Source organism: Oryza glaberrima, chromosome 5 (genome assembly GCF_000147395.1).
Source record: "Oryza glaberrima chromosome 5, OglaRS2, whole genome shotgun sequence".
Taxonomy (NCBI): domain Eukaryota; kingdom Viridiplantae; phylum Streptophyta; class Magnoliopsida; order Poales; family Poaceae; genus Oryza; species Oryza glaberrima.
The window spans coordinates 4,550,281-4,618,996 of NC_068330.1; the positions used below are offsets into that span (position 1 = coordinate 4,550,281).

The 68,716-nt window shown below is 43.0% G+C and overlaps 9 protein-coding genes and 1 pseudogene across 14 annotated transcripts; 8 read left to right on the plus strand and 2 right to left on the minus strand.

Annotated features, from left to right (window-relative positions):
• Nucleotides 1-1,849: 1,849 nt before the first annotated feature.
• On the plus strand, nt 1,850-3,481 carry LOC127773413 (uncharacterized; annotated as a pseudogene).
• A 6,638-nt stretch (nt 3,482-10,119) lies between these two features.
• LOC127772771 (uncharacterized) lies at nt 10,120-10,774 on the plus strand. Its single transcript, XM_052298738.1, has one exon. It carries the CDS (start codon nt 10,245-10,247, stop codon nt 10,512-10,514), a length of 270 nt encoding a protein of 89 aa, XP_052154698.1. The 5' UTR covers nt 10,120-10,244; the 3' UTR covers nt 10,515-10,774.
• A 1,676-nt stretch (nt 10,775-12,450) lies between these two features.
• Nucleotides 12,451-13,032, plus strand: LOC127772973 (uncharacterized). Its single transcript, XM_052298974.1, has one exon. The coding sequence runs from the start codon at nt 12,451-12,453 to the stop codon at nt 13,030-13,032; it is 582 nt and encodes a 193-aa protein (XP_052154934.1).
• A 1,560-nt stretch (nt 13,033-14,592) lies between these two features.
• LOC127772807 (uncharacterized) lies at nt 14,593-16,802 on the plus strand. Of its 3 annotated transcripts, none has more exons than XR_008017470.1 (2): nt 14,593-15,428; nt 16,172-16,802. XR_008017470.1 is itself a non-coding variant. In XM_052298784.1 (2 exons), exon 1 carries the CDS (start codon nt 14,750-14,752, stop codon nt 15,155-15,157), a length of 408 nt encoding a protein of 135 aa, XP_052154744.1. In that variant the 5' UTR covers nt 14,593-14,749; the 3' UTR covers nt 15,158-15,165; nt 15,272-16,122. The 3 variants fall into 3 exon arrangements, 1 of the variants encoding a protein (XP_052154744.1); XR_008017469.1 differs by having other exon boundaries at nt 14,593-15,926; nt 16,172-16,798; XM_052298784.1 differs by lacking the exon at nt 16,172-16,802 and having other exon boundaries at nt 14,593-15,165; nt 15,272-16,122.
• A 2,870-nt stretch (nt 16,803-19,672) lies between these two features.
• LOC127773745 (sister-chromatid cohesion protein 3) lies at nt 19,673-28,393 on the plus strand. Its single transcript, XM_052299912.1, has 22 exons — nt 19,673-19,832; nt 19,922-20,093; nt 21,349-21,461; nt 21,537-21,629; nt 21,794-21,957; nt 22,041-22,277; nt 22,452-22,596; nt 22,695-22,873; nt 23,710-23,855; nt 23,952-24,079; nt 24,154-24,327; nt 24,932-25,093; nt 25,173-25,373; nt 25,446-25,583; nt 25,687-25,887; nt 26,017-26,161; nt 26,288-26,394; nt 26,543-26,683; nt 26,987-27,252; nt 27,334-27,458; nt 27,556-27,822; nt 27,963-28,393. Exons 1-22 carry the CDS (start codon nt 19,800-19,802, stop codon nt 27,974-27,976), a joined length of 3,351 nt encoding a protein of 1,116 aa, XP_052155872.1. The 5' UTR covers nt 19,673-19,799; the 3' UTR covers nt 27,977-28,393.
• A 3,987-nt stretch (nt 28,394-32,380) lies between these two features.
• Nucleotides 32,381-40,523, plus strand: LOC127773718 (nodulin homeobox). Of its 3 annotated transcripts, none has more exons than XM_052299868.1 (17): nt 32,381-32,702; nt 33,634-33,765; nt 33,831-33,986; nt 34,290-34,373; nt 34,477-34,602; nt 35,598-35,813; nt 36,220-36,351; nt 36,479-36,574; nt 36,677-36,838; nt 36,953-37,244; nt 37,331-37,453; nt 37,550-37,622; nt 37,799-37,859; nt 38,216-38,326; nt 38,417-38,890; nt 38,970-39,004; nt 39,555-40,523. In XM_052299868.1, the coding sequence occupies exons 2-17, from the start codon at nt 33,640-33,642 to the stop codon at nt 40,111-40,113; spliced, it is 2,826 nt and encodes a 941-aa protein (XP_052155828.1). In that variant the 5' UTR covers nt 32,381-32,702; nt 33,634-33,639; the 3' UTR covers nt 40,114-40,523. The 3 variants fall into 3 exon arrangements, with proteins under 3 accessions (XP_052155828.1, XP_052155829.1, XP_052155830.1); XM_052299869.1 differs by having other exon boundaries at nt 33,640-33,765; XM_052299870.1 differs by lacking the exons at nt 32,381-32,702; nt 33,634-33,765 and having other exon boundaries at nt 33,968-33,986; nt 34,460-34,602.
• A 1,633-nt stretch (nt 40,524-42,156) lies between these two features.
• LOC127772482 (leucine-rich repeat extensin-like protein 6) lies at nt 42,157-45,271 on the plus strand. Its single transcript, XM_052298410.1, has one exon. It carries the CDS (start codon nt 42,225-42,227, stop codon nt 43,533-43,535), a length of 1,311 nt encoding a protein of 436 aa, XP_052154370.1. The 5' UTR covers nt 42,157-42,224; the 3' UTR covers nt 43,536-45,271.
• Nucleotides 45,272-45,451: 180 nt separating this feature from the next.
• Nucleotides 45,452-47,676, plus strand: LOC127772483 (ubiquinone biosynthesis protein COQ4 homolog, mitochondrial-like). 2 transcript variants are annotated; one of them, XM_052298413.1, is made up of 3 exons: nt 45,452-45,703; nt 46,142-46,325; nt 46,888-47,676. In XM_052298413.1, the coding sequence occupies exons 2-3, from the start codon at nt 46,146-46,148 to the stop codon at nt 47,389-47,391; spliced, it is 684 nt and encodes a 227-aa protein (XP_052154373.1). In that variant the 5' UTR covers nt 45,452-45,703; nt 46,142-46,145; the 3' UTR covers nt 47,392-47,676. The 2 variants fall into 2 exon arrangements, with proteins under 2 accessions (XP_052154373.1, XP_052154372.1); XM_052298412.1 differs by having other exon boundaries at nt 45,453-45,672.
• Nucleotides 47,677-50,637: 2,961 nt separating this feature from the next.
• On the minus strand, nt 50,638-58,093 carry LOC127773414 (acid phosphatase 1-like). The gene is made up of 2 exons (XM_052299476.1): nt 57,942-58,093; nt 50,638-51,484 (listed from the first exon to the last, which is right to left on the minus strand). The coding sequence occupies exons 1-2, from the start codon at nt 58,091-58,093 to the stop codon at nt 50,944-50,946; spliced, it is 693 nt and encodes a 230-aa protein (XP_052155436.1). The 3' UTR covers nt 50,638-50,943.
• An 8,377-nt stretch (nt 58,094-66,470) lies between these two features.
• LOC127772871 (acid phosphatase 1-like) lies at nt 66,471-68,441 on the minus strand. Its single transcript, XM_052298855.1, has 2 exons — nt 68,016-68,441; nt 66,471-67,106 (listed from the first exon to the last, which is right to left on the minus strand). Exons 1-2 carry the CDS (start codon nt 68,384-68,386, stop codon nt 66,722-66,724), a joined length of 756 nt encoding a protein of 251 aa, XP_052154815.1. The 5' UTR covers nt 68,387-68,441; the 3' UTR covers nt 66,471-66,721.
• Nucleotides 68,442-68,716: the final 275 nt, after the last annotated feature.

Here is a 68,716-nt window from a genome sequence, read left to right on the forward strand (position 1 = left end):
TATATTTTTATTAAAATATAACCATGTGAGATTTTGTTATAAATATTTAATTACGATGAATCTAATGGTATAATTGAAACTTAGATAAGATATATAATTTCAGAGAAAAAAAATTAGGCACGTGTAATACGAGGGAGAGAGAGTATGCAAGCAGCAGCAGCACAAGCAACATGTACAGGGCAGGCAAGCAACACGGCAAGCAGCAGCATATGCAGCCAAGCAACGCAGCAAGCAGACGTGCGGCAGTGCATGGTTGGGCGTCCGATATTTGCGAAATATCGAACGTCCGACGCGTAGCATCCTCCAAATTTATAGGATGCTTTGTTGTTTGGAACACAAGTTTTTTTTTAAAGAAAAACACATGGATGTTCTGCCTGAACACAAGATTTAAATTCTATCCTATGATAACGAGAGTGATTAAAAACAATAACGTTGGAGAGTATATGTTTTAGAATCCTTTAGAGATCCTATATTTTTATGGGAATGTCTAACATGTCATTAGTGGCAGATCTGAAAGATCATGGATCCTTTAAAAAATCTTGTGAAAACACGCTACTATGAGAAGGTTTTTTTTTGGGATAAAAATTTTTCGCTGGTGGCACAGTCTGCCGCCTGTGACAAATAACCAATGAAAATAGAGCCTTTTCACCGGCGGACGACTAGCCACCAATGAGATCCCCTCTTCACAGGTGGCCATGCTTAAGACGGTAACCTATGCTAAAAAAATCATCACAAGCGATGACATTACGCTGGCCGCCAAGGATGTCGTCGTCGTCGTCACTGAGCCGCAACCCTAGCCGTTGTCACCACCATGGGCTAACGTCACCGAGCCTGTGTGCAGAGTCATTGCCGAGGACCGTCGCTGCTAGATCTGATGGTCCCACACACTATCGTCAGTCGTCTTCTTGCTCCCCAACCAGATCGACCAACGGGGAGGCCGGGGTCACCAAATACCCAGATCCGGTGGCCTCGACCTCCTCATTGGTTGATGTGGTGGTGGTACTTGTTGACGGCGGTTTCCTCATGGCAACATGCCACGACAGTAGCGCGATTAGGCGTTGTGCCTTAACGGCGGGTGTAGGGAAGGCCAAAGATGGAGTGAGAGAGATGGTAGGTATGAGGGGCAAGGCAACCGAGGGATGGAGGGTGAGGCAGGACCTTTTAATATGGTGAAATTTTATCGCGAGCGATGCTCTTTACCTACCGCCAGCGAAAACCTATTTTTACTAGCGATGCTTAAGAGGTTCGCCTCAAAAAATAACATGTCCGCCAATGAAAATCGGCTTTTTCTCACGGCCCATGACCCATAATCCTCCAATACATTTTTATAAATGTTTGTTTCGCTTCTCCGCCATCAAAAATAAAAGAGGCGGCATCATAAAAAGTTTTTTATAGCGTAAATCACGTGACAAAGAGATAGAAACGTCGGCTATTTAATAGATAGATAAAATAACGGTTTGTCTAGTTAAATCATAAAAATAATTATTTAAAAAAGAAAAAAGTATGAATTACCCCCCTCGAAACTAGGATGACGGCATGAATTACCCCCCCCCTAAGCCACAAAATCAGTCATTTTATACGAACTATCTACACCGGACGAATAATCCCTTCGACCAAAAATCCAAAGCGGTATCGTCCTATGTGGCGTGCGCGTGTTAATCCAGTCAGCATTTTTTTTAAAAATGGTGGGGCCCACCTGTCATACTCTCCCATCTCTCTCTTCCCCTCTTCCTCTCAATCTCTCTGTCACCGTCTCAGATATCGTTGGGAGCGACGAGTTGGTGGCCGACGATGGGCGTGGCGGCGGCGGGGCGGGCGGCGAGCGCAGCGGCGGGGTGGTGGTGGAGGAGGAGGAGGAGGAGGGGTGGTGTTGTTGCCTCCGATGAACGCGATGGAGATCCTGCAGGAGATGGTGCGCGTGCTGCGGGCGGACCCGCACGCGTTCACGTCGGTGCTCTTCTTCCTGCTCTGCCCGGCGTCAGTCGGGGTGCCTCCTGCTGTCCACCGCCGCGCTGGAGGGTGCAGCCGTGCTCCCGTTCACGTGGAAGCTACTCCTCGCGGCGGCGGCGGCGGCGTCGGGGCTCCCGCTCACGCATTTCGTCAGGCAGCTGGCGCACCACCTTGCCGCCACCCTCATCGCGTCCGTCGTGTCATTCTCGGCGTCATTCACGCTCCTCCTCGCCGCCCGCGCCGCCGTCGCGTACGCGGTTGCGGCCGTCTACGCGGGCAAGCCGCTCCTCGCCGGCGCCGAGCCTGCCTCTCCTCCTTCCTCGCCCTCCTCGTCACCGCGTGTTCCACGCTCAAGTCGATGCTTTACCCGCCCGACATTGTCGTCTGTGCCGGCCTCCTCACCGTTCTCGCCTTCTTCGTGGTGGGGGCGGGGCAAGCGGCGGACGTGGCGGGGCGTGGAGGGCGTGGTGGAGAGGCGGGCGGTGGCCTGTGGCCAGCGGGCGTGACGGCGCCCGTGTCCCCCTGCTGTCGCGCCGCCCCGCTGCCCCCGTGTTGCCATGCCCCCCCTGTCGCGGCGGAGGGCGGCGAAGTGGCGAGGGTGGAGGCTGAGGTCGTTTTCGCCCTTCCGCTCCGAGCCCCCGGTGGCCACCGCCACCGCGCCCGAGCTCGTCGTCATCGTCTTCAACCTGGGTTCATCGGTCTCTCTGTCTCTCTCACCCTCTCTCTCGGGCTGTCGGGAGGTCGGCGCGCACGGCGGCGGGTCGACATGGCCGTGGCCGCCGCCCATTTCCGTGCTCTGCCGCAGCCCCCACACGCCGACCGCCTGTCTGCGCGCTACTGCCGCTGCCCACTGCCCGTCGACGCGCGCCTGAGAGAGAAAAGGGGGGAGGGGTTGAGAGGTAATGACATGTGGGCCCTATATTTTCTTTTATTTCTTTTTGTTGATTGGATTTTCACATCGACGCCACGTGTATGCCACGTAGGAGAAAAACAGCTCAGGATTGAGTCGGGGGAGTAATTCATCCGGTATCAATAGTTCGAGGTGTAATATGTCTGGTTTTGTGGTTCGGTGGGGGGAGGGGTAATTCGTACTTTTTCCTTTTAAATTAATAGGTGTGTACTCTTCACCGATTGCAGTAGCACCACTATGAAGAGTATGCTTTAAAGAGCTTAATTTACTTATAGATACCAACCTCATGCATTGCAGTGGGATTTTATGAGAAACATTAATCTAACAGCTGATGGCTCATAGACAATTTGATCCAATGATAGAAGCACCAGTTTGATGATGCATTAAGCTCCCTTATACTCCCTCTGTCCCTACATATATAAGGGATTTTAGGTGATATGACGATTCGTAGTCCTAGGATACGTCTCATTCATTCAAAATCTTTTATATTTTGGGACGAGGGAAGTACCAATTAATGCACCTAAGTGGTTACATAGAAATAGAGGATTAGTTTTCATGTACAATATTATATCTCTGACTACTTCTTCTCTATAATTCTTCATCATTTCAGACCCTGTTTAGATCAGGGGTGAAAAAATTTGGCGTGTCACATCGGATATACGGATACACATTTAAAGTATTAAACGTAGACTAATAACAAAACAAATTACAGATTTCCGTCTGTAAACTGCGAAACGAATTTATTAAGCCTAATTAATCCATCATTAGCAAATGTTTACTATAGCACCACATTATCAAATCATGTAACAATTAAGCTTGAAAGATTCGTCTCGCAATTTACACGCAATCTATATAATTAGTTTTTTTTAGGTTTAGGGTTAATACTGTATGCATGTGTCGAACAGGGTGAAAAGTTTTTGCATGGCAACTAAACAGGGCCTTAGTCAAGTGACAAGTTACTCTCATGGCACATCATTGTGTATAGGACTGAAGGAAACCCTGCTGTTGGCAAGTTGTTAATGTCTTTTTCTAAAATGGGCTGCATGTTATCAAGGTCTTTTGTCGCATTGTTGACAAACTTGTATATCGCTACCTACGACTCCACGGGTTTTCGATGTGACTTTGTTTGGCCTCCATTATTTACTTCTTCTTGTACCACCCTTGCCTCATAGTTCATTCCACATAGAATTTTTACACCTTTAGTGAACTTCCAAGTTCGAAGGCCTCCATCACTAATATCATTAACACAGATAGTGAAATTTAGAGAATTATGGGACCGAGATGCAAGGGAAAGGAGAAAGGGTATCATGAGAGCAGAAAGGCTCACAAGTGGGCCAACCTCATTGGCATGTAAAATACATGCATATATAAATGTATTTTCTCGAAAATGTTACATTGAATGACGATATTTTAAGGGCTTATTGGGCTAAAGGTTTACTCTCTCCGTCTCGAAATGAACAAACGGGATGTGAAACATCCTAATACTACGAATGTGGACAAGCCTACAAGAAATTTCATCTCTTACATTATATGAGTAATTCCATATATTTACACTATATATTGCAAATCCTACTAGGAAAGAACGATTGGTTGCCTATTTGATTTCTTAAAACTGTACTAGATAAATTAACACATAAATAAAATAAAAATGAAAAACATAAGTCACAGAGAAGAGATAGCATACAAAGGAGAGAGATAGCAATCAAATGTTGAAAAAAATGTTACGGCATTTCGTGAAAAAACTTTTAATTATATAAAGATTTTAAAAAAGTCAAATAAAACTCTTTTTCAAGTTATAATAACTAATAGTGTGCTACTCCCTCCGGACTGATAATACTTATCGTTTTAGACAATGATGAGGTTAAACTTTACAATCTTTGATTATAAATTATTTTTAAAATATTTGTCTTTCAAATATGGTAACTACATTTATAGAGTAGTTTTAAAAAGTCATATATTTCTTAACACTTTTATACATATTATAATGAAAAATAATAGTCAAAGTTGTTTTTTTAGACCGTGCCCTTGTCCAAAACGATAACTATTATCAACCCAGAGGGAGTAATAGCTTGCTCTGGTTTCCGTGCTCAGTTGTTCGATAGGAATGAGTGCAGCCTCAGGCTGTGTTCGGTGGTGGGTGTTGGAAACACATCACCCACGCACGGAAAACGGACCGCATTAGCACGTGATTAATTAAGTATTAGCTATTTTTTTCAAAAATAGATCAAAACGATTTTTTAAGCAACTTTCGTATATAAACTTTTTTTAAAAAAAACACCGTTTAGTAGTTTGAAAAACGTGCGCACGGAAAATGAGAGAGGAGAGTTGGGAACTCATGTACCGAACACAAGCCTCAGGCTAGATTCGATTGATAAGGGCATAACCAATGTATATTTACCAACTAGTAAATAAGGTGGGACCTAGTAAAAGTATGTATTTATTGTTAAAAGTTCCACAATGTATAACTAGTCATAAGGATCAATACATGAAGGGAGAGGGATGAGGATCAATACATGCCAAAAGAATCAATGTTTTTTTCTCCTTACTAGTCCCTTCTTCCCAAATTGATCATCATGTAATAGAATCCAAAATTTCTCAAATTGATCATCATATAACTGTATGGACACGGATTTCATCAGAGTACAATTAATGCAGTGTGGGAGAATGTGTACATGCTAGGGTGTAATTGGCATGGAGTTTTAATCGATGTATGCATTGTGGGAGAATGTGTGCATAGTGTCTTGATTGATGTGATTTAAATTATTCTTCGTCTTGGTGCCTAAACTTATATGATGATCAATTTGGGAAGGAGGGATTACTAGGTTGCAGTGCTCTTGCTTGGTAATAGCTATTTACTGGATCCACAATACTTAGGCTCCGTTCGTTACCAGGGTTCCCAACCTCACTCCCTCGTTTTTCGCACGCATGCTTTTCAAACTGCTAAACGGTACGTTTTTTGCAAAAAAAAAATTCTATATGAAAGTTGCTTAAAAAATCATATTAATCCATTTTTGAAAAAAAATAGTAAATCATATAATAATAGGTGCTTTGTTTTGTGTTCCGAGGAACCCCTCCTCCCGAACACAGCATTACTAGTACTTGGTATGAAGATTAAAATATTGCCTATTATCTGGTTTGGGAGCACATTGTAGATGCCCTAAACCACAAAGAAAGGTCCAACAAAAATATAATTCCAGTAGGATTTTTATATTTCTACTTTCAGTAGTTTAAAAACCAAGTAAACAAATAGGAAACAATAAAAAAGTTGGCATTAAATAAGTATGGAAATTTAAATTTCAGCTATGAGTTATAAGCCAGTAAGCAAATAATAGGGACGAAAGTTTGGAAGACTAATTAGAAGTGCCTTGTAACCCAGATTGAGTTTTTTTTTAGCAGCTCAACCGCTTGCAGGAAAACTCTACTACTTTCATGTACTCTCTGTGTAAAAAAATCAACTTCTATCTACAATTCTACTATGGTCCCTATCGTTTGGCATATTCATATGCTTATCAGCCAAAATTTGAATTTTCAACGTTAAATTTGGAGCTGATTTTGGGGTTTTTTCATCGAAGTTTATTTTTCAGCTTTGTTTTTAGATCGCTAAGAACACATATATAAAAATTTTATTCACAAATTACTTTCCGTTTGTAAATATGCCGTTTGGCTTATTCCACTAATATGCCAAACGATGGCTCCAGTCCAGATTTTTCTGGGGGGATTTTAATAAAGGAGGCTGTACGCTGTAAAAAAAAATATCTCCCGTACTCCGTCTGTCTACAAAATAATCTAATATAGAATGTGAACTATCTTTCTTTTTTTTTTTAGAAAAGAATGTGAACTATCTTAAAACAATGAAACAATGAATTTAGATAAGTGTTTGTCTAAATCCATGGTTCTATTTTGTGTTAATTTTTTTTGGAAAACGAGGCAGTACGTGGCAATCACATGATGGGAGTAGATGAGAATATTTTCAGTTTGGATCCGGGCGTCCGTCCACGGCGCGTTTGGCAGGTCAGGTGCATGTGCCGGACCAGCGGGCGTTCGTACAGGCAGTTGCGATCCGATTCTCTGCAACCCCCGATCTTATCCAGACGCCACGCCCCAACCAATCGACATCACACGGTACGAACCACGGCAGTCTCGTAGTACAGCGTACAGCCCCCGGTTTCCGCTTCTTTCTTTCCAGCCTCTTTCGTGGTTAGAGAGAGACAGTTCCTGTATTTTGGGTTTTGTTTATGCAGAGCATCACCGACGCATTGCCAAAACATTTTTAATCCCCTAAATCTTTTTTAAATCTTTAATAGTATGATTTAAGGGATAAAAATATCTTTTCCTTCAAGACAGCTTGATTTAACTTATTAAAAAAAACAGGCTATGTAACTACCAAACAAAACTGGTCTCTTTGAGAGACATTCCTGATACGTGGAAAGGTGGAAATCGAGATTTAAAGGGAAGGAATGTTTTCTTAGTTTAGGAATATTGTTGGTCGTTAATTTTTGTTTTAAAACACAACATTATATGGGATTGTGAGTGGTATATAGGACAATTGTTAGCCATGCTCTTATCACTAATTAAAGACATCGCTTTAGACCTAATTTAAGGGTAGATTACCGAGTACTTTCTTCGATCTCAAAATAATTTTATTTTTTACATCTTATTGTCCCAGATAACTTCATCTTTTAATAATCTAAAATCGTTGTACTAGAGTTTGTGAAAGTGGGAGGTTTATTAAAGTGAGAAATAACTATATTAAGATTTATTAAAGTGGAAGGTATTCTAAATTCTCTTACCTTTGTATTGGTGTGTATAGGATGTGTGGAAAATAAGTTATGTTAGACAAAGGGAGTGCATTATTACCGTGGATTAAATATTTTAATAAGCTAACTGCACCTGTTTTTTAAGTTAGAATATTGTGGCATGGATGTGATAAACACGTGACGCGTGCTAAAATAGGAGCATTGCAAAGTTTGTGAAAATGTATATGTACTATGTTCATGGTCAATTGCTCGTATTTTTGCATGTCCGCGTCATGAATTAGCCGACACAAAGCTTGTTCCTTGCTCGCTACTTAAATCTGCCTTGTTGACTCGTTTTCTTCTGTCCAGCATCCGTGGGCTCCAAGAAAGCCATCTAGTGGATCTTCATACGATCTGATCGCTGCTGGAGAAACAGACTTTAATCCCGGTTCGCAACCGTTTTAGTTCTGGTTGTGCAACAGGGACGCATAATCCGGCATATTTATTCTGGGACTAAAGATACATTAAAAAAATATGTGGTATGTAGGATTCAAACTTAAGATCTCTTATCTCAGCCCTTACGTGCGCTACCATCGCACCCACTACACACATTTGATTTGGATAGAGATGTTTTCTTTTTAAACTAACCATGGAATCATCTTTAGTCCGGGCTGGTAACACGATTCAAACTTAAGATCTCTCATCTCAGCCCTCACGCGCGCTACCATCCCACCCACGACACACATTTGACTTGGATAGAGATGTTTTCTTTTTAAGTTAGTCATGTAGACATCTTTAGTCCGGGTTGGTAATAGTAGGCGGGACTAAAGATGGATGATTTTAGTCCAACCGGGACTAAAGATCGTTGGGGGCCTGACATGGCCTGATAGTTATTGAACCGTTGCTAAAATAATCTTTAGTCCCGGTTCCTATTTGAACCAGGACAAATATGATTTTCGGCATCGGAATAAAGATCAGTTCTCCAGTAGTAGATAGATTTTTAGATGAAACCCGACGTTTTGGATATAGAGAAAGAAGATGGAGGAAGCATAAATACTGGTAATAAAGTGGAAATTAATCAGATGAATCACTAATATAGAAACAGACATAGGTGTCGGCTGGGAACCAGCTATAGGTGCCGGTTTTCTAACTGGCACCTATTGGTCGGCACCAATACAAACAGCCGACACCTATGTGGAAAATAGAACCGGCACCTTTAGCTTTGCTCGAGCCAAAAAAAATAGAGAGAGCTAGCTCGAATTGAGCCGAACTCACCATCCACACTCCATCGTCGTTCCTCCCCCGAGCCCATCCCTACTCCCCTTCATCACCGCCTCTTGGATCAAGATCAACTCCAACAACAAACTAGTCATCAAGAACTAGCGAGTAGTACAAAGCATTAAGAACTCAACAAGTTTGGGACTAGAACTCAACAAGAAATCAAAAGGAGAAACTCAAGAACACATGTCGCAGGGGTTTCAAAAAAGAACACTTGCCACCGGTAGCCACCTCACCCACGCCACCGCCGTCCTTCTACACACTCACCGTCGTCGTTGCATGGGGAGGGCGCGGCCGCTGCCGCTGCCGCCGTCGAGGTGCGCCACCGCTGCCTCCGCCAAGCGGGAGCCCGCCGCCTTCCCGCTGGCTCTCCTCCCGCTGGATCTAGAGGAGGGGAGGGTGCGGCCACCGCCACCACCTTTGCCAGGCAACCACTGGCCGTGGGAGCCCACTGCCTCTCCACCGGCTCCCCTGTCGCCGGATCTAGTGGAGGGGAGCTCGTGGTCTCCCCTCCCACCGGATCTAGCGGAGGAGAGGGTGCAGCCACCGCTGACACCTCTGCCAGGCAGCCACCGGCCGCGGGAGCCTGCCATCTCTCGCCTCCCCCCCCACTACCTCCCCTCCCGAGTGCTCGCCGCCTTCGCTAGGCAGCCATCAGCCGCAGGAGCCCGCCGCCTCGACCGGGCAGCCACCACAAGAGAGAGAGGGGAGGGAGAGCAACGCGAGAGAGATGGGAGGGGAGGGAGAGAGACACGAGAGAGATTGAGAAGGATAAGGCAAAGACGAGTAGATAAGGACGCGGTGGGTGTGGTGCGCTGATGGCTCGGCTTAAAGCTATAGGTGCCCGTTTTTTTTAAAAAAAAAGTACCTATAATATATTATAAGTACCGGATTTTGAATGATACATTTTAAGTTGATGTGTACGATATATACACGAGAAAACTCATTTATATAGGATTTGTTACCGATAAGTTAACCGCACATATTACATAACGCTATTTTTTTTGAGTCGGAAATAGTACCTACAACTCCTCCTTCAAGATCCTTAGGAATTACAAAGTCAGGTAAAGTTCATACCCATTATTACTACACAGTTACATAACCTTTACCCTTTTTAAGACATAAAACAGGAGATAAAAATGCTCAAACTATTTTTATCACCTGACAGTGACACGTGGCACGCTAGACCATCAAACCCAATCCATCTCCAATCTCCATATGATATCCCATCTATAAATTTCACCCAAAAACCTCTCCTCCTCCCCCCAAAACAAGCAGCGATCCCAAAAATCCAAGCAGTTTCCTCCTCTCCAAACCAGGCTCATCTCCATCTCCTTCCCCGCGCGAGAGAGAGACCCCTCACCTTCGCCATGGACGGCGGCGGCGGCGCGAAGAAGAGCCGGAACCCGCACAAGGCGCCGGCGGACTACCGCAGCGACCGCAAGTCGGCCTCCGGGATGAGCGGCGAGCCCAAGAAGGGCGGCCGCGGCGGCAAGTTCACCTGGGAGGGCGCCGACGGCTACGCCGACGAGGACCTCGACCTCATCTCCCCCAAGAACTCCACCTCCCACTCCAAGTCCGCCGCTTCCGCCGCCGCCGCCGACAGCAGCAGCAACAAGAAGTCCGGCGACGACGAGTAGTAGGCAGGCGGCCGCCGCCTCCCCCGGTGTCGATCGGTCGGTGTTCATCCCCTCGCAATCCTAGCTGTTCTTGGAATAAGTGTGTCGTGTTCATCGGTAGTGGTTGGATCGACGGGCCATGGGGATTTGTAGATATATCATCATTATCTATCTTTTAACTCTTGCTAATGTTGGAGTCTTCGGTTCGGTTCTTTGGCCTAAACCGATTTATCTTTTATCTCAGCCGTATTAGCAATTGAAAATCCTGCACTTTGGTTGAATTTGCTGCTCTTTGTTTTCCTGATGAATCTATCGTCTTCAGTACTCATCTGAAGATATTTGCAGCTCTAGTTGACGATATTTACTGAAGATTGCAGGTTATAAATTTACCAGATACTCTAGGATCAATTAATCCTAGTGCTACCAACTCTGAATTATCTGAACAGAAGATGGAAGTTTCATGAATCGGTGATCTGATCTAATCAGTATCTGCAGTGTGATACTGTGAATCTGTGATACACAAACTGACAGTAATGACAAGTCGCTCTCGTGATTGCGGCATCGCGGTCCATTCATTGTCCAAGGCCGATAATAAAAAGAATGATTATCCGTCATCATCCAGAACCGATAAATAAAGGGAAATGATTATCCAAAAAAAAAATCATCTATGGTCTATTGCGGTATTGCCTATTGGTCTCTCAAGTCAACTATTCTTAACCTTTTTTTTCTGGGCAGACTGATTGCACTGCACTATTGCACTACTGGTTTTGCGACTATCTTCAGTGGACAGTGGCCTGCAGCAATGAGCTGAGAGAGGTAGGATCTAACCAAAAAAAAAAAAAACACCATTGTGTTTCTGTGCCAGAATTTTGTTGGATTTTTTTAATAAAAAAGTTCAATTCTTGTATGAAGTGGAATTTTTTTTTGGACGTTTCAACTAATACAACATATTAACTACTACCCTTGAACCACACTTGACACTTCCCTTCCTTTTTCTTCTTTCCAGATTTATTTATTTATTTATTGATTCAATAGCAACATTGAAGCATGACTGCATGAGCAGTAGACACTAGACAGTGGTCGCCAATTTGTCGCCATTGACGGGTTAAAGCTGTGTATATGGCCGATTTTAACTTGAAAATATAGCAGAATTCAGTTCAATTCAGTTTTTGGTTGAGCTGATCGATCTCGATTTCTGGCATTCGCTGACATGCTGTTACCATTGCACATCTGTGAAGTTATCATTGAGATGTTCTAATGTATTGAAACAAAAGTGTGACCGCTTTGCACAAGTTTTAAACTTGTGTCAATACAAGAGTTTACAAAACCGCGCGGTTACTGCGGTTATCATACATGGTAACCTTTTCAGTTTTTGAAATCACGGTATGTCTCGCGGTTTTCACGGTAGCCACCTTATCGCGGGGGTGCGGTAACCGCGCCAAAAACGATAAGGGGAATCCTCGTTAATACTCAATAGTTGTGAGTTCTGATTAATCAATTCATGAATTTTCAGTTGAAGAGATGAAAACTTGTACTGTACCTTTTAGAACAGGGGCCAACTGAAGGATCCAAGATAAAAGAGAGTTCCAGCTAGCTTTGATTCTACCCCTTTTCAATGAGAAAATTCGACCTATAGGACAGGAAAAAAAGCGGTACCAAAAAATAGCATAAAAAGTTCCCACTTTCGATCTATAGCATAGGCCACCGTTTTTTTTTCGCCCGGTAGCACTTCCGTCGCATTTTGAAGTAACGGCGTTAGATCGGAGTGGAGAAAATTTTTGTCGGACTCATTTACCCTTTGTTCCCCACGTGTTTGGCCGCGTGTTCGGTGACGCCGGCGGCGGTGGAGGTCACGGAGGAGTAGAGGCCGCTGCTTAGGAGGCTGTTCCTCGAGGAGGGGCGGAACTCGTCCGTCGGGTCGTCGTCATCGTCGTCGGACATCGCCGAGCTGGACGGCATGTCGCTGGACAGCTACTGCATCTGGGTGTCCTCGCCGTCGCCAGCATCCTCGCCGTCGCGCCCCCCACAGAAGAGCGGGTCGACGGGGCCCATCACACGGTGGCGCCGCATCAGCGAGCTCGTCATCAGCCACAGCCATAGCGACAGCAAGGAGAAGTTCCGCTTCATCTCCGCGTTGTCGTCCCCGGCCAGGGAGCACCCCAAACCGAAGCCCACGACGAAGGGCGCCACCGCCACCAAACCGCGTTCTTCACTGACGGCGGCAAAGAGGCCGCTCGAGGACGAGGACGACGATGATGACGTGGGCGGCCCTAGCGTCAATGTGGATGGATGTGGGCCGTTGTACGCCCTCGGGCTCATCAGCTCCGTCATCGCCGACGGCGCTGGCAAACACCGCCGTGGTGGCCGTACTCGGCGTCGCAGCCCACACCTCCGTCGTCCTATCCCTGCTGCTGCTCGCCGTCGAGGTTGCCGCCTACCTCTAGGGGTGGAACCTCGAGGAGGTGGCGTCACTCCCCGCTGTCGACGGCCTCTTCGCCGCGCCTCCATTGCCCTCTTGCTCGGGAAGAAGGGCAAATGAGTCATTTTTCATGTCGACTCACATGTTTGGATGGCAAATGTGACGGGAGTGCTATAAATCGCAAGAAAATTGGTGTCCTGTGTTTCTGGTTGAAGTAGAAAATTTGTCGTGCTATATTTTGGTACCGGGTTTTTTCCTTTGCTATGGATCGAATTTACTCCTTTTCAATTGTAATTGGAAAATGTGTAGCTAGATCATGTCAAGGTGCTACACCCTTTTCCAATTGTGCTTTTAAAAAAAAGAAAAGGAAAATTGTGTAGATAGATCATGTGAAATTACGTTGAGATAATTTGAAATTATACCTTTTCGACGAAAACCGAAATATTTTGAGGTTTCGGCACGGGATGAAAGCAATTTCTGAGTAAAATTCTAAACTTGACCAAAACTTAAATTCACAATAGTAAATCTAAACGAAATTCATCAAAACTTAGGTGAACTCTAATACTAGGGTAAAAAAGAAAGTTCATCCCACGGTCTGCACAGTGCATCGCAGGCTCCCCATCAGGAAAAAGAAATAAAGGGGGGCCTCATTTCACGCTCGCAGAAGGCAGGAGAAACTCACCCTTGTCAAGATAGCATGGGGCAATTCTATTTCTTCATGTTGGACATCCACATTGCACACAAATCTAAGTAAACAACGATAAATTATTAAAAACTAGTGGTAGGTGAGAAACTGGAAGAGAAATTAAACTTCTAAGAAATCTTTTATATCAAAGTTAGTGATAGGGGAGCATAGAAAGACTAATGACTTATGTTGACTTTGGAGCCTAATGGTAGAGGCGTGTGTAACCATGAGTCCACCATCATAGTAGAAAATAATGATTTTGCAGGTATTTACTGTAGCAATGTTGTAAACACAGGAACTATGTTATACGGTAGTATATCGTATTATTATTTATTTGGTACTGTAGCATACTGTAACGATCAATCACGTTCGTTTGCTATTCACCTTCAACTTTAACAAGTCAGGGGATCACAATCCATTAACGGAAAGGCGGGGTTTACGATTCCGATGAAATCCGACCAGATTTCACGAAATTTCGACGTTTCAACGAGGCTTGGAAGTAGAAACCGTCTGAGATTTCGAGAAGTTTCATCCAATTCAAATTTGAATTAATAAAAAAAGAAAAAAAGAAAAAAAGAAAAAAAACTTATAAATACTATGATATTTATAAAACCTATTGGGATATAATTTTTTGAAAAAAATTATGTATTGTGTGTATTTACTGAAACTTACATCAGGAAAGAAAAGAATAAAAAATTAAGAAAATGAAAAACTTACATGGGCCAAAACCAACCGGAATTAAAAAAAAAAGGAAAACACTTACTAATTGAAATTTCGATCGGAATTTCGGCAAAACCGACCAGTTTTTGAGAACTTGTCGGCAAACTCGGGGAATTTGTATTCAAATTATAGTTTATGGAATTTGTTCGGAATTTACCGGTTTTCCACCAGGTTTTATGAAATTTCGAATTCCGTAAGTGTCTGAAACGGAAGGGCATATCAGAATTGTAAACCCTGTGTGGAGGGGTTTTTGGATTTCCGATTTAATTAAAGAAAAAGAAAAACAGAGAGAAAAAGAAAAGGAAAATCGTCGGCGATCCATCTCGCTTCTGCCATCCCATCCCCGCCCGAGATCCATGCCGGCAGTCCACTCGCGCGCGCCACCCCCCCCCCCCCCCCCCCCCCCCAAAGATCCACCCGCGCAAGTCACAGATGGCGCCGGCCATGGCCATCGGCGGCGACGCGGCGAGCATGGTGGCCGTCGGCCTCGTGTGGGGCACCACCAACGCCCTGATGCGCCGGGGCGCGCTTGTCTGGGACCACCGCCTGCGCTCCCTTCCCGCCACCTCCTCCTCCGTCACCGGCGTGCTGCGGCGGTGGGCGGAGCTCCTCCTGACGTGGCAGTACTCGGCGCCGTTCGCCGTCAACCTTGCGGCATCCGCCGCCTTCTTCAGCCTCCTTGGCGCCGCCCCGATCTCCGTTGCCGTGCCCGTCACGAACGCCACCACCTTCGCCGCCACCGCTGTCGCCGCCGCCCTCCTCGGCGAGGGCACGCGCGCAGCGCCCGCAGCGCTCGGCACGGCGCTCATCGTCCTCGGCGTCTGGGTCTGCATCTCCTAGCACTTCAGGTTGTGAAAAGGGACCCTTTCTTGGGAATTTCTGTACTTTCTTTTTGTTTCTCTTAAAATGATGGAATAGTATGTACTCATGTTTGATGAAATTTTCTGTGCAAAGCTTTTGGAAATGATGAATGAATTATGGTCGAATTTATTCAGCACAGTTGCTGTGCTTGGAATTCTGGAGATTGAGCAAACAAAATGTGAGCCTGTCTCAGCAAGCGATTCTTGGAATTCCATGATCAGTGTAGATGAATCCTCTGAAGAAGATCCGAGTAAGTGACAGGTTATTGACATTCTGCAGTTCACAACTCTGTTTGCCCCCCTGACTCGAGCTACCTAACATTGATGCCAACTTGCCAAGTGTGCATTCATGTATTTTCACAAACATTTGATGATCTTCTCAATGGCATTCATGTATTTTCAGAAGTTTTCAAACTACACAAAATGCAAAATCCAAAGAGAGTGTAGCTTAACTCAGGAGAGGCAAATTTCTACTCTATGATAGAATCTTATCAGCCATTTATGCTAGTCTAATCAATAGTTCATTACTGAGGCTAACTAGTTGTAAGTTGTAACTTGCAAACACTGGTTTTGTGCACACAATTAATTGTCATGATTAAACTCTAATGAGTGATCTTGTGACTTGTGAGCATGCCCATTCTACGGTCTGATGTGAATCCCTATCAAAGGAGCATGGCCCATCACCATGAGATTTTTTTCAGCACTTTGACAAGGATAGCCATAGACCAGTACAAGTGTACAACTGAAATGTAAGAACAAGTAGTACTTGTCTGTAAGAGATTTTTTTCACAATGATTGACAGCGATTCACTTGTAATATTTATCCTATCCTTTGTTGACTCATCCTCATTGTGTCCATGAATCTACACCAACTACCATGGATTACGCTGTCAAATTGATTCTAATTATGTGATCATGTGAACACAGATGCAGTATATAAATGCAATATGTATTGCAATCTTGAAAAGGCTAGCAATAATTTTGATATGCAACAGGTAATAAGCTGGAGGGCTCACATGCATCTCCTGCCTCCATCCTGGACACACCTTGCAGGATGGATGGCTAGGATTGATGATCAGCAAGCACCTCCTCCAATGGATTATGGATGTCTCATAATCAGAGTCAAAGCAGAGGAGAAATCACAAATTCACAATTCACAACTACCAGCAGGCATGGGGAGACAGCATGCATGGTTGATGGTCCTTGGCAGCTATCACCCAAAAATTCAGAGTGAGATGTTTGCTGCTGCATCTGCAAATTCAAGTACATGGGCTGATGGGCACATGGCTGCATGATCTGTATATCTGCAAGTACTTTGTGGAGTTTGTAGCACCACGGTTCATAGCTTTGACCACATCAAGGTGCTAGTTGCAGTGAAAGTTGTGAAGTGGATGTTGCAGTTGATTTGTGGATGTTTTGCTACCAGGGCAGAGGAAGAGTAGATACAGCAAATAAAATTACTCCCTCCAGATAAAAAATAATTACGTTTGACTTTCTTCTTTCATGTTCCTTATAGTGTGACTTTGCGCGCGGTTTAATAAAAAAATGTACAAAATCTTTTTTATACAGCATAGGCTTGTCACGGAGCTTGGTGTTACTGTATGGGCTTGTCGACAAGCAGCTGATATGATAATATACTTACCTACATGGCACTTGCCATGTCATTCGCGTTGGTCTTCAAAAGGTTTGGGTTTGAAAATAAAATTTTATAGCATCTATGAATAAAATATTATTTTCTAAATGTTTAAATAATAGAAACACTAGTAGAGGCCTGGTCACTCAATAAATTATATTTTATCTAGAATTAAGTAGCTAGTCGTGTAATAACATAAAGGACTAGAAATATTAACTTATTGCTTAAAATGAACTTTACATGTACAATGGAGATGCTCTTGGACCCCTCTAACTGTCGAATACAAACAAACCATTGATCCATCGAAGTTTTTGGGGCTTTCATATTACGCAAATGTATCGGGTTTGCTCTTTAGAGCGAGTACTGTATACATCCAAGTACTTACCCCTAAGTGTCATGAAGCTCACATAATGAGGTGGAGAAGAGAAGGAAGGAAAGAGGGGAGTCATCCCTTACATAAGGAGCAACCTCTATACAAACTCCAAGAGGGATGAAATGAAGGGATCAGTGAATTAAGACTAAATAAATAAAATAAAATTATCATGGTACATTGGGACAAGTTCGCCAAAGGCAATATATTGTATATATTACTTCTTAATTAAGATGACTATTACCTCTACTATAAAACTTGATATTAAGCATACATCCATGCTGCAACTCATTTGCAACATATGGGAGCCAACATTTTGGCTCCTTGGCTGCTCCGACTGATACAACAGATACTACTTTTGTGTAGTTGCTGTGTTTATTTTTTTCGAGCATTGTGTCTCCTCCTCTCCCCCCTCCTCTGCAGCTCTAGGCTATAACCCGAATTCCCTCCAAATTCACTGTATTAGTGCATCGCTTTCTTATTTTTGTATGTTGTATCCATTAAGCTTGAGACATTTGAAACATTAAACTGAATCTCTCATAACAACTCTCTTGTTAGTTTAAGATATGCCTAACCCTTCACTTCAATTGCAGAAAGTATCAGGGGCTATTCAAAAGGCTATTCTATGACTGCGGCTATTGCAACAAGGGTTTACCTTTTTATTTTCAAAGTAAAAATTGCTCCTTACCGGTTTACCGAATACCAATAAAAAACAATAAAATTTTGTCAATGTTGCATTAAAACTAGCTAATACTAGGCAATATTGGTTGAAAGCATTTGGGAATTTCCTAACTGTGCCGATACCGTTTTCATAAAACTAATATAATAGTAATATCTTTACCGATTTAACCATTTCTAAAATTTAGTCTCTCTAATTTCTATGAGCACCGCATTAAAATTGACACTAAATAATTAAATTTATACATATAAAAATTTCCTAACCGTTTCCTAAAAAATGATAAAAAAAATGTTTCAGATCATTTTCAACTTTTTTCATCACTACCGGGTGAAAACCGATCAGTTTTGTGAACCCTGATTGCAGCTTGCTATTGAATTCTTGGTTGCAACAATATTCCTGTTGGTTGCGACACAGTGATAACCCAAGCTACCCAAAAACCCCTAATACCTTGTGAAATTCCGATAATATAATTTAGTTGATAACTATAGTGCTACATTTAAAATACTCGATATGCCATGTGTTTTATTATGGACCAAAATATAGGCACACATTTTTTTGTCAAACCGCTAAAATGCAGTAGTACCTATATACCATGGAAAGCCATAAAATGTGTGCAAATCAATGCTTTTTTCATGTGATCATTGGTGAAAATACTTTGCTTAAGACATCCGATGCCAAAGAAAATATCGGATGCCCTTTGCATGAGGCCCCACCGCCCCTCCCCACATCTCTCTTGCCATTTGCATAGGACATGTTAGGCCGTCTCGTCTCTCCCCATCTCTCTCACCATTTTCATCAACCCGAAATACAACGCTCGGGCGTCAAGATGTCCACCACTGCGGCTACAATCTCCGGCGAGAGCTCCGTCCCCGTCCTTGTAGGACCTTGGCTCCCATCCACCTCCTCTTTTTCCTCCTTGTTGCCGGTCCCCTCCATGGATCTTCCTCCCTCCGTTCTCAATCCTCTCCATGGAGGAAAGTTTGACGGCTCGACACAGGCAGGCGGCGGTGACCATATATGAAGGAATTGGCAAGGTGGTGGCTGGGCTCCGATGACGGAGAATCAATAGATGTAAGCAAGAGAGACATATCTGGTGGTTGGACTAGATGAAGAAGGAAGGAGGTAAGCTTTTTTCCTTTTCGGGAGTTTTTATTAAGAATGTTGCAACATTATTTCGCTCTATTTTTATTGTATGTTGCATCTTGGTGTATATTTGAATGTTGCGTCTTGGTGTATATTTGAATATTTCACTCTATTTTTATTGTATGTTGCACACTTTGATTCTAGGGTGTTGCAACCAGATTCTTCGAGTGTTGTATCTCGTTGCAACATTTTCCTTTAAGCAGTGAAACATTTGTTTACCGAATGTTGAGACATCTGAAACATTTTTTATCGATTGGTGAAACATGTGAAACATTTTTTTACATAGGATGAAACATTGTCCGTGCTGTGGCCCTCTCCGATCATTGGCACAGATTAATTTGGCTTCACCATGACAAAATGAGTAGGTAGACCGTGAGAAGAATTAGGGTGCGATTGAGACATTTTTAATTATTACAAGAACATCTTTCGAATATAGAAATATACTAAGAAATCAGGAGAAAAAATATTTCGGTACCTATCTAATACGATCATCTACCATTCCTTCCCCCAAAAAATAGCCAGAAAAATACATTGCCTAATTCAAAAAAAAAAAAAATCGGTGCACACAGCACAGGCACCGCACAGCTATCTCGGCAAAATGGCCTTTCCTCTTTTCTCCTCTCTTCGGGCCTTCCCTTTCCCTTCCCTCCCGCGACTGACTTTTTTTCTTTTTTATTTTTCACCTCCCTCCCAAGTCCCAACTCCCCACTCCAGCAGCACACGCGCGTTCCCCCCCAAATTCCAAAATCTCGCTAGGGTTTCCCCCTCCTCCGCTCTCACACTGCCTCGCCTCCCCGGATGGACGAGACCCTAGCCTCCCTGCGCCGCCCGGTAACCCTAGCCCCTCCGCCGAGCTCTCACCCCCCTCGACCGCTGGATTCGCCATTTTTTTCTGATTTTTTTTTTTGGCTGAATTGCAGAAGCGCGGGCGGCCGCCGCGGCCGCGGGAGGACCACTTGGCCGCCGAGGACTTCGAGGAGGAGGGGGAGGATGAGGAGGCCGAGGCGGAGGCGCTCGCGCGGCCCCAGACGAAGCGCAAGCGCGCGGCCAGCGCCGCGGCCGCGGCCGCGCTGGAGGACCAAACCCTCATCGGTTCGCCTTCTACCCGTTCTTCCCATTCTCCTTTGCGCGTTGGTCGCCGTGGTCTCGCTGGAGTGTGGGGGTTGGTTGTGCTTGGGGATGCACTGCTTAGTGTGTAGCTTCTGAGTTGACGAGAGTGAGAGCTAGTTCGCAGTGACGCGGGATAAATTAGTCTATGTGGCTCTCTGGGTGCTGAATTGGTGATTCCTAAGGTTGAACTGAGGTTGGGCTAGTTTAGTTCATCAAGCAGTGTGATTTTCTGCTTTTGTAGTTGGTCTAGAGAATTTTGTTAGGATTGTTTCTTTTTTCAATCAGGAAATTCTAGGTTGTTAGCTGAACAAAAGACCATTGATTTCGATTGGACTGTTTGTTACCTTGGTACTCCCTCTGTCCCTGTGTAGAGGGCGGGCGTAAATCTTTTTGACGGTTTACCAGTTTAGAGGGCGTGGTTCGTTTTTCACTGCTTTTCTTCCTGGAGTACCCTCCGCATGCATGCACATGACGCTTGGATATGCCCGCTCAATAACTGATCAAGCGACACAACCGGCCGGCGCGTGGAGCTGCACATGTGTGGGACCACAAGATTACATGCATGCAGCTGTTACTAATCTGCATGTGTTTGGATCAAACCCGTTTTATTAGGGGCAGTTTAGGAAAAAATAACTCTGCATGTGAGCTGGTCTCGGTGAATTTATTTGTGCGCCCTCTAAATTGGGACGGAGGGAGTACTATCACCTGTTACTGGTTCAGTACCCTATCAATTCATTGGTAGTGCCAAAACCTAGCCAAATTTTGGCTCTACCAATTATTTGGTAGGGTAGAGTTCAGATTATATATGTTTGATTAGCTACCAATTTGTTTGATATAGTGAAGAAAGTTCTAGAGTGTTGCCAAATTAAATATGGGCATTACCGCTTTGGCTCTAATCCAAACAAATCACACTACTATTTAATCTGCCAAATATTTGGTATGGCACATTTTGGCATCAATCCAAAATGACCCATAGTATCACAAGCCGATCTTGAAACTGCATGGAGAGTCATGATTTATAAAGATATGTGCTGACCTCAGCTGGGGTTGCCCTAACCATAGTCCTGCCAGTACTGTAGTGCCTGCCCAGAATGATGCCAGAGGCTTGTAGATTATGCATCGAGATTTAAAAGATCCTATCATAACATGCTGCTCAAAATCTATGACTTAGACACTTACTCGGCAAGTTATTTTATCTTCAATTTGTGTCTTATTCCTAAAAACTTGGAACTTGCAGATATTATTAAACATAATGGCAGGCTTATCAGCCATGCTGTCAAAAAATTGGTCGAGGATTATGAATCAGATCCAAAATCTGTGATGTTTCAGATATTAGCGATGCTATTTGAGGTAATAGATGTTAACTTCTTAATGCAGTTTCTTTTGGTTGCTTATTTCATAAACCAGTGAATCTTATAATGACAGGCTTGTGGAGCTAGGCATAACTTTTATGCAGACTACCTGTATGAGGCAGATGTGGATGGTGTTGTGTTTTCCCTTGTTGAGCTAGCAAAAAAGGTATCCTGCTGCGATTTTCCCTAGAAGAGTGAATGGAGAATAATTTTTTGCAGCCTTGTGATTATCCAATGTGCATGCTATGTTTATCCTACATGTTACTAATCTTGAAATGATATGCAATGCTCTCTTTTGGATGATTTCTTTTAACCTTAACTTGAAAATAGGGAATGGTTGAAGATAATTACAACACCAAACAGAAGGATCTCAAGAACTTCAAAGAAAATCTTGTTTCCTTTTGGGATACCTTGGTCCATGAGTGTCAGAATGGCCCTTTATTTGATGGTAGCTTATTCCAAAAAATCAAAGACTATGTGGTTGCTTTGTCATGGTAATTTATCTAAGCTATACCTTTTATTTTCTTTGTGTTAGACACTTGGATGCATGTATCTAATGTGCTGTGGTGTATTTCAGTACTCCTCCAAGGGTTTATCGCCAAGTAGCTTCATTGGTTGGGCTCCAGCTTGTGACGTCCTTAATATCTGTTGCTAAGACTCTCAGTGGACAGCGTGAGACCACTCAAAGACAGTTGAATGCAGAGAAGAAGAAGCAGACTGATGGACTGATTGTTGAATCTCTAAACAAAAAGCTAGCTCATACTCACAAAAGCATTACTTACTTGGAGGAACTAATGCGGAAAATATTCAGTGGGTGAGGACCTGAACTTGCATTTTAATGTACACTGTTTACTTTCATATTTCTCAAATTTGCCATTCTGATGTGGTTCACTTACTGGTATCTGGACAAAAATATTTGCATGTGGCTGTTTTCTGTACATATCTCAGTCTACTATGTCCACTTAATATATTATTTTACCACTTGCAGGTTATTCATGCACCGCTATCGTGATGTTGACCCTGAGATCCGGATGTCGTGCATAAAGTCACTTGGTATTTGGGTTGTCTCGTACCCATCACTTTTCTTACAAGATATATACCTGAAGTATCTAGGATGGACACTTAATGACAAGGTACATATTTTAGTTCTATGATTTTTGGTTGAACCTTGTCTGACCAATGAGATGTGCAAGTTTTGTTATGTCATTTTGTGCAATCTTTGTTTTTGTAGAATGCTGGAGTTAGAAGAACTTCTATTCTTGCCTTGCAAAGTCTGTATGAAGTGGATGAAAACATACCTTCTCTTGGTCTCTTTACTGAGAGATTTTACAGCAGGATGATCCAGCTTGCAGATGATGTTGATATTTCAGTAGCTGTGTCAGCTATCGGACTCATCAAGCAGTTACTGAGGTGAGTTTTGGGCAAAATCTTTTGCCTGTGAAGAGATCATTTGGTCACCGCTGGGCAACCTTACTTTTTTTTACCAGAGCTTTCCTAAGATATGGTAGTGAGTTTGGGGTGTATAACTTTCGATGGTACAGTTTGCTATTAGGGTTTTTGTAGATTGGCCATGCCGCTATGTTTTGAGAACTAAATTTTCAAGCAATAAATTGTATTTTTTAGCATTTTCCAGCATAATGGAATCATGGATTTTAGCCAGGAACCGGTGAATTAGCTTCCTTTCATCAAATACCATAGAGAAATAGGGGATAGTTCATCACTAGTGTTATCATTAGCTTTAGGATGCAATAGCGCAGTTCAATAAATATTCTCAGTATTCACAATTCAAAAATATTTTTGACCTGCGCCGTTGTAGAAATACATTCAACATGCATTTACACAAGCTTTTGATTTGGAACCACCATAAATACTCGCTTGTTGAATGAAAATTGGTCCAAAGAAATTTGCAGAAACACAGGCTTAAATGTGCACTCTTAATTCACAATAAAATACATAAGAGTTGCATATTCAAAACAATGTGCTATGGACGAATGGATCAGTATGAGTGGTATATAGTATTTGACTTGGCATTAATCTACTCATGTGGTAATTGATTGACTTGTTGGGCACCATGTGTGCCTTGTCTATCCTGAACTTTACCTAGCAAGCACCCTTGTTATTATTTACTAATATCAGTATTTGTCTTACCAAAGTGTGCTAGGGGACCATGCATTTTTTTCAGCTTTAATTTTTTACATGCATTACTGCAGCAAAACAAATAACTTTTCTGTTTATTCCTTTTGCAGGCATCAACTTTTGAGCGATGATGATTTAGGTCCACTATATGATTTGCTTATTGATGAGCCTCCGCTGATCAGGCGTGCAATTGGGGAATTGGTTTATGATCATCTGATAGCACAAAACATCAAAACCTCCCAGTCTGGAGCAAGAGGTACTTGTCTCTGGAATGTTTCTGCTTTTATGCCACCTTATCTTGCTATCAAATAACTTTCTTAGTTCATCTACTGATTGTACTATCTAATTCCAGATGGAAACAATGATTCATCAGAGGTTCATATTGGTCGAATGCTGCAAATCCTGAGGGAATTTTCAGATGACCCAGTCCTGAGCTCTTATGTCATTGATGATATTTGGGATGACATGAAGGCTATGAAAGTATACTCAGTTTTGTTTCAACTTATATTATCAGTATGACTTAACCGCTATAACTGCAATGTCCTATTCTGTAGGATTGGAAGTGTATAATCTCCATGCTTCTGGATGAAAATCCATTAACCGAGCTTACTGACATGGATGGAACCAATCTAGTTCGGATGCTGCGAGCCTCTGCAAAGAAGGCTGTTGGGGAAAGGATAGTTCCTGCAACAGACAATAGAAAGATGTACTACAATAAAGGCCAGAAGGTGTCAATGTCATTTCTGTCGTATCATATGTTGCTGCTGCAAGTTGATTGTTTATTTCTTGATCGTATCATTTGTTGTATTGCTTGTTTAGTGTTGCTGCCTTAGTGGTTATTTAGGACTTGTAAGTACTATGCGTAGAATGTAGGTTTATTTTGTTGGATATTGGCAATGTCCTACACCTTTGAAAGTTAGTCTGACAAGTTAATCTCTTAAAAGACCTGTTTGCTAGATACATCCATTTTTAAATATTACACTGTTAGACTTTATTTGGTCAAACTTTTGAAACATTGACCATCAATATCTCTCAAAATATTTTGTTTGGGAACATAAAAATCATATTGGTAGTTTTTTTCTTTAATTGTACTTTTACAATATTAATTTTTTTAGATATTATTATTATATTCTAATAGAAAATAGTGGTCAAAGTTGCACACCCAAGACCAAAGAAAATCAACAGTGTCATCTATTTAAATACGGAGGTAGTAATTGCTAGTCATGTAGATTGTAGTTCTGAATCTGTTGCCTGCTTGTTGAATCTGGTTTGTTTGTCGTACCATTGTTCATGTATTTGTTGAATTGTTACTGAAGCATTATTATTCTGCAGGAAATATTGGAAAACAGCAAGCATGAAATAACTACTGCTTTGCTGAAGAAATATCCACAGCTTTTAAGAAAATACATATCTGACAAAGCTAAGATATCACCTCTAATTGATATGATGATGCTTATGAAACTTGAGCTGTACTCACTAAAAAGGCAAGATCAGGTCAGTTGAACAGTTATTTATTCTTCTGCACAAACTTTCTGCTTGACTTGTTGACAGTTTCGTGTACATTTTGGTTCAGCATTTCAAGGCTGCCATAGATCTCATTGCGGATGCCTTCTTTAAACATGGTGACAAGGAGACCTTGAGGTCTTGCATCAAGGCAATTACTTTCTGTTGCACTAACTGTCAGGCAGATCTTCAAAATTATGCTGAAAACAAACTGAAGGATCTTGAAGACGAGTTGGTTTTGAAAGTCAAAACTGCAATCAAGGAAGTAGAGGTATGCATGTCTTATTCACAGTCTCTTTGTTTTAAAGCCATGAAGGTAAATATGTTACAATCTACATTGCAGGCAGGTGATGATGAATACTCCCTCATGGTTAATTTGAAGCGATTTTATGAGCTTCAGTTGTCAAAACCTGTCAAAAATGATGGTTTATTTGAGGACATGTACAGAATCCTGAGTCATCTAAAAGATATGGATAATGAGGTATGAACTATTACCTTGATTAGCTATTACTACTCCAGTCTCCCTTTGCAGAGTTCACTGTCGGTACCGTATTAGCTAATATGTTCATGTTTTAAATAATTAGGTGAAGAGCTTTCTCCTCCTTAACATGTACCTTCAATTAGCATGGTGCCTGAATGCTATTGATGGTGAAAACCCATCTGAAGCTTCCATTGACGAACTTTTATCCAGGCAAAGCTCTCTTTTTGAAAAACTCTATTATTACTTGGTGGTTCTGCCTACTTATCAGAAAGAGGGAAGGAGCACCACTATACTTTCCTGCAGAGTAAGTCTTCTGAGTTAAACATTGAAGAAAAGAACACATTTTTTTGTATTATGTTGTATGCTGATCTGCAGGCTGTATGTCTTGGCTATGTTTAGCCCACTGACTTGATATTGCCTTGTTTTTTTGTAGGTCTGTGTCATTACTGCTGAGATGTGGTGCCTGTTTAAGAAGCCAAAATATTCTTCAACAAGGCTCGAGAGTTTGGGATATCTCCCGCAACTAGATGTTGTCCAGAATTTCTGGAAACTATGTGAACAACAGCTCAACATACCAGGTTTTGATGTTACACAGATTCTATACTTCATTCGTTGTATAGCTTATAAAAATAAATTTCTAAATAAAACCTCATCATCATGTTGGTGCTACTCTTTTAATTGAAGTTGATCATGTTCATCAACAGATGAAATAGAAGATGAAGATGCAAATGAAGAATATATTGAAGACACAAACAAGGATGTTGTCATGATTGCAGCTGCAAAGCTAGTGCTAGCTGATACAGTTTCAAAGGTCTCTGCTACGTTTTCTAACTGTAATGAACTGTTAGGTCCTCAAGCAATGTTTTCCTACTACATCTTCTGTTGTACCAAAATTTGGTCACCTTGGCAGCTTCCTATTGTCAGACAAACTAAGTTTTCAATTTTATTTCTGTGTGCAGGATTACCTGGGCCCAGAGCTTGTTTCTCACTATGCATCCCATGGAACAAGTACTACAGAGATAATCAAACATCTAATCACCTCGCTTCGGAAAAATGCTGACAACAACATGGGTGCCTTATTTTTCGAGGCACTGAAAAGGGTAGGTATTTTGTCCCACCTTCAAATGCACACAATTATTATTTATTATAGTAACTATTGAGTAATTATATTATGTTACTGATTGTCGATTAGGAATTTACTTGTTCCAGCTTTTACAATATTTAACAAACTTTAAAGGAACTTCTGACTTTGTCAACCATATCTTGTATTTTGGAAATATTTTGACTAAAGACACTTATACTAAACTCACTTTTGTATTAGAAACTTTTGCTTTATCTGCTTTTAACTGATTTTATGTGTGTGACTTTCTTTTGTACACTTTTCTTTATTTTCATCTAACTAGGCATATGAGCGGTATATGGCCCATGTAAGTGATGGGGAAAATCAAACCCTCATTGGCAAGTCTTATTCAGAATGCCAAGATCTTGCTGGTCGGCTCGTGGGGTCCTACGTTGGTGCCTCGCGCAATAAAAACAAGTCTGAGATCTTGAAGATAATCCAAGACGGTGTTTCTTTTGCATTTGTGGACCTTCCAAAGCAATTGTCTTTCCTCGAGGCTGCTCTACTGCCATTTGTTTCTAAACTTCCATCGTCAGATATACCAGACATGTATGGCATTTACTCTTGTCATTTATGATGCTTCCATTTATTTTATTTATGCACAATTTTCATTTATTTCATTGTATGTAGCCTGATAGATGTACAGAAGAGGACTCAAGATACTAATACTAATGAAGATCCAAGTGCTTGGCGCCCGTACTTTACGTTTGTAGAGCATCTACGTGATAAGCATGCAAAAAATGAGGTTTTGCAGGGTATGTTGAACTCTTCCTGAATTTTCCCTTTTTTATGTTACATAACCGCAAATCTTTCTTATTGAAAGTATGGCCGATTCTATTGTTTCCTATCCAGAGGAAAAGGAGGAAAAACCTGTAAAGCGCAGGGGTCGGCCAAGGAAGGTTAGAGATGTACCTGCAAGGAATCTTTTTGATGGACACAAGTCTAGCGATGAAGAGTCTGTTAGTGATTCTGACCAGCAAGGGCATGGTGAAGACAATGACGACGATGACGCAGATCAGCCTCTGATCAACACGTTTAGGTCTTCCGCATCCAAGCTAAGATCACTGAAGGTTTCTCAGCAAGGAACAAGCGGTCAGAAAGGACCTTCGAGGGCATCAGGTAAATGGTCAAGGATTTTGCTCTTTCCACATCAGTCGGATGCACTGACGAATCTACAGCAGCAACCATGGTTTCTTTCTCTGTTTCCATTCTATTTTTGTGTGGTGTTCCCATTTTCTAATTACAGTGTGTATTTTCAGGAAGCAATAGCTGAGGGCACGCACTGACGTCGTTACGCATGACTGAACTTGGCTCAAATGAATGCAGCAGATTTGTGGCGTTGTAGATGATTTGTACCTAGGTGCTCACCCTTTTGGTAAACAACGTGACATAGACATTTGTTAGGTTTTTACCCCTTCGCCATGTATATTATGTTCAGTAATAATATATGTAGAAAATCGCATGTTGCATTGTACTCCCTCCGTTCCAATTTGATCGATGTATTTCTCCTGGGTTCCGAGACTAAAGAACACTTGCATGCGAGAGATAGGGAGAGCAGCAACCTTTTTTTATTTATTCAATGGAGAATCCGAACCTTGGATTGGTTTGCATGGGAACCAATGAGCCCGGCAATCCTTGTATACCAAACCCTCCGTTCTAAATTGATCTACATATATTTTTTTTGAGGTTATTCCTAAATGATCTACATATTTGTGTTCATTCATTGAGTCTATTCGTTATTTGTGTATTGGAGTAAATGGACATTCATGCATGTATCACAGGTATTTATAACCCACATGCAATATCTTGATTTGCTATTGGCTAGGAAATAGTGAGGATGGTGCATGCATCGAGTTTGCTGCTAGAGTAAATATAGTATGAGAGAGTTATTAGCTTTTCTTGGTTTTGGTATACCTATGAAATATGTAGATCAATTTGGAATGGAGGTCCCTCGCTGTCGCTCCTCTTCGTCGAGCCGCTGCCATCCCTCCCATGCCACCGTTGCCGTTGCAGCCACTCCACCTCGTCGAGCCACCGCCGATCGTCCTTTTCATCTAGCCACCGCCGCGCGGCAGCCGTTGCACAAGGAGGGCGGCGGGAGGAAGTTCCTCTCAGGCCGCCGCCGTCGCTCCCTCCCTCCACAAGCCAGCGTGCCGCTCCCTCCCTCCGTGAGCCAGCGTCGAGCGAATCTTCTCCCTCTGTGCCTCGCGGCCGCTCCCTTCCTCCACGCACCGCCGTGAACACTCGGCGAGGGAGAGAGGGGATACGGGGGAGAGAAGGGAATAGATATGGATAGGGTTTGGTCGAGGGTATTTTAGTCATTAAAAAAGTAATTATATTGCTTTCTCTTTTTTTGAATGAAAAGTTAACGGTACTATAGAAACAGGGCCAAACGGAGCACTCGTTTTTAAAAAGTATGGTCAAATAAGCAAACTATAAAAGGTAGGGTCATATTGATAGGGTCATATTGATAGTTAGGCTTCAAAACAGGGTCAAATAAGTAATTGTTCCTATTGCGTTTTTGAATAGAAAGAAAATAACGCTAAGTCAAACATTTTTAACTTTATTACTAATAACAAAAAAAAGATAAAAAAGATAAATCATATGAGAATGGATATTACTGGATTTATCATTAAACAAACTACCGTAAGATGTAATTTTTTAAAACATTATAATTTTTTAAATATTATTGGTCATTATAGTATCTTGAAGATTCTATCAAAGTTTAAAAATGATTATATTTTGATACAGATGGAGTACTAGTTTTGGGTTATCGTCTCGTAATAATCACTTTAGTTAGTACCGGTTTGTTTAATAACATTCACAATTTGTTGTGAAAGCATTTGATTGAATTTAATTGAGTTGATGCTGATGTTGGATGCGGCATTGACAGAACAGAAACTGTCAAATGGATTAGCTGAAATTAGGTGCATAATTTCTTTCATAGTTATTATTATACCCTACCACGAAAAGGCGAGTGGGTTTGCTGAAAGAATATAGAACATGTTCTTTTGCGAATTCTAGGCAGGCAAAAACGGAAATTGCAAATGGATAAGCAAAATAAAAAAAGCCATTTAGGCTGCTTCCGTTTGGGAGTGTTGGGAATCCTTCTATTCTTGCAAGTAAAATGTAGCGATGGATTAGTCAATATTAGCTAAAAAATCTTAAAGAAATATATTAATATAATTTTAAAGTAAATTTTTTAACAATTCTTTTACAAAACACATATCGTTTTAACTGTTTGGAAAGTGTTTGCATGAAAAACGAGAGAGTGAAAGTTAAGAAAGTGTCTAAAGGATCATACATCACCCAAGAATCTTGGGGACCATTGAACAACACGCATGTAAAACTTGTGCTTCGAAAGAACCAATACCCTTTTAACCAATAATGTTATTAACAATAATGTGGTATGCATTTTAAAATGTTCATATGTGTTAAGCATGTGTTGTAATCTACTAAACTCGCATATACTTAATCGTACTTTCTTTCTTTGTCGTGCCTTAAAAATAAAAAACACAATATAAGATCAACTTTTCCCCTTATCATTCTTTTCTACCATCATTGTCTTTAACTAATACTCTGTCTACACCTTGCATTCCACCTATCTTTTGCTTAGTTCCTTTGATTTCTCATCGTTTTCCTTACTTGTTTTCAGCCATAATATTTAGCGGCCCTCTTTTCTTCGAGGCTACCTACCTTTTGAAGATGTTGGAAGGCATTAATTCAAATAGCAACTTGATAAAGCCGTATAATCAATGGCTGGATGCAGATAGCCTATACCTGCAACTTTCAATGACACTAACTTCTTTAGGATTGGAGGCATTAAGCATAAAAAGATCAATAACATGACAAGTCTGAAATTCGACGGTTTGAGTGGATAACCTTGGAAACTACGACCATTGAACATCGAAGTTGGAACCAGTATGCGTGTGGCTGACGACCCTATAGTAGTATTCGTCTAATGTTGATTCAAGTCTATATGTGAAGTGGATATCGCTGTGTTTGACGAGTTCTAGCATGAGTAATTTTCTTTGTTGATGATTACCAATCTTCTGCAATGCTATGCTATTTTCATCTCGTTTGGCCTGTCGAACGTGTGCCAAACAAAGTCTATCATTCACCGATATTTTCTTCTATGCTAATCGAAACACTTACGTCTATGCTGACTCCTCTTATGTTCAAGTGGATAAACTCTTCTTTCTAGACATAGAGTGAAGATGGCACCATATAACACTATGACTTTTAACTTCACTAGTGAGGTCATAATGTTATAATGCAATAGAAGGAATTGTAACGTACCACGTAGGCGATAATGTGAAACGTAGAATGTATTCTTTACAACGGGTTAGGACTTGGGAGCCCTTCCTTTTTGAAACACAAAACAGAGCAACATATTAGCACACGAGTAATTAAATATTAACTTAAAAACTTATTAAATGGATTAGTATAATTTTTTAAATTAACTTTCTTATAGAATATTTTTTCTTTTGCAAAAACACGAAGTTTAGTAGTTCGGGAAGCGTACGCGTGGGAAATGAGAGATTAGAAGTTGGAAAAGGCAAGAAAATAACACACCTTTACATAAAATTTAATAGTACAACAAATTGTTGGCTCCAAAATTATTCACACCAAGAATAGCTATTGTCGACGGATAATACCCGTAGACCATATTATGAGGGTATTGGGGTACACTGAAGCAAGGATCTACACGATATGACATCAATCACATAGAAGACAAAGATTATACTGGTTCAGACCCATCATAAGGTAATAGTCCTAATCCAGATTTTATGGACCGTGAAGAAAACCACAGAGATTACAATAGAGAACAACAAAACTGTCGAGTACCAAATAGATTGTTGTCGAGATCAACTCGACGAGATCGATCGGCGACTAGGTCTTCTAGTCTTCCGGATTGCTTCTACTATGGCTAGTGGTGAAATTATGATTCAATGACCCCGTACCCTCTAGAGGTCTTGTATTTATACCCCTAAGTGCCTTGACCTCTAAGTAAAACTCGGAGAGAACTTTATCTGTATGAGATCTTAAAGTCCTCATCCCCTCCGAATAAGATTCTAACACCTATTCAGAGGAACAATTTCCTTATATCTCAGCAAATTCCTTATGATTAAGAAAACCTTTCCGTATACTCGAGGGTATACCGTATTTGTACACAATGTAACTCCGAGGATAGGAGGCATCCCTTATCCTTAACCCTGACAGCTATAGCTAATATGTACAATAGCCAAGTATTAGATTACACACGTCTTCCCATAAGCTATCTTTAAGTTTTTTAACTAATTTTTTTCTGTCTCATTTCAATTCACACTCAATCAATTCTCTTGCATGGCATGGGAAGCATGGGAGAAAGAGTGGTTGCAACTAGATTTGGACGACAAATAAGCCGTAAGGTTTCGATTCATGTGCTGTAGCTGGTGACGGAAGATATTTCCTACTTTATATCTCTTTCCATCTAGAATGATGCATACACGGACAATATTATCGCCCGCCTACTGACTACGCTCTACTTTTCTTTGTCCTTGGAGAATTTGGTGTCGTAGTTTTTAGGTAGGATTCTTCTGTAATATAGAAGACGCCGCCGTATTACGGAGAACTATTTTGGTGTAAAGAAAAAATAAATTAATTACAAATAAGTTCCTGGACAAAGGACCAAACTGAAAAAAGGACACACTCTACTGTTCGCCAACCGCACCTCTATACTCTCCCTCTCTTACGGCGGCCGGGGCGGAGGAACGGCCGGCCATCTTCCGCCGCCTCGCCTCGCCTCGCCCCCCCGCGCGCGCCGCCGGCGAACAAACCCGGGAGGCGCGGCGCCGACGGCCACCTCTCCTCCACAACCCCCCACCCTAGCCTCCTCCTTCCCACCCCGTTCCCCCGCGGTCTGCTGCCCCCGTCGCGCGCACGTCGGAGCGGCGGCGGCGTGGAGCCCGGCCTCATCCCACCGCCGGCCCTCCATCGCGGCTCGAATCGAGCCGAAGGTATTGTTACTCCGTCGCTGCTCTTCTCTCGTAGGGCCTTCACCTGGCGCGGGCGTAGATTGGAGATCCGTCCCGGTTTGGGTTGCTCTCTCTCCCTCTCTCCCTCCCTGCGAGTTATGCATCCGGATTCTTATTCTGGGATTTGGCCTTTGTTTTGATGCGTGGAGGAGGAGTTGAATCCGCCTAGATCCATTGCTAGTCGAGTGATTCGAGTCCGCTCTGCTGTTCGGTGCACTGTAGCATCAATCATGGCCGACGATTCTGGGAAGGAGCAGAAGGGGAAGTGGGATACAAGGATTTTTTTAGGTTTCCGTTCCATGGCTGCATGCTTGCGTTCCTAACACGAGTTGCGTTGCATTGAACTGATCCAACATGTTTGCTGTATGAACTCGTTTTGGGCGGCTTCACTGCACACGCAGAGCCCGCTCAGGCGCTCATTAGTAGTTAACCGATTTAAGAACATAATAGAAGGGAAATATATAAGATGTTGCGTTATGTTCAAGGCCAGGAGAAATGAGGTTCAACTTTTGGCTGTTTCACGGTGACCTTTGCTGCATTCTGATTGTCTGACACAATTCTAGGCTGAATCCAGACCAGTCAAATATAGGTTTGGCAGATAAAGGTTGGCCCATTTTTGCACTAGATGTTATTCAACTCTGCTTTAGGCCTTCAACTGTACACACACACACACACACACACACACACACACACACACACACACACACACACACACACGTAGCAAATGTGTCTCAAAATAGTCGTTATACGGGGAATCTGTTCATTTCGTTAGAAAATCTTTAAATGCCATGGCTTGCATATTGGTTAAATGATTACTTCTATCATTTCCCTGAGCCCACAATGCTCTTTTTCACTCCTGTGCAAACTAGTGTGGATACTTCTCTAACTAAAAAATTCTCATTTTGTTTCTTAGGTTCAGATGATAGACATGGTGTCAGTTATTGAGGAGCTCAGTGGGCTAACTTCTAGAGAACTTGGAGAGATGCTGAAGGAGTCAGAGAACTTTGTCTTGCAGGAGAAGACAGAAGATGGTGGTACAAAGCAGGTGTGTATGTATAATATTTGTTGTCATTTGAGTTTCTTTTCCCTGACATACATTTCTCTTCGTAGGTGGACATGGAAAAGCTTGTGTCCTCGCTTCCTCTTCACCTTCTTGCTGTATGTTTGGAACTTGAAAGAGGTTCAGATTTAGCGTATGTCCTCCGTGGTATGCGCTTCTTGCATAGTTTGTCTGAGCTAGCAGCTCGCCACACTAGGCTGGAGCAGGTTTACTTCTTTCAATATTTCACTCAAGCCTCCCCATTTTATCCACAAATAATTCATTTTTTTTTCTTTTGAATCACGATACGCTTTGAGCATTCTTTTTCTTTCATCATATCAATATTATATCTCTGTATTGTTTTTGTTCCCTAGTGTTGTGAACTAAATGCAATGCAACTCTTTTTTTTTGTCCATCTTTAGTCATTGCTAAGTTTAATCAAGTCCAATTTGTTTATTGATTTCATTTTACTCTCTGTTAAAATTGAACTGGCTGATGAGTGTTGAGAAACACATGTTTATTTATTGCAGGTTCTTCTCGATGATGTGAAATTATCTGAACAAGTCATGGACCTGATATTTTTTGTGCTGTCTATTCTTTCCCACTGGAAGAAGGTTCGGCAAGTGCCACCAAATTATATATTGAGTTCTATGTACTGTTTTTTTTAAGATTATCATTTCATACTAATTTATGGTGGCAGCTATTGTTTTAAATTAGGAAAATCATCTTGGTGTTTCTCCTTTTATACACTCATCACTTGTAGCAGCCAGTCTTCATCTGTTGACAAGTTACTTTTCATCTCAGTGGCATGAACTTGTTCATATTCTGCTTGCACATCCAAAGGTAACACATGTTAATTTAGAATATGTTTAACTTAGTTGTCTTTTCATGCCTAAACGAAAGCATGATAAGTAACCTCCAGAATTTTGTGATGACTTTAAAATTAACCTTGAAATATCATTGATTTTTAATGCTGTTTTACCTTGCTTTAATTGTACCTGAATCCTTTATTATTTTCTATTTTTATCCTCCTTACCGGCTTGTCTATAATAGTCTCTCTGTGGTGCAAGATGATTTTGTACATGATAATGCCCTGTTATTTTTGGTTTTATCGTTATGAGTTATGACAAAATAGAGCCGGCAACATGATTTGGGATGTGAGCCCTTATTGTTTTAAGGTCAAATCAAAATTCATCTGAACATTTTACCCTGTCCTGACATGGCATTTTGTGGTTTAAATCATCTATCAGCGATAAATCTCCATGTAATTTTGTGTACAGCCTACTGTATCAGAAAGCCATGCTCTGTCAAACGCAACTTTTGCTGTGTTTACTTTAAAGTTTCTGTTCTAACATATAATTAGCACACCAATATATTTTTTCCTTTGAGCACTACCACTGTTCAAACTTGTATATTTCTTTGTTTGGGGCATTTGATTGCAGGGATACATCTTTTGCATCATTATATCATTTCATAAGATAGTGTATTACTTCAGCTATCCTATTGTTTTCCTTGAAGCAAAAATACAAAGTCCATACTAAAGTTTTAGTGACTTGTGCCCATTGCATATTTTTCTTGTACTGTAATAATATTTGACTGAATTATGTCTGTAATAATATTTGACTGAATTATGTCACTCTTGTGTTTATAGATGACAATTAGAAAGATTACTTAAAAAGAAAAAAAAAATGAGCACTGGGTTACTATTGCAAATTCTTTGATCATGATTCACGAATGTTTGCCAGATTGCCAGCAATACATGGATTTGACAGTTAGGCAATTATTCTTCGTTGTTTTTATCTCTTTATCTATCTTAATGTTTGATGTTTCATGGTCAGGTTGATATCTTTATGGATGTTGCCTTTGATAGCCTGCATGATGATGTGAGGTCACTGAGTCACAGGTTGTCAACATTGAGCACCAATACCTTTCCTGTTGGCCCTTTTGACTCACGACTCACACACTTCATCTGCCAACAGTGTGAAGCATCATTGCAGTTTCTTTTGTTACTGTGCCAGCAGAAGTTGTTCCGAGATCGTATTTTAAAAAACAAGGTCTCAGATATGCTTACAAATCCTGTTTCCTTTTATCTTTGGTATCACTGTTGATTAAAAAATATTTAATTGGATATTCTCTTCCCTTCATGACATATCAACATATACATGTTATATCATACTGATTTGATGAGAAAAATGTGTGTACCTTGAGGACTGTTTATTTGTTCCCCGAATGCAGTGTTCCATTAGTTTACATGCTTTGCTCTTGTTCCACAAAACAGATCAGTCTAGACTAGCCTCGTTCAAGAGACATGTTTTATGTTTTTTTTTGAGCCCACGTGTCTGTGTATTCCTATAAATTATGAGTACTAGCGTCAAATCTGCAATTTGTTACTATATATTATTACATTTGATGTGTTGGAACTTGGAAGCTAGATCTGAAGTAACCTCTTTCTTAACGCAGGAACTCTCTAGGAATGGAGGTATTCTGTCACTCTCTCGATCTATATTGAAGTTAGGTGTTCCAGAGTGTCTGAAGGGATCAATTGATATTGCTGCTTCCATGTCCAGATTGAAGGCTAAGATTCTTTCTATTGTAAGTTGGTCATGAGCCATGACTCAAGATTGCACTTCGTATAAATAATTAAATAGAGTGCTACTATATTTACTGTTTGCACAGTACCGAGTTACTAACTAAATCCTTGGTGCAAAACAAATGCTAGTTGCTCCAACTTTGTGAAGCTGAAACTGTTTCTTACCTTGATGAAGTCGCCACTTCACCGAAGAGTATGCAACTAGGGCAAACCTTGGCACTAGAGGTTAGTTCTACCAGGGATGATCGCAAACTTTGAAATGTTACCGACTCTGCTATCCGTGGATTTTTTTTTCAGTTACTGACAAAATTCTTATGTCACATGCAGGTTCTTGATTTGCTGAAGACTGCGTTTGGAAGAAAACAAAAACTTACCTTGGATTCTCACGATAAGAGTTACCCTATGGGTTCTGTGCTTATCAGTGCGTTGCGTCTAGTTGATGTCTTTTCTGATGATTCAAACTTCAGATCTTCATTTATAACTAATACTGTAAGAGTAACTATTTCTACCTTGATCTATTTTTAGTTTTTACCATTGAGCAACTGAAAATTTCCAGCAAATATAATGTTTTATTCAAGTCCCTTTTGTTCATCTCCTTTGCAGATTCCATTTCTGACCCAAATTTTGGCTATTCCTCATGATGAGTTTGTCTCAAACTGGTGCTCTGTTAATCTGCCAGTGATAGAAGAAGACGCTAATCTTGATTATGATCCATTTGGTGCAGCTGAGCTGGCACTGGCAGCTGCTGGTAATAAGTTAACTGAAGCTAAAGCAAACTATTCTTGCCCTTTTCGCCCTATCAGTATGCCTTCTATAGCATATGCGCAGACAAGAACATCATGTGTGGTGAAAATAATAGCAAATTTGCATGTTTTTGTCCCAAACATATGCGAAGGTCAGAGCTTTTTCTCTCCTGCTACAAATTGCTAAGTTGCTATGTTGATTTGTTGTTAAAAGCAAGTTCCACTGTCGTGTTAGCAGAGCAAGAAAGAGACCTTTTTCTTCAGAAATTTCAGAAGTACTTGGTATCAGGGAATCCTAGATCATCAGTTGATCATCCAGCATCAGCTGATCTCAAGGCCACTACAGTTTGCAGAAACTTGGGTAAAGTGGCTTATACTTTTATCCAATTTTGTGGTTATGTTTATGACTTTATTCATTATACTTCATGTGTAAACCTCTTTTTTGTGGGTTTTGCAGGATCTTTGTCTGAGTATGCTAGATCGTTAATTCCTAATAACTTGTTAAACGAGGAAGATGTGCAATTGTTAAGGTAGTTAAGCGTTTTTGACTTGTCATGTTTCTTAGTGTACAAACTGTGTTACAAATTTTTTGTTTAATGCCTAATTTTGTGGGTCAACATTTGGTTTTAATTTGTTGCGCGCTGCATATAGTTTTGAAACACTTTTACTGATATTTCTGCAAAATGTGTTTTTTTCCTATTTGCAGTGAATTTGCTTATAAGTTACAAACTTGGTGTAAATCACATGTTGGACAGAGTACATCCCAGGTTTGTTTGCTTTTCACAGTAATTATAGAATCATAGTAGCCACCTACATATCCAAGCATTTTGCTTAGGGTGCTTGGTTCCCTGCTCCTCCTCGAGGGATAACTACAAATTTCATTTCCAACAAAATAATGGTTCAACTGTTCAAGTACATCACTTGCACTCTGTCTCTGTGCAAGCTTTTTTAATGAACAATATTCAATACTATAGCCAATTTTTTTGTATGGTAGGTGATAGGTGCAACTTGTGTATAAATTAGAAAAATAGCTTTGACCCTTGCATCAGATGGTCAATTCATACTTCTAGCAATCTACTTGAAATCGAAATGTTGGACGTGACCTCATTCTGGGATGTTTTAGGCAGTAAAGATTGATCCGTCATCAGAAAGCAAGGAAGACTTTAAGCCACTGCAGCATCCCTTGATACCAAGTACTGTTGTTCCAGATTCCAGTATAAATAACCTTCCGAAGGTAGGTTTGTTCAGTTGTTCACTATGTTGAGTATAATATATTAGCCATTGACTTGGTAATTCATCTGATCCCAACAAAAATGATGTGCAGAACATGGAAGAGCCTACACCAACAAACATGGAAGAGCCTGCACCAACACCCTCAACGAAGCAAGAGGGAAATGCCAGGGATGAGACTCCTAGAAGCACTGTCGCTTTAAATGGTGGGTTCCTGCAGAATTCAGTTGGCCAGGACTTAGTCCATCTTGGTGTGGCGAGAACTAGTTCAGGCTTTCTAGGGGGAGGTACCAGTACAAGTACAGGATCCCTGCGCTGCAAAATGGATCTTGATCCTGCATCCAGCAGTATGGACCATTTCAAAACACCAGATAGAAAAGAAAGTGGTCTTCAGGATGATGAGAAAGGAGACACTCACATGTATGATGAGAGACAACCTAAGAGAAGGAAGCGAACCATTATGAATGATAGGCAAATAAACGAAATCGAGAAGGCTCTTATTGATGAGCCTGAGATGCATAAGAATGCTGCTTTACTGCAGGCATGGTCAGAGAAGTTAAGTGGGCAGGTATAGTCCTTCACCTGGCCATTCTTCTGTTAGATCAAAATATTTTATATACTTCTCATTCATGAAAATGTGTTTTCAGGGCTCGGAGATTACGTCATCTCAGCTAAAGAATTGGTAACACTGAAGCTATCTTTGTTATTCTTTTTGCTTAGCAATTTAGCATTACTTGTATGGGAACATATCCTGTGCACACAAGCCTTCTCATCTACACAGCGTGCAGACCAACTAACAAATTTCACAAAAATATCTAGAAAAAATTGTACAAGTATTTCCAATAATATTACACTTATGTATAAAGTCTTAACTTCAAATTCATTATATCTTAGCTGTAACCAAAAAAAAAAAAAATCTAACAGTTTTGAGAGTATAAATCTGTTAGAAATTTGTCTTTTTTGTTGCTACCTATATATAATGAATTTGAAGATGAGACTTTACACATAGATGCAATACTACTAGAAGTACATGTGCAATGTTTTGTAGAATTTTTGGTGATATGTTTTAGTTGGTGTGCACGGTGTGTATACGAGGACTTGTGTGTAGAGGATAAGTTTCCTGCTTGTATACCATAACTGACGTTTTGTTCATCAAGTTCATACTTCACTTCTGTACTGTTTTTACTTCTCAGTCCATAGCTTACTTATGACAAACCTTCTTTAAATTCTAGGCTGAACAACAGAAAAGCTAAGCTTGCTCGTATTGCGAAAGAAAGAGGAGTACTATCTGAGGGTGAGAACGCAGATAAGCCATCTACGCCAGCTACTCCCCACCACTGTGACTCCTCAGAAAGTGCTGGCGAGGAGAGCTACTTGCCACCTGCGAGGGTCATGAGTGCTCTAGGCATATCCAAGGGCAGCAGATTTGTGAGCCCAGATGGCAATGAGACAACATCACAGGCAGAATTCAATCAAAATATCATGCTTAGCCGCCCTTTCACAAGATCATTCTCATTTGAACCTGGCCGTCTTGTTTCGCTCATTGATAATGATGGGAAGGAGGTTGGCAGGGGAAAGATCTTCCAAGTTGAGGGGAGACTGCAAGGGAAGGCCCTGACAGATACTCGCGTTTGCATCGTTGATGTTATTGAGCTCAAGATTGAGAAATGGCGGGAGCTACCTCATCCCTCGGAAGCATCAGGAAGAACATTCCAAGAGGCAGAATCAAGGAACGGTGGTGTGATGAGGGTCGCGTGGGATGTCATCAGACTATCTCCAGTGGTTCAGTAAGTCGAACTTTTCTTTGCAATGCGTAGAAAGACGCTGTGACACCAAGAAAGTACAAGAAGTAAAAAGAAGTTTAATTTAGGATCAGAAAATCGTGAATCTTCCGGAGCAGTTTGTACTAAGCTGCTCAAGTAAATTGACATCATGTACAAGTCGCCGCCCTGACTGATGACTGTTGTATCCATCGATCGAATGCTGGACTTGTTTAGGATGAAGTACATCCTAATTTACAAAATTATGTTATTCTGCTTATGCTAGGTGCAACAAATTCAAGTAGCTGGTGTTGACCATGAGATTTTTTTTTTCAGTATTCATAGACCTCACTTGTTAGCTGTCGCTATATGCTAAGGACAAAGGTTTCTTAAGATGGACAAAGGTTCATATGCTAAGGACAAAGGTTTCTTAAGGACAAATGTTTCTTGCCAAGGACCTCACTTGTTATGTGTTGGTGGTTGCTCAGGGGCGGCAACATGTACACCACAGAATATTTCAGATCCTTTGTCCATTGAGATATTAGAAAACATTAAGATGGAATTCTTCATCAGGGATTGCAACCTCGCATGATCAGGAAACCGCTCTTCCTACTCCTGCCACGCCCTTAATTTAGCACACATGTCACTTCAGTATGCCAAATCTCTGTTAGGTAGATCTTAGATTTTTCTCGGTTAGTCCAAAGTTATTCTGTTTCAGATAATTGCATTAGTGCATGATGCAGCTACAATGCATGCATTGTCCCTGTTCGCCCCAGATGCAGTGGCAGCGTGCTAGCTCCTCTGGCTTGATAAAAACTGGTGACAATAAGGTCTTGAACATCCTTTGTCTGGGCGTACAACTCACTCGTTGGACTGCGCCACATCCAGGACACACTTCTGACCATACAGCTACTGTCACGTGTTATTTTTATTTCAGCCCCTACTTATTTTTTGTCCGCCTCTATAAGATTTTTTATTATAAAATCAAGTGTAACTTTTATATTGTAAACCTTGAGAAAGAGATAGAACTACACATATACCCTCAGCATCTCAGTGGACCCACTTGTCAGCCTACATATATCTTTCCCCACCCTCCATCCGAATCCTCGAGCTCAAATCCGCACACCGCCGCCTCTGACCGCATCCACGCTCCGGTGTCACCACCTCTAATCGTTTATACTTCGATACTGCTATAGGCATCAAGCTGGTAGTATGGCACTCGGTGCTCACTAGGGGAGTTGCCAAATTTAGCGATAAGCTGGCCATTATCGCCATCGATGTGATCGCACACACTTAGTACATCGCTACTTTCCTCTCCGGTGGTTTCTTAACGTTCCATCTTTCCTCGTCTCCGGTGGTTGTCGTGCTCATCCTCCCCTCCCTAATCCCGGTAGATCTCGGTGTTTCACTTGACAAGGCTATTGCCCAACAAAGACAACGTCAGTCGTCACAGCATAGCTGAGCTGCTGAACACTGCGCTTTGACGTGGTACGGCAAAGGCACTTGCCATGTTGCGGCGTTGTGCACATCCTTAGTATTACTAGAAGTTGCTCTTTCTGTTAGAGTAAATGAAAGATTTAGGTATGCAAAACGATATGAACTCTTAAACTATTATAAATTGAACTTAAAAAATCATGTCCAAGCCAAAGTGTTCATAACACTAAAGGAAGCGGAAAACAACAAAACTTCAAGTTAGAGCATCCGCAATGGTAAAGTAAGATGCTCTCTATAAAACATGTACATCTCAGCAATAGACTAGATTAATAGTAAACCACCTCAATAGTATGTCTACATGGGTATCTATAGCTCTCTAATCCATTGCCTCGTTTTTCTCTATAGACTATCTCTAGATTAGTAGATAGCTTTGTTCTCTCTCTTCATTTAATCTCTTCCAAGTAGGAAAATATGCTGACATGGATCTCTTATAGGGAGCCTATAGATAACCATTGCGGGTGCCCTTACAATTACATAGCCTAGTTTCACGCTTCACACACTTCCATGGGTAGCAAAGTACAGAAGCCCTACAGCAGAGAGCGCCCGGACATGGAGCCCCAGTTCCAGTTGTCGCTGATGAGAGCACAAGAAATCAATCAATCAAAGCATGCAAAGCAAACAGTCACTCTGTCCTCTCTCCATCAATCAATGCTCACCTCACCCTCACCTCACCTCACTCTCCTCCTCCTCTTCACTCGCTTCGCCTCCGTCTCGTCGCGATCCCACCTGAAAACTCTCGCCATGACCACCGACCTCCTCCTCCTCCTCCTCCTCCTGCTGCTTCTGTCGTCATCCCGCCTCGCCCTCGCCGCCGCGTTCGGCGTCTGGATCAATGGCGCGGCCTCCTCGTCGCCGCAGAGCCAGGAGTACGAGGCGCTGCAGGCGCTGAAGGCGGCGGTGGTGGAGGACCCGCGCGGCGCGCTGGCGTCGTGGCAGGGGCCCAACGTGTGCGCGTACAGGGGGGTGTACTGCTCGGCGCCGCCCGACGACGCCGCCGCGTCGGGCGCGGTGGTCGCCGGCATCGACCTCAACCGCGCCAACCTGAGGGGGACGCTCCCGGCGGCGGTGTCCCTCCTCGCCCACCTCACGTTCCTCCACCTCAACAGCAACCGCCTCGCCGGCCAGCCCCCCGACTCGCTCCGCGACCTCCAGTACCTCACCGAGCTCGACCTCAGCAACAACCTCTTCTCCGGTCCGTTCCCGGCGGCGGCGCTGCTCATCCCGTCGCTCGTCTACCTCGACCTCCGCTTCAACGCCTTCTCCGGCGGGATCCCCGCCGAGGCCTTCGCCAAGAGCAGCCTCGACGCGCTCTTCCTCAACAACAACCAGTTCGACGGCGAGATCCCGGAGACGCTCTGGTCGTCTCCGGCGACGGTGATCACGCTCGCGAACAACCGCCTCACCGGCCCCGTCCCGTCGGCGTACGGCTACGGCGGCCGCGTCCGGGAGGTGCTGTTCCTCAACAACAAGCTCTCCGGCTGCATCCCGGAGGAGCTCGGGTTCTTGCCCACCATCGAGGTGCTCGACCTGAGCTACAACTCGCTCTCCGGCCACCTCCCGCCCACGCTGTCCTGCCTCGCCGGCATCGAGGTGCTCAACATCGCGCACAACCAGTTCACCGGCGAGCTCCCGGACCTCGTCTGCGACCTCAAGCGGATGACCAACCTGTCCGTCTCCTTCAACTTCTTCTCCGGCATCAGCCAGCACTGCGACCGCCTCGCCGGCCGCAGCGTGTTCGACTTCGTCGGCAACTGCGTCCCCGGCCGCGGCCTGCAGCGCCCGCCGCCGGAGTGCGACGGCGGCCCGGGCGACGGCGGCCTCAGCTGCCTGCGCAGCATCCCCGTCACCCGCCCCGTCCCCTGCGCCCAGGCCTCCGTCTCCGTCGGCGTCGGCGTCATCGTCGGCGGCGCGATGCCGTCGTTCGGCGCCGGCGGCGTGGTCACGGTCACCGTGCCATGAACGAACGATCAACCGATTAAACTGTATTTTTTGTTCTCCCTCTTTTTTTTTTTGTCCACGAAATTTAATCCCATGGACCATTAGCCCATTGCCATCTCATCACTAATTACTAATCAATCGATTGGCTGCTTAAGAATTCGAGTGGCTAATTAAGAACATTTTTGGCTTTTGAGCTGGAGGGAGAGAGGTGTTAATGGCGCCATGAATGCGAGGGGTGGCGCCAACTGCTAACGACTTCCTTCCTCCTCACCCCGTGCAGCCGCGGCCATGTGATGTGCTGCTGCAGCTGCACAGCTTGCAGAAATGCAGTGTACTGCTGTACTGTTTACCTGCTTACTACTCCTGCCCTGGTATGGTCTCTGGAGTTTGGATCGATCCGCCATTTTCACCGTGGAGAAAATTGGTCCCTGCACCTGTGAATTTTCGTGTTCAACAAGTGATTATTTGTCTTATTTTAATTTTTTTTATGATTAATATTTTTTATTGTTATTAGATGATAAAATATAAATAATACTTTATACGTCATTTATTTTTTAATTTTTTTTCATAAACTTTTTAAATAAGACGCACAATCAAAAGCTATACTACTATCCTGTCTCAAAATATATATATAAAAAATGATCGGATATGATATATTATAGTATCATGAATTTGAATAGACGCATTCAAATTCGTCGTAGTGTCACATATATCACATTCGACTTGTATTTTGGGTTGGAAAGAGTACAAGATCAGAAGTTACTCTTGTGTGAACCAAAAATATGGAATCCAATATTTGTTGCTCTGGTTAATATTTAATACTCCCTTCGTCCTAAATTACACGGCGTCCTTATTTTGTTTTAGAAAAAAATAAACTCGTTAACTTTTGATTAATGATTATACTAAAATTATTTATGTTAAGTATTATATACGGAGTATGCTATATCACTGTATTCGTGTCTTAAAAATTTTCATGTGATACTAATTTTATAGTTGTTGATAATATAATGTGAAATAAAATAATAGTTCATTGAAAACCATATGAAAAATTATATGCCTTATAATTTGGAACAAATGGAGTACTCCCTTGGTATTTAGAAACTACTTAGTTTGTCCATAAATATAAGGATTTAGGGTATAAATATAAGAGGTTTTGATGTACTACTTTCTCAATACACCCGACCATTATATTTATTACCATTATTTACTCTAATAAATAGTAACATTTCAATAAATATCACTCAAGGATTGTAATTGCTCTTATCTCCTTGACCAAGGTTTTTTTTTATTGTTTCGCTAATAATTTGTAGTACACAAATTAATAAGGTAATAATAAACGTTTCTTGAGTGACAAATACTACAGGTTTTACAACATCGGGCCAATACATTTTAAGTGTCATTTCAAATTATCTTTTTACTGCACTAAATTTTCTAGATGTGTTTGCTACAGCTCGCTCGCTCTGCCCGGTGCCGTGTGGCGAGGAGAAAGAGAAGAGATGAAGGAGAGGAGAAAATGAGAATGAGAATGATATGTGGATCTACATGAGCTCCACTATTCTTTTATTATTTTTAGTGTAACTGACCTATGGTCCACTATTTTTATACATTTTCGGACTGAATTGCCACGTAGACGTCATGTCAATGCCATATAAAACAAAGAACTAGTCAAAATAGCCACGTAGATGTCACATCAGTTAAAACTGAGGAAAATACCGCCGAGAGACCTAATTTTCACTGGTTTTGTAAGCTAGGAAATACATTATATCTAGTTTTATAATTCAAGGACGAATTTGAAATTCGGTGACAAGATGAGGTGCCTCCGGTGTACTTTTTACCTCGGATCGCAAAAGCGACCCATGTTTTTGGTGGGCCTTTGTGGGCTTTCCAAAAGCCTGTCTCAAGCGAGCCCAACTTTGGTGGGCCGAATTGTGTTTAGGGAAGTTGTGCGGCCCATCACGGATTGGCCCATTATACTGCAACTAGGCCATTCAGAGCTTCGTATCCATGGCCGGCGAGCCCAGCTCTACGCCGGCGGCGGCGACGGCGAGGACCACGTGACGTGCGGAACAGCTCGGAGGCAACGGCGATCCATCTCTTCTCTCCCCCCTCACGATTCAGAGGCTCAACCAAGCGGCGAACGGGAGCGCTCGACGGCGAGGTGCGCGCACGCGAATCCAGTTCCCCTAGAGGTCGCAACTACGCCTCCACAGTGTTCCTAATTTTCTTGATTTTTCTGTCACCTACTAGTTTGTTGATCTGCTTAATTTGTTTGTCACATGCTAGTTTTTTTTGCAACTATCGGTGCTTATCGATTTAGCGATTCTTGGAGACTTGGTATCTTTTTGTGTTGACTCGCTGGTGTTAGGAGTGATGCTCTCTAGCTGCTCGATGAAATGCCTGATAAAAGCATCCTGTCATGCCATGCCAATACATCTATCAACATTTATTCTCACGATTTGTTCTTCTTTGCTAATGTACCTATCACCATCGATTTGCATGCAGTAGGATCATCGGATATATTAGATTAATGGTGAATGGCGTAATGATTTTATTTTACAAAGTATTGAACAAGATTGCGAGTGGCTTGATGAGTTCATTATTCTTTCCGATTTCTTCTGGGTTTCTAGAGTCATGCAGGGGGCGCGCGTTAATCTGAAGGGGTGGCAACAGGCAGCGGTTGCATTTGGTTCTGCATTTGGGGCATTGCTTGACCCTAGAAGAGCTGATCTGATAGCTACTCTTGGGGAGACTACTGGGAAGCCAGCATTTCACCGTGTGCTTCAGCGGATGAGGAACAGTGCTGAAGGCAGGGTAAACTCATGCTACCCTCTATTTCCTAAAGGGTGACGTTATGCCGATGCATCCATTTGTTGTGCTTGACCATCTCTTTATAGCCTTTTTTACTAGCATATTCTGTAAATAATATACATATATACTCAGCTTCTGAAACAGCAACAGTTTCTCGGTCAACAAATGCTAAGGACTGTATGATGTAGATTTTTTGTGTGAAGTAGCATTATCCTTTTTACTTGGTTGTTTCAGGGAGCAAATGTTATCCTGAAAAATGGAATTTAAGGTGTAGGTCTTCTATCGAATTATTTTTCGTATGTTGTCCATCTTTTTGTTGTTTGTTTGTTCTGTTATGCATTTTACTCTCCAGAATATGTTCCTTATTTGGCTGCAGTATAAGTTTACCCATTTAGTGAACAATAAATTTAAACCTGCTATTGCTATACTTGATGCAATTTTCCTTCTTATTACATCACTGCCATGCAATTTGCAAGTACATAGCAACACATGCCAACTGAAAATGTGTACCCAACTCTGTGGACTTTTTTTCCCAATTGACTTAACTAAGATAATATTCCTGCAGGATGTTCTCCTGGAGCGTCCTCGAGTTATATCCACGCAGGTTTCTCATGCCTGGGACATGCCTCAGAACACATTTGGTGCAGCATATGCTCAGTTCATGGGATCAAGGAACTTCTCACCAGATGACCGCCCACCTGTCCGTTTCATTGACACAGATGAGCTTGCGTATGTTGCGACCCGTGCCCGTGAAGTCCATGACTTTTGGCATGTGCTGTTCGGCCTTCCTACGAACCTGATTGGAGAGACTGCCCTTAAGGTCATTGAGTTTGAACAGATGTTCCTTCCTATGTGCATGCTTTCAGTCGTTGGGGGCTCTGCAAGGTTCAATGAGAAACAAAGGACACTGTTTTTCCAGCATTATTTCCCATGGGCTTCAAAAGCTGGTCTTAAGTGCGCAGATCTTATGTCTGTGTACTATGAGAAGCATTTTCATGAAGATTTGGAGGAAGTGAGGAGGAACTGGGGAATTATACCGTGCCCTAATCCCAAAAGGAGCAGTGTTTAGACTTTTAGATCGGTACATTTTGCATGAAAGATGTATGAACTTGGTATTTAGCTTTGTCTATATTAGTATTAGCTCTTTCCTTTGAAGAATAATAGAAAGAGTTATGCTACTGATACCTAAAAAAAACTAGTAATTCTCTGTAATTTAGCATAGCAACTAAGCTTGCAATGTCGATGTTCCCTTTAACAATAGTGTAGATGAGTTACGTGTTTATGTGTAATACTAGTTGTTTTGCTATGGATAGAAGAAAATGTATTATAATAATATCTAAAATAAAATTATACTAGCAAAAGTGCCCGTACGTTACACCGGGTGATTACGGAGTGTGTATGTTGACCAAAAGTGTTGTTTGGTTTAGCAAAAATGCCCGTGCGTTGCAACGAGAAACGTACAGATCAGAAAAATATGCAATTAATTAAAATACAAACACATTCAATAACTATAATTGTAAATGCTTCTGGAAAAAATGAAGTACTAAAAATGAACTTCTTTTCTTTTTCTTCGGCCCGAGGGACCAAAAATAGACTTCTTTCTGGCCCTTGCCAGTCAGCCCAGGCCTTTTTCGCTCGCGCGGGCGCACTTCCCCTCCCTAGGCCGCAACCTAGGCTTGGGCTGGAAAAGTGGCCTCGCTCTCGATCCCTTTTGGGCCGATTTCGGCTCAGCCGACGCCGGCCGTCTGATCTCTAGGGTTTTGATTGGACGGCCAAGCGTCGAGATCGGGGAAACAAAACCCCCTCTGGGTTTGGTGTGAACTTCTATGATGTATGTTGTTATTGTTGTTGTTCTTGGATGACTGTGGTTGATTTTGGAGGCAAAGAGTGATTGATTTTTTTTGGGGTGACGGACGAAATCGGACTGAAAAAGGCAGAGTTCTTGATTTTTTTTGGGGGCGATGGACGAAATCGGACTGAAAACGGATGGACCAATTGGACTGTGACGATAGGAAAAATACAAATATTTATATTATTAGTTATATATATAGATATAGATTTACTATATGGAATATTCACCTCAATTTGATTTTAAGGGTATGTTCAGATTGGTGCTAAAATAAATCTTATCAAAATTTGGTAATGTTAAAATTCTGATAAATTAGCAATATCGCCAAATTTTGATAGGATTGTCGTACATATGCTGAGGAAGAGACCTAGACATGACCGAACCGTGTCATGCCTGACCGAGCCAAATCTCCGTGCTATTAGGCTATGGGCCATTAGGCAAGCGGTTCGTCGTGAAGTCGTGATGGCGAGGGATGGAGATGGGCAGATGGCCTGTACCCCACATGTTGTAGTTGCAGCCGCATGCACTTAACACCGCCCGACACTACCATGGCTGCCGCACGGCACCGGCCATGTACTCCTTGCTTTGCTCACAAAACGTACGTATTCCCGGCCGCAACAGCATGGTCAAATTGGTGCCTACGCGGCGGTACGGCCATGTACAGTGCGTATCCTCAAACCATAGCCTCGCTCACGCCGCCCGCCGCCCGTCCACGAGCCATGCTCTTGGAGGGAGGCACGACCCTCACGAGGGAAACACGCGCCTCTACCTCCTCCAATTCCCTTTTCTTGAGGCCGAGGCGAATAAAAGGAGGGGCGACGAAGAAAAAGAGAATAGAGAGAGGGGGAGAAGAGAAGAGAGGGGAACACCTAGTGTAGACTTTTGGGTTGGGACACCCACTATGAGCTTGAGTATTTTTATTTAATTGCTTCAGATTTTGAGAAGCCTATTTAGAATATGAATGCCCCAGAGTGTCCTCAGTTAGTGAGGGCACTCTAAGAATGGCTTTGATTGTACATACCCTAATTAACTCCCGTCTATTGGTGATGGTGGTGGGGTTCGTAGATGATCTTGTATGGGGCACGTATGAGGCACCGGAGCAACACGTACGTGGCCTCGTTGGGGGCGATCTCAACAGGGGGATAGCCGTGTTGTTGTATGTACGCGTACGTTAGCTGTCGACGGCTTGCAACACCCCGACTACATGTACACATATATAGCTGAAGAAAGTCTGCTTCTTCTTCAGTGGCGCCCGCGTTGAGCTGCTGCTGCATCTCATCACCAGCTAGCTCCGTCTCTTCAATAGTGAAGGCTTGTAGGCAGGAGCGTGCACGGTACAGACTCATGCGTGGCGAATGGCTCGCCACCTTGCACAAGCTCCAACCACCACCGCCGTCGATGGCACCCCCGTCGCATGCCAGTTAGCGCCATCTTTACCCCGTCAGGTACTCTCCCTACTCCCTCACCTCGCCTCCTCTGCTGCATTAATTCCCGAGAAAGAGGGGAGAGACGGAGAGAGACGGGGAAGAAAGGAGAGAGAGGGGAGGAAGGAGAAGGTCAACCTCACTGGCTCCTTCGCGTCCCTCCTCTTCTCCTTTGTCATGGACCACCGGAGTCCACCTCGTCTCCGACCTACCATATTTTATTACTTTTTTTTTTTGACTATGATGTCACATTAACAAAACCAATCATCTATACTGTTATAGGAACTAACTTAAATGATTTTGCTGGTAAAGATTTCTGGCACCGTGCTTTAGGGATATCGATTAAAGACAACATAAAGACGAGGGAAGATAACTGGACTTATTCCAGCTACCAATAGTGTAGGCCTGCCTGCCGATTCTTCCCTACGTGCTCTGCATGTACACAGGCCCTTGCTGGCCCATATATAAAAGGTGCGATGTGGCTGCCATATGTAGCACTATACCAGGCTCGATGGAGACGGGAATAGATTTTAAGGATCCCTTAATTAGGGCAGTTTTCTTTAAATATAATGTAAATGATTACGAACAATTTCAAAAAAATAATGATGTAGTGTAAAGTGACATCAATCACTTAAAAATTCAAGTTAAAAAAAATCTATAAAATCGTCACACATTTGAGCATGAATAGTACCGGTACTGTTAATATATTGGATTTGTCTTTTTGATGTGTGAGTTAAGTTTAGATTTGATTAATTGGTACTTTATATAAGTTTGAACCTTTTCATGTAGTTTTTTAATTTTTTATATGAATTCTAAGTTTATTTCACGTAATTTTATAAATTTTATATGTTGGCATAATTGATTATTCAACCATTGAAGAGTGATAAGTAATAGCTAATAGGAACGTGATGAAACCATTAAAATATTCTGTAGGGATGAGAAAAGTAACTGAAAATTTTGAAAATTTAATTTAGACGCCTGACACTACTAAAAATAAATCCAATCAACTTGGAACAAGTTCAATGGAACAAAACCCATCAATTCCATTATTACTCGAAATAAATACAACAAGCTTGCGATCAACAGTACATTGATCATCAACTAATGACCAACTGCATGCCATACAAGCGTTATTACACAGTTCATGGCCTTAAGCAAAGTACGATGAAACACACGCCAATTACAACGTACGGATTCATGGATAGACAGCTAGTTAATTACTACCTCCGTCCCAAAATAAGTGCAGCCGTGGATATCCGTGCCCAACGTTTAATCATCCGACTTATTTGAACAATTTGTAAAAAATTTGAAAATATTTAGTTACACATAAAGTACTATTCATGTTTTATCATCTAATAGCAATAAAATATACTAATAAAAAAAATTTCAAATAAGACAAACGGTCAAACGTTGAACGTGAATAGTGTAAAACTGCACTTATTTTGGGACGGAGGAAGTAGCTAGCTAGCCAGCAATGGCGTCTCCTCCGGCCGGCGAGCAATGCAAGCTTGTCGACGTAGTACATCCGATTGGAAAGCTTGAAGGTGCGGGCTCCCGCCGCCGGGCCGAGGAGGTCGCTCCACTGGTCACCGATGTTACCGACAATGGCATAGCCATCGCTCACCAGCTTCTGCCGCTCACCGCTCTTGAACGCCTCGATGGAGAGACCTCCCGTCGGCTGAAGCACCAGCTTCTCCCACCCGGAGTAGCCCTGTTGGGAAAGGTTGCGGATGGTGACGGCCCTCTGGTTCTCGGTGCGGACTGTCAGGAACACCGGTTTAATGCCGAGCTCGAGCAGCCGTTGGTAAAGTCGTAGCGTCCCTGCTAGCGCCGGTGCGCTCCCCTGCTCCACGTATTGGAGGAAGCTCCTATTGTCGTACGGCTGGGCTCTGTAAAATGGATAATATATATACCGGCCGTTTCAAAAATGTGTAAGCATGTAGTATTAGCAAAAAAATATATTACACATGATCAACTTTTTTGTTTTATGCAAAATATTTTAAGCAACTAAAATTGTGCCTATTTTACTACACAATGTCTAAAAAAACTTTTATATTTTTTTACTACCGGAAAGAGTATTTTAGTCATCACTACCTCTTATGATGAACGGGCATCAAACAATTGCAAGAGGTATTCATTCATTACTAGAAATATGAGCGCGGCGCCACGCCGCGCACGTTAATATCGACGTGGTTAGAACCACACATAATCAATGTTAATTTGACAACGTGGAGTGGAATATTATATACATGTAAATTTGTTTTAACATCAGTTTATTATATGGGCCCCCTTTTTTAAGAATTGTTAGTTTTTTTGCCATCTAAAAGTGGATAAAAAATGGTATAATTTTGGAAAACAAGCGGTAACACGCAAGGACAGCAGAGATTGGTTTGAAAACTATAATTTAGTCGTATATGGGTTTATAAATGATGAACAACAGGTTCACTATGCAGACCAAGTACTAAACGAATTTACAGCGAGTTGTTAATACTTGTATAAGGGTCTGCACATTTATCCATTACTTTTTCCATTTCATAATGTAAGTTATTCTAGCATTTTACATATCCTTGTGAATGTTACTGAATTTAGACGCATATATATATCTATATTCACTAATATCCATATGGATGTAGAAAATGCTAGAATGACTTAGGGTGCGTTCGTTTCTAGGGGATTGGGTGAGAAAGGCCATCGTATTCCGCGCACACGCTTCCCAAACTACTAAACGGTGCATTTTTTGCAAAAATTTTCTATAGGAAAGTTACTTTAAAAAATCATATTAATCCATTTTTAAAATTTAAAATAGTTGATACTCAATTAATCATGCGCTAATGGCTCACCTCGTTTTGCGTATCTTCCCAATTTTACCAATCCCCTTCTGCTCAAACTCACCCTTACATTACGAAAGGGAGCAAGTATATGGTTATTGGTAAGGATTTATAGAGAGGCTAAGGTCTAGTTCAATCTGTGAAGAGTATAAGTCAGCAGCCTATATACGTGTTGGAAAGTTACTTTATCAGTATGGTATTATCGTGCCTTAATTCTGGGCTTTGGAACATATGGTACTGCGTGGGGCCGGTAGAGTTAATATTAGTAAGATCGACCAGAATACGCAGCTAAAGAAAAAAGAATAAAAATAAATAAATAGCCATCAGAAAAAAAAGGAAGAAGGAGGAAGACGGAAACAAATACGATAAATGGAGTATAAGGGAAAAAAGCACGAGAGGAAACAAACCTTTCAAATGGCATATATAATCGGTGGAAAAAACAACATATCCAACAGGGAAAGAAGGATTAGAAGTAGGAACTGTAAACGAGGAAGAAAAAAAATAAGTTTTCACACCGAGCACGGGAGGAAGAAACTAAGAATAAACAAAGAGCAGCAGAGAAAACAAGGATCAACATGGGAGCAAATAATCAAAGAAACGATAAAAAAGATAAGATACCGAGAAAGAACCAATCTGGTGAAGCAAACAACCGCCGACGTAAGATCGCCAATTTCCTTTTCCTTCGATTCACCAAAGACTGGTACGAAGGACCAGACTTGAACAATGCAGCTTAAAAAAAAGTAGCATGATCAAACTATCTAAAAAGTAGAGGGTAAACACAAATTTAAATCTAATGAGTATCGAAAAGCATAGCGCGCTAATCGTACAGTAAAAAATGCAACGGAAGAAGTCATGTTTAAATTTGGGTCAAAAGGAGAGTAAAAATGAATATGGTAACCAATGAAACTGAAATTACCAGTTTGTCGTGTCGGTTCACATGCTGAGCACGAGGAAAAACTCCTACCACGAAGGATTGCGGCACGGCGAGCTCTAGCAGCTGATGCAGACGGCATAAACCAATACGGCCAAGCAAGTATACCTAGTGCTTAATACGATTTGGCAAGTAAAAACAATAATAAACACATAAGTTTACAGAAACAAGGAGGCGTACAATCATCAGAAAATTAGCACAGTATAATTGAAAGAATAGAGCAAGCGTCGGGAATGGGAGGAGAAAATAACAAAGAAAAGACAAACAACAAAGACAAGCACCTTGAACGAACGGATCGCAGAGAGAACAGAGGAGCTATCACTAATGCAGAGAGGAACAATATAAGGGGAGGAGCAAGAAGAGACAACAAGAAAGAGCATGGACACGCATAAAACAAACAGCAGGCATGCAAGCTGACACCTAGGCCATTAAACAGTGAATCAAATCGCCAGCACAACCTCTGTTAACAGTAAATACCAAAAGAGGTCGGGACACATCCGGAAGAATACAACGCATGGGACAACAAAGTCAACTTACAGAAAGAACAAACGGACAGCAAGGTCGACAAGAAACACCAGCTGTTTTTTTACCACTAATAACATATTAAAGACTAATCGAGCAATCAACTTGAAAAATTACAAGGCATCACAGCAACCTACATCACCCAAAGGCCGAAAAATACCGCTTACAAACGGAAGTTAGGCAGGTTAAAATAAATATGCCCATGTGTGTACGTAATTAGTACACATTTTTTTTACCCCCTACAAACAGCATTTTACATTTTACCAACTACGTAAATCTGTAACACTGAAACCATATTTGGAAAATAGATTAACATACCGCACACAACAGCAAAGAGGGCAACTCGTCATACACTGACACCTGATGAAAAAGGGAGATTTTTACAAGCGGCAATACATATCATCAATCAAGGTTAAGCAAGGGGATTTGGGAAATTTAACAAGCACAAAGTAAATCTAGGTGTTATAAAACCGGCCCCGAAATCACATCGGAAACCAAACGCGGAAGAAAACGCCATAGGAGATCCAAACATGATGACGACACCGAGGCACGATATTTGATAACGGAGTTTAGCCGAGGCCTACATCTCCGGGGCACTGATTACGGGCGCTCCTCCCCGATCCAGCATATTACAGCGTATCAGAGTTACAACGACTCACGGTCGGTCGCTGCCGGCAGCCGCTCCCTCTCGCTATGCTAAGTCACCATGCGGTTACAACAGGCACGCTCCTCTATTTATGAGAGAACCTAGGATAGAGTCTGACTCTTACCCTAGTCCTAATACCTATTACAACTCCAAGTCCAAAACTGTAACCGACTACGTACACATATTCGACACAAACTCTAACAAACTCCACCTTGGCGAATATGCCACGCCAACCTGAATCTGTTACTTGCTCGAACCTCCGTGTACCCGGACTTGAGTTGGTCATTTTTCACTGCTCAGGCCGAGCTGCCCCGACAAGCCTCCATCAGGCTCACCGTAAACAAGAGACTCCCGCTATCCCGGTAACTTCTTCCTCTTGACTCCACCTGCAGCAGTGCTACACCTTCTCTCATATCACCATAGTCGTCTTGCCAAGCAAAATTGAATTCCTTTCTAGCTGTCACATCATAGACTCCCCGAAGACCATATTCACCTCCATCTTCTGTCTTAAATTTGACTTGATCTAATCCATGCCAGATAACCTATGTCATCACCAAATAGATAAATCAAACTTACCAGACATGAAGAGAACCTTTCTTCCTTGTTGTCTTATGAACTGAGCTAAAAAATCCAATATCCACGCTTCTCCGTATCCGTAGACTGAGTATCCGATAATTTGAGAAAATCACTGTTGCGTTGAATCATCTGAAGAACTTATTACCATAGCGCTTGCTCTTTCTCTTCAGTGATGCAGATTCCATATATCCCCATCATGTAAACCCGCAGATTCTGGATATACCCTGTATTGCCAAACAGACCGTTGACACTCTCAACGATTTTCCCCCTGTTGTTGCCCGGGATCTTCTTCACGCACCTTTGCCACACCCCTGCACCACCGTAGCCTTGCCTTCGAATCATAATGCAGAAGCCCTGATGCACAGTTATTTGCTGTCAATTCCAGCCACCTAGCCTCCGTGCTGATCTCCATGTCCATTGCGACTCCGAGTTGATAAACAACTCCGCAACCGTGTCGATCTCCACCAGCTACGCAAACTGCACATCCTCTGCAACCTGATTCCAATACCAATTAACTACTCCATGCATGTAACCATGCAATTAATTAATTGATGTCTTCATGCTTGACTTGTTCTTCGTGTCTGATTATGATCCATGGCAAAAAATCCAAACGGCTCCTATTGCTTGGTCCAATTTTATTGTGTTGCTCCTATGCGCACCGCCACCGCCTCCTCTGACCGGAGCCGGCCCGACGAACTACGCCAGCACCTGCACGACGACTACACCAAGCCGTGGTCCTATCGCTCGTAATTCGTTGCCCAAACCACCGCCGCCAAGAAATCGGGACCGATCTCTTCATTGCTTTGGTTGTTTGATTCGATTGCAATCTCTGCAATCCCGTGGATTCCTCTTGCTGCTTTACAGGGACAAATTGAGCCCGATTCTATTTCCAAATCGAATTCTCCTCCGATCCCCTTTCGTGTCCGACGCGGTATCCTTCTTGATCTCTTTTTGTCGTGTGTATTGAAGCCGAGCTCGTGCTCAACTCCTTCTCTACCACGGCCCCCTTCGAGTCGAGTCATGCATGAACCCAACCGGGTCTGCTACCACCAGCACTGCTTCTGTCTCCGTCATCGGCTTGGCCTCGCACGTCGCCACGACCTTGATGTCCAAGCTTCACGTACCCCCAGCGATATCCTCGCTCCAAGAGCAAGCACACACAGGACATAGCATGACCACCGACATCGTCAATGACTTCCGCTGCCAATCTGCGTCGACCCTATCCTGTCCTCTGTAATCCATTGCATGTACGCCTCTAAGTAGCAATCCTCCATGCAGTACCTTGCCGTCAACACCTCCAAAACAGCCTCTAGGAACCACCCGCTCCGACTTCCGATTGAATGCCATCAATCTAGTCGAGAGCCGAAGCCGACAAGTCACATACCGTCTTCCCAGCCGCCGAACGACCTGAGCGCTACGTCTAGCCGTCTCCCTGTCGAACGCAGCTCATCGAAAGACCCAGGCCACCCCGCCCAGAGTGTTCGATTCCACCAACCGAGAACGCCGATCGCCTCCAGCTTCAATCAACCCCGAGCGTGTAGCCACACGTCTCCCTGTTGAGAGTAGCTCACCGGAAAGTTCGAGCCACCCACCCGAAGTGTCCGACCTACCGATTGGATCGCCAATCGCTTCCGCCGCCATCAACCCGAGCACCACGTCTAGTCATCTCCTTGTTGATTGCAGCCATCGAATGGTTCAGACAGCCGCCTGAAGTGTCCGATTCCACCGATCAAAATTCCGTTGATCGCCGCCGTGCTCCACCTTGCGTCCATGTCCGTCCCTGGACACCCTGTGTAGCCGTCGCGGCGTGGAGCACCTCCCTCGTACCTCTACCATGGATCTCCCATAGGCTCTGGTACCACTTGTTATAAAACCGGCCCCGAAATCACATCGGAAACCAAACGCGGAAGAAAACGCCATAGGAGATCCAAATATGACGACGACACCGAGGCACGATATTTAATAACGGAGTTCAGCCGAGGCCTACATCTCCGGGGCACTGATTACGGGCGCTCCTCCCCGATCCAGCATATTACAGCGTATCAGAGTTACAACGACTCACGGTCGGTCGCTGCCGGCAGCCGCTCCCTCTCGCTATGCTAAGTCACCATGCGGTTACAACAGGCACGCTCCTCTATTTATGAGAGAACCTAGGATAGAGTCTGACTCTTATCCTAGTCCTAATACCTATTACAACTCCAAGTCCAAAACTGTAACCGACTACGTACATATATTCGACACAAACTCTAACACTAGGTAGGAAAAAGTAAACAGCAAATAAATTGAAAAGAGGGCCAAAACCTGCGTACCGTAGTGCTTGGTACCATGAAATACAAAAAAACAAAAAACAAAGAATTCGGCAAGTAACGATGTACAGAGCGTATAGCCGTGCTGCTCCTTCTTCTCCATACACCCCCACAGTAAAATTTCCACCATCTCTCTCCATCGTGGAGCCATTGGAACCGGCATATTGGGGGCATCCCCCCGATCAAAATCTGTCCGGCGAGCAGGAACTCCCCGACGGCATCGGGATAGAGCGGCTGACGTGGACGCGGTTCAACACCTCCGACAGAGCGGGGACGGCGGCGTCCGTGCAGCACAACACCCACGCAGATCCCACAGAGCTACCCCTCATCCTAATCGCAATCCCCGACCAGGAACGGGCAAATCCCATCCCCCATCGTCGGCACCTCCTCCGGTCAGCAAACACAACGGAAGGGAACACATCCAAGATCGAAGGAAAAAAAAAGCAGTCACAACAGAGGGGAAAAGAGACTGAACCGAGTGATGAACAAATACAGCAAGAAAGAACAAAGAACAACACAACCCCAATGTGGACTAACCTCGACCGATTCAGGAAGGGAAGATGGGAAGCAGCAAGGGGCGCCGACAAAAGCAATAGGACAGGCGAGCTCGTACGAGGAAACCACCGGCGACGGGGAGACGACCAATCCGAAGGGCACAAGAAAGAAGAAAGGGTCAACGAGGGCCCCATACAGAGACGGCCGGCAGGGGAAAATCGCACCTCCATACCCAACACAAGAACAAACCACAAACACACCCCAAAAACAGAATTTTGCCTTCTTCACATTCAATTTACATAAAAGCTAAGGGCCTAAACAGAAAATCACAAAGACACAGAGTACAGAATAGATAGACCGATGTGAAATAACAGAACACACAAGTGGACCAAAACAAGAAATGGCAACATGCCACGCGCCATTCAACGCGCCAGCCAACCGGAAATAGCCGTCACTGTGACCGGCATCCAAACCCCAAATGCATGAACTAATTACCTGATCAACCAGCGTAATTAAGCAGGCAACCGGCGCACCGGCAAATCATAAACGCGCAGGTTAGGCCGAGGAGCAGAGAACAGTAAACGGAGACGTGTAAAACAATCAGATAGCCAGAAAAAAACCAAAATCATGAGAAAAACGGTGGGGTTAGGGGAGTCATTGATTGATGATTTATGCCCCCTAATATACAAACGTTGTTATATACATCTGTCCCATGAATATGGTATACATGATGAGGCCCCCTCTTTGTACCAGTTTTAAGTTACTATATGGTATACTCCGTACATTACGTCGGTTATCATGTTGGCTTTGGTGTTTTTCCCGTCTCACCACATATGAGTACGAGATGTGTTATACTCGTGACAGAAATAGACTGATGCGCATAACTAATAACACTGACCGTTAACCCGTGTGTTATTTGGGCTATTACAATTGGTATAAAATAAATACTGAATTTTAACCATACATTGAACGCATTGGTTATTTTCTGAGTTACAACTGGTTTTTCCCATGCCCTAATTAGATCGATGAAACATGCAAGTACTAATTCCAAAATTTCAGAATAATAAATTGAGCTATGATATCCACCTGTATGTTTTGGTTTGACACATACTATCATAATAATCGACCTAATCGACAGACGGTCAAATCTTCCTATATCGTATTCCTGGACTCTACACTCTTATTTTCATATTTCTTATATTTTAATTCCGAACTTAAGTTATTTCTAAATTATATTCCTATATAGACTCTATACTCTTCTCCTAATCTTCATTATTTTTTAATTTCGAATTTCAGTGCTTTCTAAATTGTAATTCTATGTGAACCCTAAACCATAAAATCTATTTTTTGCAGGCGGACCTATTAAGAGGCCACACACAAAAATAAGCATATTTTTTTTGCAGACAGGCCTCTTTAGAAGCCGTATGCAAAAATGAATGTTGATTTTTGCAGATGTGACCAACTACGGTCTGTCTGTAATCTAAAAGGGTCCTCATATAGAAAAATCGTTTATGTAGTAATGTTCTAAAAGGACAATGAGTTGTATGGCCTCTCTTTTCGTATGCGGGTTCTTAAGTGGTCTACACGTAAAAATATTCATTATATTCTGCCTTTTTTTCTCCCCTTCTCTCTCTTCACCCACTTCAAATTTTTTTCACCTCCTCTCCTCTCTCTCTTCCACTCCCTTTTATTTTCACTCCTATCATGTCTCTCTTTCTCTTCTCTCCCCTCTCTCTCTTCCTTTCCTCTCCTCTCCTCCGAGCGTCTGGCGCACGGGTGGCGGCCGGCTCGGCACCGACCATGAGTAGGCGGTGACTGGGAGCGGGTGGGCGGTGGCCGGCTCGGGAGCGGCGCTATCCCCATCCCCGCTCAGCACCACTGCCAACGAGGAGGAGGAGGAGGAGGCAGCCTAGAGCACCGCCGCATGGCCGGATTCCGGCGCTGGCGCCGCCACCACCACTGCATGCCAGAGTTTTGATTTTTGTTTTTGAGATTTTTATTTTTTGCATGAGAAAGACATAAGCACCCGCAAGTGAAAATTGAATTTTCGCGTGCGTGTGTCACCCGCACGCAAGAATCGTGTTTTTTGCAGACACTTCCGGACAGACTGGCCAGAGTTTCACATGCAAAAATCCCTTTTTTGCCTTCTGGAAAGATTGTTTCTGCACTTGTGGAAGATTTGACAAATTTAATAGCGTTTTCTATTCTTCATGAAAAATTAAGTTCAATCAACTTCGAAAATGCTCAATTCTAGAAACCATCTTGACCCATCATTAATAATTCCACTATTAATTACTGTAAAAGATACAACAAGCTTGCTCAACACAGTACATTATTGATCGATCAATGGCCAATTACCAAACAAACCATTTTTTATAGCAAACAAACGTTATTACAAACTTAAATCCCATCCCACCGACAACTAACAAGCAGAAACCCTCTCCCTCTAAAAAGAAAAGGAGAAATAAAGCATATGAGTCGAAGATTAATTATTAGACGCAATTAATGAGAAAACGAGTAGATGAAACGGACACGAAGCATGGATATATAGTTAGCTATATAGCGGGCTAGCTAGCTAGTCGATGTAGTACATGGGTTAGGGAACTTAAAGGTGCGGCAAGCCGGCAACCCTCCGCGATGAGCGACGAAATATAGTTCCACTGGTCATCGATGTTGCCTACGATGATGTATCCGTCATTCACCAGCTTCTGCCGCTCGCATGTCTTGAACGCTAGCGTCGAGGTCTCTAGCCCTTCTGGTTGGAGCACAAGCTTTCCCAAATTGCAGTAGCCCTGCTGGAGAAGGTTGTTGGTGGTGAGCTCCCTCTGGTCGTCGTCAGTACGGTCACTCAGGAACAGTGGCTTGATGCCGAGCTGTAGCGGCTTTTGGTACAGCCTCAGCGTCTCCTCACTGGAGAATGCCTTTTCTCTCCCAATTCGAAACTCTTCGTAGTCCTGGATTATAAATTAGGAGGAGAAATTCGGGATTAAAGATGGCGGTTTAAATACCCGGGAGTAAAGATGCATCTCTACTCTCGGTTGGTGTTACCAACCAGGACTAGAGATATTTTATCTTTTTTTATATACTCGTGAATAATTGTTTTTAGCTATTTGCACTTGTTTTTCAACCAAACTCATCCACAGATCATCTCCTGACATCCCAAATCATTCACAACAACAAAATCATCATCCACAATTTCAAATCATCCACAACAACATATATAGTCAACAAAAATATCATCCACAAATTAAGAGGGAAAAAAGGAAAAAAAAACATCCGGCGTGTGCCCGGCCGCCTGCCGCCCGGTGGCCGCCGCTCGCCACGCGCCCATCTGCGCCGCCGCCCACCTCCGCGCGCCCCTCCGTGCCGTCCGCCACCCGTTGCGCGGTCCTTCACGCCGTTGCCCGCGGCGCCTCCCTCAGCCGTTCGCTCACCTCTACCGCAAGCAGGCAGAAGAACACGACTTAGTTGGAATAAGGATAAGAAAATAGAGAGAAAAGAGAGAGGATAAGAAAAGAAAGGAGGAGGACAAGGAAAGAGTGGTTGCTAGAGAATAAGTGCGAGGGATTATATACTATGCGCTGATTTTTAGTCCCGGTTGGTGTTTCCAACCGGGAATAAAAAGAGTAGAGGAGCAGACACTTTTCAACCGGGACTAAAGATCATAAAAAGGCTGTGGACTTTTTAACCGGGGCTAAAGATGATTTTTAGTCTCGGTTCTTTTTGGAACCGGGGATGGTTTTCGGCTGACCTAGCAAAAATAAGTTCTCTAGTAGTGCCTGCAGAGTGGGCACACTTCTTGCACGTATTGGAGATATAGTTGGCCGAAAGGCTCGAGGCTCGATGGTCTGGTCCATGGCACGAAGTTTTGGTCCATCCTAGGCATGGCACAACCCGACAGTTGGGCCATGCTTGGGCCTCTGCCTCGGTATGGCGGGCCAGCCTGGCACAGTCTAAAGATTTAGGAGGCAAAATCGATGAGGGAGCCAAAATAGACTTATTCCAGTGATTCAAGGCACCGCCAAAGAGTTGTGGGATGCAAAATAGACTTAGTATAGCTTTATATATAAGACACAACCCAATGAGTTGAGGGACGCAAAATAAAATTTTTTCTAAGAAGGAGCACAGTGGCTTTCGTGCCTTCGGGCTAGCGGGACACGGCTCGAATCTTATTGGGCCGTGCCTGGGCTGTTGGTGCAGCAAGTAGGCGGGCATGTAGGTCGGTTGTTCAACTAATCTCGGATCCGGCTTGATCATGGCCGGGCCGTGCTGGGCTAGGCGGCTCGTTTGGTCATCTATAACTGGAGGCAGTTTACATTGTCGAATGGTTAAGTCCTGCAAATCAAGGGAGTTAGATTTTAAAGAATCATAGTAGCCAATCCATATAGTATATTGTATTATTATTGATATTAGAGATTAAAATTTTAGGTATATATCACCAACTATGTTGGTCATATTTGGAATTATAGCCCTTAATCTTAAGGAAAGTACACGTTATGATTTTTGCCTTACTAGGCCCCTGTGTCGCCCCGCTCCAGGGCAACACGGGCGGCGACGCCACAAACCCCGCTGCCACCCCTTCCCCCTCTCCTCCTCCGCCTCACCACCACCGACAAAGCTAAGCGACATCAAGGACAACAAATGTGGGGCCTCTCCTTTCGCTCCAGCCACAGCGGTTGGGGCAACACCAAGATCTCAGCGGGAGGGGGGGTGGCGACCGTCGGCGCTAGTTCTGGCACCGACGAGGCCGGTCGCAGTGGATTCGGCCCACCCGTAGCCAGATCGGGCGACGGCGGCGCCGACGGCGCCGCTTCTAGCTTGAGGAAGAGGCCACGGCGGATCTGGGGAGGCGAGTCCGACCCCCTGCGGCCAAACGGGAACGAGATTGACAGCACGGTGGCAAAGTCGGCGGCGTGCGTGGCCCTAGAGTCACGTGCTCGCGCGGGAGGCGCTAGGCGGCGTAGACGCGGCCGGCGGGCCTGGGCGGCTGGAGGAGGGCAATTTTCTTATATTATTAACATGCATATATTATAGATGTTATAGTGCAATTTTTATCCTTCATTTTTATGGAGGAATGTACGTAAGTGGCAATACTATATATATCCTCACATGTTTGTGAATGGACATATATATCATGAACGATTATTTTATCTTCTTTTGTTCTTAATTTTTTATAATTCCTGCAACAACATAATCGTAGTCTTTAAGGTCTTGAAATCGACTTTCTATCTCCAAAATGTGATCAAATCCCAAAAAGAGTGGATTTTAAATTACCATTTTAATATCTGGCTAATTACTAACCCAATCTGGAATTTCCTTTGGGCCTTGTTCGGTTTGGAGGGGGTTGAAGGGGATTGGAAGGGTTTGAGGGGGAAAAATTTCACACCATAATAGATGTGGAATAAATCCCCTTCAATCCCCCTCTTGGGATTAACCGAGCATGGCCCTGGTGAAAACTTTTCTTGTGGGCTAGCAAAACTGCCGAGGAAATTGCTGTTTCCTTAACGGTGCTAAGCAAACTGGCAATAAATTGTACTGTATATTTATTGAGGAGTGACTGCAAGTATATGGTAGTTTTCTCGGGTGTTTCACTGAATCAGCAAATTAAGAAATTGCCTTTTATTGCGCTTTATTCGAAACCACCAACAATCCTTTTCTAGATGGTGCTAAGTAAAGTGGCAATAAATTGTACTGTATATTTATAGAGGAGTGACTGCAAGTACATGGTAGTTTTCTCGGGTGTTTCACTGAATCGGCAAATTAAGAAATTGCGCCTTTTATTGCGCTTTATTCTAAACCACCAACAATCCTTTTCCAGACGGTTTTGGTACTTCCTTGGTGGTTTTGTAGCACTCAAGAAATTTCCTGATGCTGGTAATTAAGTCAGGTCATCTCGAATAAAACTAAAAATTCTAGAGAGAGAGAGATAAGTTAATTTGTTACTATTTTTGAAGATTTGACAACTCCAATCACTTTTCTGTTTAAGTATAAAAAACTAAACTCAAAGAACCTCGAATATGTTGAATGCAACTCTATTAGAAAAACCATTTTTTCCGACGATGACATATTTTTTTTTAGCCAGGTAGGTCTCTCGGAGCTAAATGGCCGCCTATGAAAATGACAACCGGGGTCCGAGATCGTCGTCCGCCTGCGAAAATATATTTTCCCATGCAGGCATGACCTCTTAAGAAGTCCGTCTATGAAAATCGATTTTCGCAGGCGGTACCTTAAGAGGTCCACATGCAAAAATATTGAGCACCATAAAAATAGTCACCTACGTAGCCAAAAATCGTTAAGTCCCGCCCCTCCCACGAGTCTTTTACCACTGTACCATTAAAAAAGTTGCTGCTTACCTGTGTGCCACATAAAAGTTTGGAGTCACCTGTATGCCATGAGAAAAACTTTCGCTGACCCGTGTGCCATTTCGTCCACCTTCTGTTAGAACTTAACGGTTCCATAGCTCTGACATGTGGGACCCATGTATGAAAATGACTAATTTGCCCCTAAAGGATTTTCAGCTCTATTCTCCTCTTCTGCTATCTCCCGTAAGTGCCTGCTCTCTCCCCGTTGCGCCGCACGCCGCCACACCCTAACCCTAGCCGCACGCCGCCGCCTCGCCGGAGCTGTCGCCGCCAGAAGAAGATGGCCCGGTCGTGCGCTGCCATGGGGAGGGCGCGTGCGGTGGCTGGGGAGAGCGGCAAGTGGTGGGCGCCGCTGCTGGGGTGGTCGGGGAAGGCCGACTACATCGAGGCCCCAACGCCGGCGAAGGAGAAGGCGCGGGAGCTGCGTGCGAGGATGGCGGAGACGGAGAGCTTCCACGACACCATGTACCACTCCGCCATCGCCTCCCGCCTCGCCCGCTCCGCCTAGGCGCGCCGCCGCCTCCGCCGGAGGAGGAGGAGGGAGATGAGCCCAACTCGCCGCCGCCGCCGGGGGTGGCATCGCCGCGACGGCGTGTATATAAAACCCGGGTGGGATTCGTCTCGTTGCTCTAGCTGCTGTTGTTGCGGAGGAAATTTAGAAGGGATCTGGTTTTTTTAGAATTGATCCCTTGCATCCATCCATCTGCTTTGCCTTTTCGTTTTCTTCCGAGATGTAATCTGGATCTTAGATCGAGATCTACCCGCTTGTGGTGGACTATGATGCATCAGATCCATTAGGTTTGATATGAACTTGTTGCTATGGATGCAATGGTCATGTATGGTTTGATTTGAACTTGTTGCTATGGGTGCAATGGTCATGCCCTTGTTTTTTCCTTGTGATATGTCGTTATTTGTCGGTATGCAATGGTCATGCACCTGTTTTTTCCTTTTCAAAAAAATCATTTCCGATTTTTCCTTATTTTTTCCACCATTTTCTAATTTTTCCCACATTTTCCTAATTTTCCCCGGAATTTTAAACATTTTTAAAATTTATTCTCACTTTTTCTGATTTTTTGCCTTTTTTAATATTATTTTCCATTTTTGCTGATTTTTTAACGCCTTTTCCAAATTATTTTTAATTTTTCTGATTTTTTAAACCCATTATTATACACAAGGGCAAAACTGTCTTTATACAGCCCCTAACACCTCTGTTATGTCTCCATCCATCCAAAATGGCACACGGGTCAACGAAAGTTAGGCTCATGGCATACAGGTAACTCCAAACTTTTTTGTGGCACACAGGTAAGCAACAACTTTCCTAATGGCACAGGGGTAAAAGACTCCCCCTCCCACCTCTCCCTCACTCTCCTCGGCATGTATCCTCTTCTCCTTTCCCCGGCGGCAGCGGCGGGTGACGTCGGCTCATCCCCTTTGGATCTGGCCGGAGGTAGGTTGTAGCACTCGGCGGTAGAGAGGAGGGGCGGCGCGGTGCCGGCGGCGGGTGGCGTCGGCTCTTCCCCACCGGTCCGGGGGTAGGTCGGCAGCGCCCAGTGGTAGGGAGGTGGAGGGGCAGCGCAACGGTTGCGGGCGGCATCGGCTCATCCCCTCCGGATCTTGCGGCAGGTGGCTTCCAGCTCCACCTCTCCGGATCTTGCGGTGGGCAAGGTCCAGTTCCTCTCCTCCGGATCTTCTCCCTCTCCTTGGCCAGAGGTTTGGTTGGTAGAGCGACGACGTCCTGGAGCATCCGCCAGGCGGTAGGGGGAAGGAGGGGCGGTGGCGGAAGCTCCCGTGGCGGCTCCCCTCTCCTCCCTTTCCCAGATCCTCGCTCCGGTGGCTTGGCGCGGTAGCGGTGACTGCTTGCTCCACCGACAACGGCCATCTGCGATGATGGTGTGATGGATTTGTTTTGTTTGTGAATTTATGATGCTTCCGTGTGGATTCGATTTGATTTTGGAGATGGGGGATTGGATTAGATTGGATGGGAATTGGGAATTGGGAAATGGGAAATAGGAAGCTGCGGCTGGCCAAAACGGCATCAGCTGCAATTTTTTTTAGCATAACAAAATCTCTTCGCAGGCGGATCAGTTGCCCGCCTAGGAAAATCATGGTTTTTACGGGCGTTGAGGTACAGACGTCATTGCTGTCCGCTTGTGAAATACGTTTTGTCCGCCTGCAAAATACCTTTTTTTTTAAGTAGTGCAAGACATCATATTGGCCCATCAGTTCCATTATTAATTCTGTAAAAATACAACAAGCTTGCTCAACACAGTACATTGATCAATCAATGGCCAACTGCCAAACAAGCGTTATTACAAATTCAATTTTCATCTCACGAAAAATTAACAAACATATCAAACATATGCACGCGTCAAAGATTAATTACTAGATGCAAATTCATGACAAAAAACGAGTAGATGAAACAGACACAAACAAGGTATATATCCATGGATAGCTAGCTAGCTAGTCGACATAGTACATGGGGTTGGGGAACTTAAAGGTGCGGCAACCATCCGGCGAGCGGCGGATGTCGTTCCACTGGTCGCCAATGTTGCCGACGATGATGTAGCCATCATTCACCAGCTTCTGTCGTTCGCAAGTCTTGAACGCCAACGTCGAGGTCTGAAGCCCAACCGGCTGCAGCACAAGCTTCTCCCAATTGCAGTAGCCCTGCTGAATAATGTTGTTGGTTGTGACCGTCCTCTGGTCCTCGGTGCGGTCTGTCAGGAACACCGGCTTTATACCAAGCTGGAGTAACCGTCGGTAAAGCCGCAGTGTACTCTGCAGTGCTGGCGCGCTTCCCTGCACCACGTACTTGAGGAAGCTCTGGTTGTCGAACGGTTGAACTCTGCAAATTAATCAAGGGGGATCAGTTAAGGTCACCAATCCGTATGCTGTATATGTTGGCAGTTATTATTGATACTCCATTGGGTATTCTAAATGTATGCATTTTCTTCAATTCAATTTTGTACACGAAGAAAGCATTTTTTACGACATTGAATATTCCATTCCACTGAAATCCAGGCGTTTTTAGTTAAAGTACTTATCAGAGGAACACTGAAAAAAGTTAAAATTGAAATTTTCACTTACGAGATGACTAAAAGAGAATGTTTCCTCCTATCCTTTTTTTTAAACAACTGAGAAATGCTTATATTTAGGACATGAGCTATTAGCTAGAGAAAAAAAGATTTAACTATATATGTTCCAATTACATTGGTCATTTTTTATAATTATAGCGCTTTACATTAAAAGAAGAGTCTAGATCAATTACAATCTCGCTAATTATTAATTTTCAGTTGAAATTAAAGTAATACAATTCTAAGAATAAGAGCGCAATGTTGGTACAATCAATATATATTCGCTCCGAAGTCAGAAATTATTAAACTTTAGGAAAACTAAAACTAAAGAGTCTATATGGTACAAACTATTGAATAATCCATCATACTTTAATATGATATTTTGTTCAATATAATTTTTTTTGCTACGATCTATGGTCATCAGTAAAATCTTTTTGACTACTAACGTGAGTATTTATTTAGTCGAACCAATTTTGATTAAAATTATTGTTTAGTTTCTAAGGCGTTTTTTTTGTTCATTTTTGCTGCTAGCTGATCATTTTTGCAATCCTAGTTCTAGATTGTCATTTTTTCAAGATGGTTGACTGTTAAATGTTGAGTATGGATTTGGCTTTTGATGAATGGAATTCCTAGCTAGTATGCATGAGCTAGCTAGTGTACATGTTTGTATATATACTTACCCGTAGCCATGGTTGGCTTGGTAGGGCACGGTGGAGAGGGCGGTGTCGTCGACGTCGAACACCCAGATCTCCTTGCCGGTGCCGGAGAGCTTGAGGCTCTCGGCGTAGGCGATGGCCTCGTTGATCACCACGTCCGCGTCGCGGCCGTAGCGCTCGCCGGTGATGTAGTCGGCGACGTACTTGGCGCACGGCGGCGGCACCGTCTTCCACCCGATGATGTTCCGCGCCTCCACGGCCGTCCTCAGGCTGCCGCAGTACGGCGGCGGCGGCGGCGCCGCCTCCTGGCCGGTGGTGTGGCAGAGGCAGAAGCCCGCCACCGTGAGCAGGAGGAGCAACCTCGCCGTCGTCGTCGCCATTATTGGCCGGCGCATGCAGTGTGTGAGCTCCAGAAATTGCAGTGAGAGTATTGAAGAGGTGGTGTGTGAGCTGCAGCGAATGAGGCCTTTGGGATTTATATAAACAGAGGAGACGAGAGCTGCGTTGATTGGTCGTCGACGACTCACATCAAATTATTCACAGGCCAAACGTCGAGGTCAGCATTTTGTCGGTGTCCGTGTCTCGTTAAACTCTGTATTACCTCCATCCCAAAATATAATATATAACCACTTTTTTAATGTCTCATAGTATAAAACGTACATACATACATTAACTAGCATCTCTTGGTTCTATAAAATTGATTTGTTTTAAATTTTATATTATCA

What these genes read in the sequence shown, in the direction of transcription:
- LOC127772771 (XM_052298738.1), top strand. Translation starts at nt 10,245, where the DNA reads ATGGACGGCGGCGGCGGCGCGAAGAAGAGCCGGAACCCGCACAAGGCG.
- LOC127772973 (XM_052298974.1), top strand. Translation starts at nt 12,451, where the DNA reads ATGTCGCTGGACAGCTACTGCATCTGGGTGTCCTCGCCGTCGCCAGCA.
- LOC127772807 (XM_052298784.1), top strand. Translation starts at nt 14,750, where the DNA reads ATGGCGCCGGCCATGGCCATCGGCGGCGACGCGGCGAGCATGGTGGCC.
- LOC127773745 (XM_052299912.1), top strand. Translation starts at nt 19,800, where the DNA reads ATGGACGAGACCCTAGCCTCCCTGCGCCGCCCG. An exon ending in TATTAGCGATGCTATTTGAG is followed by an intron (nt 21,462 to 21,536) that starts GTAATAGATGTT and finishes TTATAATGACAG; the next exon opens with GCTTGTGGAGCTAGGCATAA. An exon ending in CTCCCAGTCTGGAGCAAGAG is followed by an intron (nt 23,856 to 23,951) that starts GTACTTGTCTCT and finishes ATCTAATTCCAG; the next exon opens with ATGGAAACAATGATTCATCA.
- LOC127773718 (XM_052299868.1), top strand. Translation starts at nt 33,640, where the DNA reads ATGATAGACATGGTGTCAGTTATTGAGGAGCTCAGTGGGCTAACTTCT. An exon ending in TGTCCCAAACATATGCGAAG is followed by an intron (nt 37,245 to 37,330) that starts GTCAGAGCTTTT and finishes TCGTGTTAGCAG; the next exon opens with AGCAAGAAAGAGACCTTTTT. An exon ending in CAGAGAAGTTAAGTGGGCAG is followed by an intron (nt 38,891 to 38,969) that starts GTATAGTCCTTC and finishes ATGTGTTTTCAG; the next exon opens with GGCTCGGAGATTACGTCATC.
- LOC127772482 (XM_052298410.1), top strand. Translation starts at nt 42,225, where the DNA reads ATGCTCACCTCACCCTCACCTCACCTCACTCTCCTCCTCCTCTTCACT.
- LOC127772483 (XM_052298413.1), top strand. Translation starts at nt 46,146, where the DNA reads ATGCAGGGGGCGCGCGTTAATCTGAAGGGGTGGCAACAGGCAGCGGTT. An exon ending in GGAACAGTGCTGAAGGCAGG is followed by an intron (nt 46,326 to 46,887) that starts GTAAACTCATGC and finishes ATATTCCTGCAG; the next exon opens with GATGTTCTCCTGGAGCGTCC.
- LOC127773414 (XM_052299476.1), bottom strand. Translation starts at nt 58,093, where the DNA reads ATGGGGCCCTCGTTGACCCTTTCTTCTTTCTTGTGCCCTTCGGATTGG. An exon ending in CCCTTCCTGAATCGGTCGAG is followed by an intron (nt 51,485 to 57,941) that starts GTTAGTCCACAT and finishes TCCATTTTACAG; the next exon opens with AGCCCAGCCGTACGACAATA.
- LOC127772871 (XM_052298855.1), bottom strand. Translation starts at nt 68,386, where the DNA reads ATGCGCCGGCCAATAATGGCGACGACGACGGCGAGGTTGCTCCTCCTG. An exon ending in CAAGCCAACCATGGCTACGG is followed by an intron (nt 67,107 to 68,015) that starts GTAAGTATATAT and finishes ATTAATTTGCAG; the next exon opens with AGTTCAACCGTTCGACAACC.